This window comes from Astyanax mexicanus, chromosome 21, assembly GCF_023375975.1.
Source record: "Astyanax mexicanus isolate ESR-SI-001 chromosome 21, AstMex3_surface, whole genome shotgun sequence".
NCBI classification, from domain to species: Eukaryota; Metazoa; Chordata; class Actinopteri; order Characiformes; family Acestrorhamphidae; genus Astyanax; species Astyanax mexicanus.
In genome coordinates, this window is record NC_064428.1 from 40,438,300 (window position 1) to 40,496,817 (window position 58,518).

Here is a 58,518-nt window from a genome sequence, read left to right on the forward strand (position 1 = left end):
CCCCTTCTTGAATATACAGTACATGCCCTGAGTTGTGCATTAGGTGCCAATTTGATATATATGTATGTATATATATATTTATTTTTTTCCGCTTAAAAAGCCCAACCCATCACTTCAGCCTCAGTTCTATCCTAATGAAACTGTGTTTAGCTGAGAGCTGATGTAGCCGGAGATGCTAACAGGTTATTTGTGGATGGAGATCATAGCTTTCCCCCAATTGGTGGCCCAGAGCCTAGTGCAAATAAAGGTGAACCTTAATGGGATACTGGGAATGACTCAACGCTACGGGACAAAACACTTTACTCAAATACTCCTGATTAATACTCATCTCCCACCTGAAGAACCACAGACAAAACATAGGTTTATAGAAAAAAATCAGTATTTAAAAATATATTAGATATTATTGTATTATTTAAAACAAATAATATGATATTGTGTCCGTTTTTCGTGATATTTTTAGTGTTATTGTTCATGTTTTATACTGATAAAAATAAACAAAAGGTTTATTTTAATTTATTGTGTTTATTTAAATTATTTATTTGGGCAGCCGTGGTTTTATGTTTTTTGGATACAATCCGGGTTAGCACCCGAACATCCCTTTCAGACAGCTTCCTCTTACAGCATCCACAGTTAATCCTGTTGGATGTGGTTGGTCCTTCTTGGTGGTATGCTGACATTACCCTGGATACCGTGGCTCTTGATGCATCACAAAGACTTGCTGTCTTGGTCACAGATGCTCCAGCAAGACGTGCACCAAAAATTTGTCCTCTTTTGAACTCTGGTATGTCTCCCATAATGTTGTGTGCATTGCAATATTTAGAGCAGAACTGTGCTCTTACCCTGCTAATTGAACCTTCACACTCTGCTCTTACTGGTGCAACGTGCAATTAATGAAGATTGAACACCAGGCTGCTCCAGTTTAGACATGAATAAAGTATAAAATAAGAAAGTAAGAATGAAGTAGCAGCAACACAAAATATATTTATTATATTAATTATTAATTAATTATATTAGTTATATTATATTAAGAGGTCTCTGAAATAGACAAACACCATTAATTATATTATATTATATTATATTATATTAATAATTATATAATCACAAACTTGTTTCCAAATAAATATGTATATCATTAAAATCAATGTTTTAATCACTAATATAAATGTTTTCTCAGTAACTATGACAACAAACGATCTGAACACTATATAACAACAATAACACTAAGCAGCATATGAATTTCATACATTTATAAAATTATAAAATTCATCCAAAGAAAACAATAACAATAGAATTGTTTTATTTTATTTTATTTAAGGCTGAGAAAGAAAACAGTACCTATTCAGGGTTTCAGCCCTGAGCATCATCGGGAGAACAAACTTAAGACAATATTTCTAAAGTAAAAAAAAATGCAAAAACAAAGCTAAAAGTCAAGTACAAAAAAATCCTGAAACAATAAAACAAAAACAAAAAAACTAAACAAAACAAAACAATAAAATCTCCCCAATGATACAGAATGGTTTTTACAATTAAAAATGTAATTGTATTTACAGAATGAACAACTTTTTTCAACTAAAACAATGCTAAAATCTTTACAATAAGACAAAGAAAATGAAAGTGCTCAGACGAAATAAAATCATCACAAATATTGACATTTAAAGAAATAAAACTAAAAATAAAATTAAAAAAATACTAATGGACATCTTCACTGTAACAAAAAAACAAACAAAAAAAGATAAAATCTGTTGAGGAAGAGCTGAACTGGATTGTGCTCGTATGGATTTTCCCTTCCTTTGAATTTTGCAAAACATAGCAAAACTTACAAAGAGGTATTACATAAAATAAAAAGAAAAGCAAAAATGCACATTCACGGGTTTTATTTAACCTTCAATATAGAATATAAAGTAGAAAGGCAGGTGCACGAGTCATTGTACGAATTTAAAAATAATATAGTTTATAGATAGCTAGCAGAGTAACACAGTTAAAGTGTAGATAGATTTTATGCAACCCATAAAATATTGCAGATTTGCTCACATTTTACTTTTAATACAGGCAAAAATTTGTACTCTTGTTTTTTTTTTACAATAAATAAAGTTTTGAATTTCTTTAAGCACTTAAAAGCTTGTCTCTGGTTTTCTATGTTTTCTGTTTGTTGTGTTAAAAGTACCTTAAACATCTTGTTTGCACGTAATAATCAGCAAAAATGTGCTAAAAATTCAACTACTGCTAAACAGTAACTGTATTTTTAATAAAAACAACTTATCTCAGATCAGAAAAACAAAGCGATAGACAATAAAAGATCATCTGTAATCATACTCTATATGTCTATATGTCTATAGACTGATATTACAGTAAATCTCTGAGAGAATAAATTGTTATATATATATATATATATAGTTGTTTTTATATAATTCCAAAATTTCTAACTTTAAAACTTATGGATATTGGAAAATAAAGTGTAAGCTGCCTTTTTGAATCATCATTTATAAATCCTCTCTGATTGGCTGTGAGAGGATGAAGCTCCGCCCATTTATTGTTAAGACAGTGAGTAGAGGTCATCAAATGCATTGGTTTAAAAGAATGCAAGAATTTTTAAAATAACGATATTTTTATACGACTAAAAACTCTTTCTAATGAACCAACTGAGGAAATCAGTTTTTCTACCATATGGGCCCTTTAGAACTAGTCTGTTCCTATTGGCCGAATGGAAGACTAGTCTTAGCCCTTATTAGCTGCTGCGAAAACAGGTGAGAAGATGTATTTTCTTGCTGAATCCTCGTGTTGCAGGTAAAAAATAAAAACGGTTTGAAATGCAGCACTTGCGAAGCTCCACATTCACAAAACTGTTATATCTGAGATTCTCCTGTACTTGGAGCGCTCTTCAGAGGTCCCTGAAATAGACAAACACCAAATTCTACATTTTAGAAACTGTAAGACAATAAATGTTTTGTTTAAAATCTTGCCAAAAATCAAATTCTGTATTTAAAAACTGGTTAAACATTAAATTCTACGTTTGAAATTTGGTCATACATCAAATGCTTATGTTTAAAAATTGTAACATGCTGTTTAAAGTCAAATACTATGAATAAAAAGTTGTCAAACAGTAGATTTTATGTTTAGAAATTGGTCTAATTTTCAATTCTATATTTAAAAACTGGTCTCAAATCTCAAATTCTCTAGTTATATATTAATCAAACATGAACTGTCATGTTTAAAAAAAAAAAAAACATAAAAAATACCTGTGTTAAAACACTGCCCTATTATTGTGAACTGTTATGTTAAAACAATAGATCAAATGAAAAATTGCTTATGCTTAAAAATCAAATTTTGTTAAAAATCATCAGATTCTATGTTTATAAGTTGGTCAAACTTTAAATTCTAAATAAAAAAAAGTAAAAAAAAAAAGTATGTTTAAAAATTTGTCTTAAGAAAAATGCTATGCTTTCATGATTGTCAAAAGCCAAAATTCTATGTTGTCTATTCTAAATTGATTGGTCAAACATCAAACAGTATGCTGATTAAATAACAATTTCTAGGTTTAAAAACAAGCCATACATCAAATGTAAAATTAAAAATAAAACAACATTCAATACTTGCGTCAAGTTTCATGTTTAAAAATTAAATGTAAAATGTTCTAACATGAAATGTTATCCTTAAAAGGAATTAAATCATAAATATATATATATTTGGTTGGAATATGTGGTACCTGGCTGTTGCTGGATTGGTTGGTGCTGAACTCGGAGTATCTCTTCTTCTGTGATGTACAGATTCCACCACACAGCTTGCTATACTCCTGTCTTACCTGAAGGGGGCGACACACACAATACCAAACTTTTAATGTACAGTAACTGAGTATCCTAAATAAATAATAACTTATCATTTGCACAAGATTAGTTTCTACTGCTTACTAATAAATAAACATTTTTTTAATAAATTGTAAAGATAAACCCTTTTATAGTACATCAGGTTTTTATTTTTTAAAAATAAGGTAAAACCCCTTAAAACGCCTTGTCCTGTTTACGGGCTACAGGTGTAGGTGATACCACATTTTTTTCTGCAGTAAAAAAAAGGTTATTTACATTCAACAAATTTGAGGGTTTAAAATCTCCTACAAGACTCTTGGGAGAAGCTGCCTGTTTTCTCTTTACTCCCGATCAACCAACATTTCCAAAAAAGGGTTAAAAATAGATGTGAAAACTAGAAAAAACTAGACAAACATAAAGAACTTAAACTAAGAAGCTAAAGGTTTGAAGGACATGAACTGTTTGATTTGATTTGTATTCAGTAAAAAATACTGATTTAAGTTTAAAATGAACATTATTCATTCTATTTTTAAAGTTGCAATTTTACTTTTACATTTTTTAAAATAATTTCTATTATAAGTAGAATTTTTTAAGAACTATATGCACTCATTCACTTTACCAGACTTAAGCTTTTATACCACTATATTGTTATGGAGTCAAAAAAGGGTCATAAAGATTTTGAGTTTGTAAAACAGAAGTCACAAATGTACTGAAACTTGTAACTGCGTTTAAACAACTGCATGCACGAAAATCCAAATCCACAAATTAACTGGAATGTGCAAACTTGAAACAGAAAGTAATATTAATAATAATTCAAATGTACAAATGTGAAAAAAATATTTTAATTATATATAAATATATATTTTTTTTATTTGTAAATCCAATCTCTTGAATGTGTGAATCAGTACTGCTCAAATGGCTTAAGCTGGGTCAGACCAAAAATCACATTGAATTTGTGAGGTTGTAAATGTGACAGTGGGTGTTTTTCACTGTGGAGCTAAAAATCCTCTCATTCATCTTCTCTGCTGCGTGTGAAGCTCTAGCTGCAGTTGCGAATTTTGACCCTGTTTTGACGCCTGATTGATGAACCAATAGGAAAGCTTTATCTGGACCAATCAGATTACGGGGTTTGTTTAACCAATCAGAACAATGGGTGGGTCTCTGCAGGTCAGAGTACTGGGCGTGTGGAAAGGTGTGGGCGTGTCGAAAGTGTGACCGCCATTTTGGGGTCGGCCACCATGCGCCCCCCAGTGGATCAATTTACACTGAGGAAGGAGTTTAATAAAACAATAATATTCATAACTCTACCAGCTCCAATAGACCAATAGACGACCACCTTTCGACACGCCCAGTACTCTGAGCTGCAGAGACCCACCCATTGTTCTGATTGGTTAAACAAACCCCATAATCTGATTGGTCCGGATAAAGCTTTCCTATTGGTTCATCAATCAGGCGTCAAAACAGGGTCAAAATTCGCAACTGCAGCTAGAGCTTCACACGCAGCAGAGAAGATGAATGAGAGGATTTTTAGCTCCACAGTGAAAAACACCCACTGTCACATTTACAACCTCACAAATTCCATGTGATTTTTGGTCTGACCCAGCTTAAGCCATTTGAGCAGTACTGATTCACACATTCAAGAGATTGGATTTACAAATTAAAAAATATATATTTATATATAATTAAAAAAAAAAAATCACATTTGTACATTTGAATTATTATTAATATTACTTTCTGTTTCAAGTTTGCACATTCCAGTTAATTTGTGGATTTGGATTTTCGTGCATGCAGTTGTTTAAACGCAGTTACAAGTTTCAGTACATTTGTGACTTCTGTTTTACAAACTCAAAATCTTTATGACCCTTTTTTGACTCCATATATTGTTACTGTTAATATTTGGAGAAATTGTAAAAACAACCCTTTTTATGCTAAACCAGGTTTTTATTTTAAAATTATGTACATTTTAAATGTATTAATGCAGGAAATGAAGCAGTATATGATGGGGAAACTCACTGATTTGCTCATTAAGCAGTGCATGATGAAGATGAGCGCCCCCTGCAGGCTGTTGAGGATGGTGAACAGGTAGAGCATAACCACAGTGCCCTGCTCCTGAAACAGGAAACAGCCGAACACCCACATCCCCCCCAACACACACAGCTGAGCCACGGCTGTCACCACGAACATCCTAAACACACACAGATAATCAGCATATTAATTATCATTTCATTATCATATCATACTATTAAACATCATTCTCACTGGAAAAAAATAAAGAGACCAACTAAAAATGATGAGTTTCTTTGATTTTACCAAATTGAATTTAATCAAGAGGAAGATGGATGATCACAAACCATCAAACCACCAAACTGAACTGCTTGAATTTTTGCACCAGGAGTAAAGCAGCATAAAGTTATCCAAAAGCAGTGTGTAAGACTGGTGGAGGAGAACATGATGCCAAGATGCATGAAAAAAACAGTGATTAAAAACCAACCAGGGTTATTCCACCAAATATTGATTATTTCTGAACTCTTAAAACTTTATGAATATGAACTTGTTTTCTTTGCATTATTTGAGGTCTGAAAGCTCTGCATCTTTTTTGTTATTTCAGTCATTTCTCATTTTCTGTAAATAAATGCTCTAAATGAGAATATTTTTATTTGTAATTTGGGAGAAATGTTGTCTGTAGTTTATAGAATAAAATAACAATGTTCATTTTACTCAAACATAAACCTATAAATAGCAAAATCAGAGAAACTGATTCAGAAACTAAAATGGTCTCTTCATTTTTTCCAGTGCTGTATAAAATATATATTATCCTTCAATAGTGAAGTGATCTATGAGACTATAAATTAGTGCCAGTTCCTTCATCAATATAACATTTTAGATGGTCTTTGCTATGACTGCAATAAAAGATACTAGAATTTGTCTACAACAATTTATTTTTCTTTCACATGTTTGGTGCATATGAGTCTTCTGGTAAAAAGTACAATTCCTCACATTAGTAAATGTAGGGATATATAGCCGTATAAAAAAAATGCTATATTGACTTTGGAAGCTCTGGACCAAAGATCATTAATTTAGTTGATAAAGTACATTAGGATTTTGTGGTTTCTGAGGCTGGTAACCCTATGAACGTATCCTGTACAACAGAGGGAACTCTTGCTCTTCTTTTTCTTTCCTGTGCTGATTCTGATGAGTGCCAGTTTCGTCATTGTAATGTTTTTGATGGTCGTTGCGGTGACTGTACTTGAGGATACTTTGAAACTTTTTGAAATTCTTATTTAGAGATTGACTGACCTTCATTTTTCCTAAAGTATTTTTTTATCTTTATTTAGTTGAGTAGTTGTTGCTTCTCATAACCTGGATTCGAACATTACTCAAATATTCACTATTAACTGTATACCTGTAACTCTACCTCTTCACTACTTTACTTTAACTGATGCTCTCAAACACTTTATTAAGAGACAAGAAATTCAAGTAATTAACTCTTGATGAGTTCAGCACAGCTGTTAACTGAAAGCCTGAATTCCAGGTGACTCTACCTCATAAAACTGACTGAGAAAATGTTTGGATGATTTTAGTTTTAATCTACAATACAGAACATTTTAAAATAATAAACGTCCAAACGTTTACTGGTACTGTATATCTGTATTGTATCTAACCTGAGTTTTTTGAGCTTGGACAGATCTGGGTTAAGGCTGGAGAATTTTCCCGCCAGTTTCCAGACAGTGATGACGAAGAAGAAGCTGTTGATCATGATGACGATGCAGACGGGGGCGTAGAAGCTCCAGATAAAATCTTCTTTTAGAGAGAGCCAGCAGCTTAAAACACACAAACAGAGAAAGAGTTTACATAAAAGTGTTACAGAATGTTTATTAACCACAGATTAATTAAGATATTTTTCAACATGATCAAAAAGGGAATCTATATACACTTCATTGCCTATAAAAGTATCTTTCATTCGCCTCCATTGCTGTTTGGTGTTTGGTGATATAAGGTTTGAATGGAGCTTCTCAAAGCTTATCAAAGAACCCCTTTTTCTCTTTTTGATAATATTTATTGAGCCTTTCATTGAGATTTCATGTGTTACGCAACATCCAACATTCTGTCAGTTGATTGCTTCTAGGTGCTACTACCATTTTATGGCTTTAAAGTTGATTTTAAGTTAATTTTAAAACAGTTTTTCTTGTCTTTCTCTTTTTCTCACTTACTGTCGGTCCGTTCCGTATCCCATAGGGTAAGCGATGGCGGAAATGATGACGATGGCCAATGGCACTCCGTATCCCGCGGCAACCATTTGAAGGGGGTGAAGCGTGGTGTGGAAAACTTTGACCACCATCCGATACAGCTGGACCCCTTCCAACAACATCCAGCAGAACGCCGAGAGGAAGAAGAAGTGAAGCAGACCGGCGACTATCCCGCATCCCACCTGATAAAAAATAAAGAAAATAAAGAGAAATTAAAAGTCATTGGGCTTTATTGGCGCTTTTCCACCAAAAGAACTCTGGTTCTTGGACCAGTTCCATTCGGGCCTATAAGAACCGTGGTGCTTTTTAGTGAACCAGCCTAAATTTTCACCAGTTTTAGAGGAACTGTCAAAACTTCATACCATACGTCATAAACAGAGGGCGCACTGAAAGAACCTAGTATGCTTATAACGATTCCCACTGCAAACTAATGCTCCTGGTTCTAAAACCTATTTTTGTTGGCAAAAAAACAAAGCAATGCGGTTCAAAATTCAGTTTGCGAACCAGAATGGTGCCATTTCCATATTAATAGAAAAGCACTACATTTTATTGATCTTTAGGGGATCGGCAACAGTGCACTGTGCAATTTAATTTAGGGCGTGTCAGTGTGTCTTTGCTATCGTAACGACAGGAAAAGTACACCTTGCATGGCTCGAAATGTTGGGTGTATTGTTAAATAAACTAATCAGAGCGTCACTTGCTCATCATTCCCTTTAAGAGCCAGGTCAGCTCTGACTTTGGGCACAGGGGCACAGGGAACTGCTGAGATAGCGATGAACGTCTGACTGTTTGCGTCTGTCTAGGTTGTATTCAGTCAGTGGAGCTCCTGTGTTTTCTGTTACCAAGATAAACAAGCAAAACTCCAGAAATGTACCTGAACACACCTCATTTCCAGATATATTCAGATATAATTAGATATATTCAGAAGCTCTGTTGCTATTTTAACGACTTAAGTAGAAGGCTTGAAAGTAGTCTGTTGGTTGGGTTTAAGCAATCAGCATCTTGACATGTCTTGTGCAGGATATAAGATAGAACCCCTATTTTTTGGCAGTATTTCTTTACTACAAGGACTAAACTAGATGTATGTCATCAATGGGTGCAGCTTTAGAACTCACCCTGTCTCTGGTGCTGGAGATGAAGAAGAGGAAGAGGAAGTCGGCGATGAAGAGGCAGATGCACAGGTGGAGGTGGATAGTGGTACGGGTGTTTTTAATGGAGCGGCAGAGCGAGAAAGTCAGGATACACACCAGCAAACACACCAGTGAGAGAGAGAGACCGATCCGGGTGATCAGGACCAGCTCAAACGTATCCTGCACATAAACAAGAGTAATATACCCACTATATAACACAACACAATCAGAATATATCACAGTACACACTCTACCATAGATCAAATTCTAGCACAACATATACAGGTGTTGGAGAATGAAAGTGAAACACCTGGTTTTAGAGCACAATAATTGATTGTGGTGACGGACAGTTCTGGTGGAAACAGGAGAGTTGAGGTGCACATTGAATTCTGCGTGATTTGATCAGCCGTGGTTTTATGTTTTTTGGATACAATCCGGGTTAGCACCCGAACATCCCTTTCAGACAGCTTCCTCTTACAGCGTCCACAGTTAATCCTGTTGGATGCGGTTGGTCCTTCTTGGTGGTATGCTGACATTACCCTGGATACCGTGGCTCTTGATGCATCACAAAGACTTGCTGTCTTGGTCACAGATGCTCCAGCAAGACGTTCACCAACAATTTGTCCTCTTTTGAACTCTGGTATGTCTCCCATAATGTTGTGTGCATTGCAATATTTAGAGCAGAACTGTGCTCTTACCCTGCTAATTGAACCTTCACACTCTGCTCTTACTGGTGCAATAATGTGCAATTAATGAAGATTAAACACCAGGCTGCTCCAATTTAGCCATGAAACCTCCCACACTAAAATGATGACAGGTCTTTCAGTTTCATTGTCCAACTCCTGTACAATCAGGAGTATAACAAGTCTATATTTCAACATGTATTAAAAAAATACAGAAGCCGTACCTGGATTGGATAGAGCGCCATTAATACCGCAAAGCTGCTCAGGTGAGACCAGGAGCAGGTAGCATGTGTGGAATTAAACTCTGCCTTCACGCAGCCCCGCCCAGACCACACCCCTCCACCGTGAGACTCATCCCAGTACACACAGCTGTAGTTCATTTGCTCAGACACCGCCCCCTCCTGGAAAGAGAGAGATAAAAGAAAATAATAAAAATAAAAATGATGAGTTTCTTTGATTTAACCAAATAAAAAACCTCTGGAATATAATCAAGAGGAAGATGGATGATCACAAACCATCAAACCACCAAACTGAACTGCTTGAATTTTTGCACCAGGAGTAAAGCAGCATAAAGTTATCCAAAAGCAGTGTGTAAGACTGGTGGAGGAGAACATGATGCCAAGATGCATGAAAATAAATGAGATTAAAAACCAGGGTTATTTCACCAAATATTGATTTCTGAACTCTTAAAACTTTATAAATATGAACTTATTTTATTTGCATTATTTGAGGTCTGAAAGCTCTGCATCTTTTTTGTTTCTGCAAATAAATGCTCTAAATGACAATATTTTTATTCGGAATTTGGGAGAAATTTTGTCTGTAGTTTATAGAATAAAACAACAATGAAACTGAAGGGGTCACTTATTTTTTTTCCAGAGCTGGTCATGGTGTTGTAGGCCATAAGAGCAAGTTACCATTTCCCTTATCGTAAAGTTTAACCTCGGGCTAACTGAGAATTGCAGTGCATTAACTTTGCAGTATCTCTGTTGACAGTTTTTTACTGTTCATTTACAGTGTATGGCTAGCTCCTTTTACAGTAATATATTATTAGTAATCATTTTACAGTGCTTTTTTAGTGGATATAGATTTATTTATGCAAAAACTTACTCTAAATCAGCTGAAATATTTCGTAATTAATTTGCAGTAAACACTGTATCTATGTTCTGCTATCTTACTCCAGAGTGAATAATGCCTTAAAACATTAAAGGGGAAATTATAAATATATTTTTTATTGAATTATGAGTACAGGGTGAGTACAGGATGTGTTAGCGTCAGCATATATATTTACCTGCAGGTGTTTGAAGGTGAGGGTAACGGGTTCAGGAAGGTTTTGGGTCTGAGGGTTACTGACGAGAGCCGTCACCACTCTGGAGTTGAGCTGGCAAGAGCTGGAATTCCTGCCTTTAGGATCCGGATTCTCCAGAACCGACGTGCTTGTGGAGTTCAGACCTTTATAACTGACTAGAGCCACGTAAGCAAAACCTGGATATTCCTCCCCACAGGCCGTCTTCCAGCTGACGTTCAGGTGAACGTCATCAGTGTTCAGGATCACGCTGCCATTGGGCCGATTCGGATCTTTGTTCACTGCAAGCCACGCCTCTGTGTGGAATAATCACAATAAAAACACATCAATTCATAATTAAACTACACCTCAGTGTAAATCATCACTATACTACAGTAACAGTGGATCACCGTACCGGAGTTATCACTGTCTACTTTGGTCATGGGTTGCTCGAGCTGGGGTCCGACCAGCCGGAGGGTTTTCTCCATTGCCCCCAGAAACTCAGTCAGTGTAGAACTGTCCCTGAAATCCTCACTGGATACAACCTCACCACTCACGTTCAGCAGTTGCTAAACAATCCAGCCACAGACAAAGCAGAGTTACTTCAGTGAGCATGCATTAAATTCCACTTTAAAAAACAAAATATTTAAAAGTATATGATCAAACATACAGAATTTAGGTTATTTTCGTTTAAGCATTTGCAGTTAAAGTTTAGAATCTTTTAACATTTTTTTGGAAGATTTTCATTCCTTGTTTAAAAACTGGCAAAATATGTTTAAATGTTTTAATATTGTTGCAAAGGCAAATTTTCTACAAAAAAAAAAAATTGTATGTAACCTCAAAACCTTTTTTTTTCAAATGTAAAATACAACTTTGGAAACTTTGTTCTAAGATTGAGAATTTCTGTTTAAATTATTATTATTATTATTATTATTTTTGTATGTTTTGAATATTTTTTCAAATGTTTGGGGCATCTGTTTGCAAAGTGTAAAATTCTAGTTTGTATATTTGGAACATTTTTCAGAAGGCTTAGAGCATTTGCTTGCAATGAATGTTTATAATTGTTGTCAGTAAGTTTGGAATGTTTGTTGAAAAGTTAAAATTTTAATTTTTAAATATATTTGTTATCTTTGTTGAAATGTTTCTTTTGTTTATACAGTTGGAAGAATCTTTCAAACATTTGGTGCTTCTGTACAAACATTTGCAATAACCTTAATTACTGTAATTTTTAAATGTATGCTCAGAATCTTTTTTAAACATTTAAAATAAAAGTTTGGAAACTTTGTTACAACAATTGAGAACTTCAGTTTAAAGACTTAAAATCAAAGTTTGGATTTTTTTAGTATGTTTGGAATAAGAAGTCTTTGTTTATCAGTTTGATTCTTTAATCAAACATTTTTAAATATCTGATCCGAATTTTGGACAAGATTTCTGTTTAAATGTAATCAAAATGAGATCAAAGCTTGTAGCCTTTGTTGAAACATTCAAAATGTTGATGTTCACTTTAAGTAAAAATTATACCTGTTTGCTTATAGATGCACATGTAAATGTCTTTGTTTCTTTGTTTTGGAGACAATTAATCAGTAAAAAACTGGAGCTTACCTTCAGTAAAGCTTCTCCTGAGCGATGCTGTTCTTTTGGCTGACTCAGTGATTGACAGCTCGACATGAACAGATTCATTAAATCACCCATTACAGCCTGAGAGGTGGAGGAGGGGGCGGAGTTAGTAATATGAGTTGTTTATATATATATATATATATATATATATATATATATATATATATATATATATATATATATATATATATATATATATATATTGCATATATCAGGTGTAATAATGTGATATGCGATTAAATACTGAACACATTAAATAAACACTGTTTACCTGTTTGGGTTTTGTTGTGCCACTTTCACACTTCAGCTCTGTAACACACATAAAGTTTTGTTATTACAACTAAATAACATTAAGATTCATTATTTGAGATTTTAATACATTCACTGGCATTATCTAGTGATATAATAACAGATTTCTGCTGTTTAAGATCTAAAATAAAGAACATAATAATAAAGTCATAATGGTACCACTTTAAAATAAGACTACCTTTATAAAGGGTTTATAAAGGGTTTACAATAAGTTTATTAATGGTTACCAATTAGGTTGTAAATGCCTTAAAAATTAATTTAAGGCCATTAATAATCAGTTATAACACATACGTAGAAAGGGCAACAATATAGACGGCTGTGGGTTCACTATTTGGCAAACAACAGGACATGGTTGCCCTTTCTACGTATGTGTTATAACTGATTATTAATGGCCTTAAATTCATTTTACCGTATTTTTCGGACTATAAGGCGCACCGTATTATAAGACGCACTATCAAAGAACGCCTATTTTCTGCTATTTTTCCATACATAGGGCGCATCGCATTATAAGGCGCGTTAAGTGACACTAGAAAGGGTGCCTATATCAAAGTGAACAGGGGTGGCGCCATGTTTCCCTTCCCCCACCGGGGGTGGTCGCTTGCCGGTGGAGCGTCTCAGTATACAAATCTAGCTCTTTCAAAGTCAAACGAGTGCTGGATATTAATCTACACAGATTCCTCTCCTGAAAACTGTTTATTTGGGTGAGTAACGTGCTTCAGTTTATTTACAGTAAGCTTAGATTTCCAGATGTCCACTAAGGCTTGCTGCACCAGCGTTAGCATAGCTATCCGCTAGCACGCTAGCTAGTCACCTAAACTAGTAAAGTTAACCCAAACTTAAACGACAGCGTTACACTGAGTAATCCTGCGTGTTCTGGTAAGACAGTGAGATATTAGCTAGCGATTCGTCCCCCGTAGCTTGTTTTAACACGGTAAACAAGCAGATTACAGGCTGATAAAACTCACCTCTGAGAGAGTTAGCGCTTAGCATCTAGCTAATGCTAGCCAGGCAAAGCAGCACAGACTTACAGGCCGATAACTCACCTCTGAACGGTGAACGCTTAGCGATTAGCATCTAACTCTAATAATACTGCTCCAGCAGTATTAAAAGTGCTAAATTTAGAAAATACTGATCTCTGAACAGTGAAAAAGCTAGCTAGCTAAGCGGTTAGCATCTAGCTAATGCTATTGCTGCTCCAGCCTCGGAGCGGCACGGCTCTGCACGGAGTGTGTGTTTACTGCTCCTTACACCTGACGGGTAAAATTTAGATAATACTGATCTCTGAACAGTGAATAAGCTAGCTAATGCTATTTGCTGCTCCAGCCTCGGAGCTGCACGGCTCTGGACTCTGTATAGCACTGAAACTCTCTATAACGCTGCACGGAGTGTGTGTTTACTGCTCCTTACAACCTGACGAGTAAAATTTAGATAATACTGATCTCAGTGAATAAGCTAGCTAGCTTAGCGGTTAGCATCTAGCTAATGCTATTGCTGCTCCAGCCTCGGAGCTGCACGGCTCTGGACTCTGTATAGCACTGAAACTCTGTATAACGCTGCACGGAGTGTGTGTTTACTGCTCCTTACAACCTGACGAGTAAAATTTAGATAATACTGATCTCAGTGAATAAGCTAGCTAGCTTAGCGGTTAGCATCTAGCTAATGCTATTGCTGCTCAGCCTCGGAGCTGCACGGCTCTGGACTCTGTATAGCACTGAAACTCTGTATAACGCTGCACGGAGTGTGTGTTTACTGCTCCTTACAACCTGACGAGTAAAATCCATACAAAAGGCGCACCGTATTATAAGACGCACTGTCAATTTTTGTGAAAATTAAAAGTTTTTAAGTGCGCCTTATAGTCCGAAAAATACGGTAAGTCATTTACAACCTAATTAGTTAACAATAATAGACTTATTGTTAACCATTTATACACCCTTTATAAAGGTAGTCTTATTTTAAGGTGGTACCGTCATAATATATAATTAAGGACCAGAATTACACATGTTCGTTTCTGATTGGTTAAGTCTCTGACCAGGTGTTCTGATTCTCTTACCTGTACATTTGGTCTTTTTGTTTCCATAGTTACTGTATCCAGGGTTGCATTCACAACTGTAGCTTCCAGGTGAATTCCTGCAGCTCCCGTTTTCTCCACATATATGTTCCATTTTGTCACATTCATCAATATCTGAGAACAAATAAAAATATCAGCTTAATCCATTTTTATTTCTACTTTTATTTCTTGTGATGCATTGAAATTTCGGAATTTGTGTTAGTATGTTTGAAACATTTGTTGAAAGGTTTGGAATAAAAAGTATGAATTTTGTAAAAAATTCTATGAGGAATTATTATTTTTTTGCGGATTGACTGACCTTAATTGTTTCTTATAGTGTGTATTAGTAACACTTAATAATACTTTTATTAATATATTTTTAACTAATGATCAGTAGATGTGAACAAAGCAGTAGTTCATCAGAATTTAAATATTATTAAATCGGTCGTAAATTTGAATTTTAAACTGGGCAAATGTTTATCAATTGCATTTATTAGGATTTACAAATGTGATCGCAACTTTTTAGTTTCAAAAATGTGAAAAATAAGTTATTAATCATTAGTTAATATTATATTAATGAAAGTTATTATAAAGTGTTACCAGTATTTTTATCTTTATTTAGTTGAGTAGTTTGTTGTTTCTCATAATCTGGATTAGAACATTACTCAAATATTCACTATTCACTGTATACCTGTAACTCTACCTCTTCACTACTTTACTTTAACTGATGCTCTCAAACACTTTATTAAGAGACAAGAAATTCAAGTAATTAACTCTTGATGAGTTCAGCACAGCTGTTAACTGAAAGCCTGAATTCCAGGTGACTCTACCTCATAAAACTGACTGAGGAAATCCAGCAGAGATGTTCAAAACTGATCATCTAAACAAGAGGAGCTACTTTGAGGAATCTTAAATATAAAACATATTCTGCTTTGTTTAACAAAAAATAATGTTTTTTTACTAAATATTAAAACTTTTTTTTTTAACCACTTAAAATACTGAAGAAGAAAACGGTATAGGATGTAGAATAATTTCTTTAAAGTGAAGCATATAATTCCTCTGTTTGTGTAATAACATGTTAATTCAGAGTAAATGCTGATAAAGGTGCTGTGCGACACAAAAGAGGTGGTATAAAATAAATAGAATTAAAATTGTGGGTTAAGGCTGGGTGTGCAGGTTAGCATGTTGGAGTTAGCATGGCTAATAAGCAAAGCTCAGTGGTCAGCGCTGCGGATCTGTCATTCTATTGGTCCTCACCTTTACAGGGGGTACTGCTGTTCCCCAGGTTTTTAAACCCCTCACGGCAAGTGCAGTTGAAGCTGCCGGGTGTGTTACTGCATGAGCCATATAAACCACAGCGAAGGGACACACACTCATCAATGTCTGCAGTGAACACACACACACACACACACACACACTGGTTAGAACACATGGCTGTTAGCAAGCGCGTGAGTGATCAGATTATGGGACATTTATAGTGTCAGTCCGTATGATTTAATTTCTAAACTGAAAGCAGAAGCATTTCTGAGTGGAGAAGATTATGGATAAAATATAATGTTTAATGCTACCAGTGTGCTGAAACCACCATCCCTGCTAATCCTAATAATATACTGTATTCATTCTAAAAAAACTGGGGTGTCGGGGCGCTTTTCACAGGAGTTCTTCTTCTGGCCACATCAGGCGTCTTTATGTACTTACGTCTCACGTACAGCCTCTAAAAGAGGATCCGGCTCAGTTTTACTGAATGCGAGCGGCTGGTGGAGCAATGGAGACTTCAGAAGAGGAAACTCAGAGCTCAGTAGCTCATTCACTCATAGTAAAACCAAAGAAAAGAAGGAGTGAAGTTTCTGACTGAGCGCTCTCTCTTTCTCGCTCCCTCTCTCTCTTTCTCGCTCTCTCTCTCTCTCTCTTTCTCTCTCTCTCTCTGACTGAACATAACCTGGAATCGGATTCATCCGCTTTGAAAGGACACTGCATCACACCCGCCCAGTTTAAAATGATTCTTCCGCATGCACGGTGCACATTACACATTCTCACCAGAGAGGCACTAAATCCCCCAAATCACAAAACTTACAGACATCAGCTTTAAGGATGAAAAAACTAAAGCAGATATATTCCCAATATATTCATAAATAACATAAGCCAGTGCAAAGATCCCAATATTCCAACTGACAAATGCAACTAATAAAAATAAACAATTCCAAAACTTCCAAAACAAAATCCAGACAGTGTACAAATATTCCTATCTACTGATAGCACTACTACTACTACTACTATTAATAATAATAATAATAATAATAATAATAATAATAATAATAATAATAATAATAATAATAATAGTGTTATATACCAACAGCCACAAATAACCAGAACAAAAAACAGCAGCCACAAAAACAATCAACAATAAATAACATTTATGTTCAATTTTTATGGAATTTGGTGTGTATGTGTGGAATCTTTGTTCCAACATATTAAAACTAAATTTAGGATTTTTAGTGGTTTGGAATTTTTGTTCCAAGCTTTTAAATCCTCTTTTGACTAAATCTGTTTTTTTTTGTTTGTTTGTTTTGTTTGTTTAAACGTTTGGAATCAAAATGTTTAATGGCTACAAAAACACTGAACATTAAAATAAGAAATTTCCATAACCACCATACAATAAACATTATTTATTTTCCATAACCAGAAATAAAATTGACACCCTAATGTTGTAATAGCCACTGTGTAACTTTACATGTCGAACTTTTTAGTCCAGGCAAGATATTAAAATACAGTGTATGGGATTCTGGTAGCCACAACCATAGGTAGTTTTAACATTCCCAAAGCTAAAAAAATACTTTCTTATGTTCCAAACATCACAAACATATATTCCAAAATGAAGGTCTAAAAGAAATTATCTTACCTGTACACTTAGATCCTGACTGTTTCTGGAACCCAGGTGAACAGGTACAGGCGAATGAGCCGAGGGTGTTAGAACAGTACGAGTTCTCTGAACATGGACTGCTGGTCATACACTCGTTTATATCTGAAGGAAGAGGAAGAAATGAGCGGCACTGTTAATAAAGCAGATGTAACGGTTTAATTACAGATGGTTTAGAAGAGTCACTGGTAGGGAGTCCTGTGGGAGTTCCTCAGTTCTCTTTTCTCACCTTTACACTGGTCTTTGGTGGCAGTAAAGTTCTGGGCACCAGATCGACTATGGAACCCCTGTTGGCAGGTGCAGTAGTAGCTTCCCTCTGTGTTGTGGCACAGTGAATGTTCTCCACATGGATTTACCACACACTCATCATCATCTGAGAGAGATAGAGAGAAAGAGGAAAAGATGGGGTGGTGACTAGATAGATAGATAGATAGATAGATAGATAGATAGATAGATAGATAGATAGATAGATAGATAGATAGATAGATAGATAGATAGATAGATAGATAGATAGATAGATAGATAGATAGGCAGTCTTACCTACGCAACTGCCCTTCACTGCCCGATGTCCAAGTTTACACTGCGGTGCACCATCAGCCACATTAAGAAATGCCGGTAGGAGGATGAGCAAGGAGCCTAAAAAATGGAAAAGATGAAATATGGTCACTGTCCATCCTGTCCTGTCACTCATCTGTCTTTTGATCAGATGAATGCAATTCCCGCTCAAACACTAGGTGGTGCTATAGAGCCACATAAGAATGTCCAGTGCGATTAAAGTTTATGTAGAAGAGATGAAGTGAAAAGGTTTTAATAAATGAATAAAATGCTGTGCGTTTTGTTGTTTTTGAGTGTACAGTACAAATGATAGATAGATAGATAGATAGATAGATAGATAGATAGATAGATAGATAGATAGATAGATAGATAGATAGATAGATAGATAGATAGATAGATAGATAGATAGATAGATAGATAGATAGATAGATAGATAGATAGATAGATAGATAGATAGATAGATCTACTGGATAGAGCTACTGGAACAGGCAGCCACTCGCGTCGGCGCCGGAAATGCCTTTAAATGCATGTAAAATGGGGAAATGGGGAAAGAGTTGTAGTTGTTGCAATCACAAATGCAGATTATTTACATATAGAAGCAAAACATAGAGCAGAAGCACATGAGACATTCCAGAAGCAAAATCTACAAAAATCACAGACAATCCACAAAAACACAAATATGAAAGCAAATACTGAAAAAAATCCAAACACAAATTATAAAAAAAAAAACTCCAAAGAATAATAAAGTAACAAATACAGATTTGGTACATACTTTTCTGCTTTGAATTTGCAACATACTCCTTTCTTTGATTCTTAAAACCCTGCTAAAAATCTGTCTCAAGACCAGCTGGCCATCCAGAAATATATATAAAAAAATTGCTAGTAAAGGAATTAACCTTATGTACTTAGTGTATGTTTTATTCTGGATTAACTGTATTTTTTAGCAAATAATTCTGATTGCAGATTTAATTTATTGTGTAAAACATTCTGCCCAAAATCTACTCCATATACTTGTGTAATGTTTTATAAATTACATTCAAGTGTTTATACATGGTGAGACTGGTAAAAAAAATACTTGGCCCCTCAGTCACGTACTGTTATGTCCTTCTGTTTGGTTAATGATAAATTGAATGCCACAAGGGGGCAGCCAGAGATTGCTGCCCTAAACAAGCAGCTTTGAGAAAAGACCTGGGTTAAAGACTTGGATCCTGATCTTCCACCAACTCAATCCCAAATACCAGATGTTTCTGGGCAAAATGCGGCAGAGTTAAGTTAAGTATTTACTAGGCAGTTAAATGCTACAGCAAATGTATATTTAAAGTTTATTATGGTATTTCAACTCACAAATTCAACAATTTGAAATGTTTATATGTCCTTTGTATTTCAAAGCAAAACTCTACCATCTGCAGACAGAAGAATCATGTAACAAAGTCGTTGTTTTTATTTTGGGACTGTCAGAAATGCATTTTCTTGGAACTCAGAGTTTTAGTAACATTAACTGATAGGAGACTTTAAAATCATATTAAGACAAATGAAGTGAATAATATCCTGCCTACATGCCTATAGACAGCATGCATAAGAATCTAAAAAAACAAAACTCTAACAACAGGGGACACTAAAATTATTATTTGGCCATTTGTCAAGCATTAATTCCAAAGGCCTAAAAGCCAAAAAAAGAGTGAATCGACAGTTTCAGCAGAAATTTGGCAAGAAACTATTTGGCAATAGCATCAATATAAATAAATAAATAAATAAATAAATAAGCATGCATGCTAAATGATTGCGATTTCATCTGCAGACACTGGGGGAAAGGCATCCACCCACACTGATACAGCTCTCTATAAGCAAATGAACTTTAACCAAACTGTAAGGAGGGTAAATGTTATCTACTGTATATCTATCTGCTCTTTTGTATTTGCGTGGTGGGTTATGAGGAACATAGCCTACATACAAATTCTATAAGTATACTATATAATCAATATATTTTAAGATTTAAAAAAATAATAAAATCAAATAATAAAAACCCAATTTCACAAAAAGAAAACAAGATTTTTTGTCTTACTAAGAACTGTAAGTGTAAGCTTATTTTGCATATATTAGGAATAATGATCCTAATCAGTCTTACTTAGAATTAGCACCTTATTTTAAGCAATTTTAGATCAAAATAAGAACAAAAAGTCACAGGTTCAGGCTTGGATGAGAAAGGATGTTTTTTACTGTTATGACTGTATCTATACTCAGATTACAGCAAGTCCTGTGATCGGAATGCTAATCAGTGATTATCTCAGTGATTCCTGGTAAGTTCCAGACCGACCACAACCCTGACCAAGAAAACAGTGGGTAAGGAGATAATGGACGGATGGATAATGCTCACCAGGGACTATCAAATGCTTTAATTTCATTACTGTGCTCTACCTTGTGCTTCTATTCACTAGCCACTACATTAGGAACTTCTATGTCCATGCACTGGCCAATTTATGAGGAAACTTGTTCTAATCCCTTGTGATAAAGTCATATATTTAAATATAATAATATATTATAGTGTACTTGACCTATATGTGGAATAATTACAGTATACTTTTTCTACCTATAATTACATTGTATCTGCTTAATCTGTATTTCAGTATACTTTGGAAAAAGTATACTATATTTGACTGTGCTAATTTTGAAAACTGGTGATGTACTTTGTATGCTTAAACCCTATCCGGATAGGATTAGTTTCCCAGGGGGACGTCTGTGTAAAATATTTCACACTTTTACTCAGTGATAAAACTCCTGCATCTGGACTGGAATAAAAAAAAAAACAGAAGGAGCAGTGAGTTTTTAGGCACATGACATCGAATTCAGTAGCTCCTCCATTTCCACTCGCTGTTGTGTTTTTAACGTGAATCTCTGTGAAAATGCATGTCCAAAATGTAATTACGGCTTGGGCAGTGGACAAATAGCTATTTTAATAAATGCAGGGAGACGAAACTCAGAGATGTGCGTACGGACAGGACTAAAATTACCGGAGAACCAGGGAGAAAAACAGTAGATAATTCAGCCTGTAATTTCTGCGAAAGGAGCCAATATTTCTGCAATAAAACTGCACTTAAGTACAATTTGCTACCAAAACATTAATTTTGTGTTGACAAATTAAATCTGTGATGATGAACTTTTATGTGTTTTTACTAGTTTATATATGTCACTCCTTAAAATATTTGTTTTTTATTTTTATTTAATTTTTTTCCACCAGAGATTGAACACTACATGGGTAAAAAGTGTCTCTGTTTGCAGTTTTGCTGTTTCTCTGTGTAGGCTGGTGTTTATCCACAAACCTTTGAGTATTGTGAACTTTTGCACATTAATATCACACACACACACACACACACACAGTTCAGAACTTCACACCTGAACTTGTACATATATTCAAATCCCCCCACATGTACACTCATTCCTGTCTCTGGCGCCAAAATGCAGAACGAAAGCAGACCACAGTGAACTTCCTTCCTCTCCTCAGAACCATGTTTGTTACATGTTTTTCTCGCTTTGCTAAACTCTACTCCTGACTGACTGAGGACATGCTGTACTTTTGCACTGGCCACTTTATTAGAAACACGTACTCCACATTGTGCTTCTTTGTGTGTTTCGAGACACGGCAGGTGTATTTTTTGTGTCTTCACGATACCAGACATACACTGAAACACCCTAAATCCAGCTAAGCAAATGTGAATGTAATTGACCGATGCGCTATAGATCGCTAAAAAGGGCCTTTTGAAAGGGGGCTTATCATTGGACTGAGAGAAATACGATGGTCGTTTTGACAGATTGACCACATCTAGGCTTCCCATCCATCAGCCACACACTATAACCTTCATTTGCTGCCACTATGATTAGGAGATCGCTGGTTCGAATCTTGTTCATGTAGCTTGCCATCAGCTGCCGGAGCCCTGAGAGAGCATAACTGGCCTTGTAACATATGCGGGTAAATGTGGTGCAGGATCCATACGGAATCTGTAGAACCTCCATGGTCAACTATGGATTTATTGCCTCTGGTCCCAAGACCACTTCTCTAAGTGTTAGGCCACAGCTGCATCTATAAAGAAGCATTTCTCTGAAAACATCAACAGCAACCAAAAGCAAAAGGAGAGGAAATAGCTTCTACTTTTTTAGAATAGGAAAATCAATCTGCTTCTACAAGCCCCTAGGGCCTGGCGTGCCGTAAACCTGCCGACAAAGAGCTCTTGAGTCATTAACATGCCCAACTACCCCCCCTGAAGAAATCTCAAAAAACTCCCCTTAAACTTTACCCTAAAACACACTGTAGTCAATTACATTTAGTTTTTGTTTCATTTTACGAAATACAGTTCAAAGTACAGAAATGTCAGGGCTTGCTTGTGATCCCATTCAAAATGCTACAGTTGAATATTACAGTTATGTCCAGTATATATAGGGCTTTCAACATCATTTTGCAAATAAATCTTAGATTAAAGGTATTATTTATATTTATTGATTGACAAAGACATATGTAAACAATTACAGATTTGATCTGATTATGCCTTATCACACAAGAGATAAAAATACCTGTAAAAAGACTCTCAGAGGCTATAGGTATTGCACCTCTTGGGGAGAGATTGTTGAAAGCTAGACATGCCTCTACAAATCGTTTAAAGACATTTTGCCAAGTTGACAGACTTTGAGACTAAGAGAAGCAAGATGGTTGTTCTGGTAAACTGTCCACCATCTAGGAAATCCATGAGTCATGAACTGTGGACTGAAACTGTATCACCTTTATGGACAAATCCCGGTTCTGTTTCTGGAATATGGAGTGTTTATGATGAACTCTTCAATCCTGCATTTGACCTGGACTGAAGAGTTCGCAGTGTAAACTGCCGGTGTGATTGATGATCTATGGAGCATCTCATACAGTGACAGTCGGTCACCCCTAGTAGTGATCCAAGGAACACTAACAGCTCAGTGATATGTGCAGAACATCCTGCACATGTGTTGCTGTCTTTCATGGCAGAATTTCCAACTGATATAATTTTTCAGCACAGAACAAAACAAGTCATTTCACAATTCACTTTCACCCAAAGAGCAAGATTATCTGGGACAAGAAAATTAAGCAGATAAAACAAAGAGTAACATACAAAATAAAGAAGTAAATAAATAGATAAACAGACATAAATATAATTAACAAAAGTAATGGATTGTACCAACATAAGACGTACAAAATTGTTGCACTGTTAAGATACCAATGTGCCAAAGTCCAAGCCCATCGGGCTTTTAAAGGGATTGAAAAGTGAAACACTTTTGCCTAAAATTAAGCACATCTATGATTAATTAAGAGAATTAGTTCATACCTTTTGCATGTTTGGACCTGCACAAGTAGTACTTTCCCCATCATTCTGATAGCAAAGACACATTGACGCGCCCTAAATCAAGCTTCACATTCCGCAATCTCGCCTTAAATCACTAAATTCGGTCCCTTTATCTCATATTGTGTCCAGGACAGTGGTGCTAGTGTGCTGTAATGTTGTAACCAGTATTTTTTTTACATTTTTTTTATTTAACACAATTTAGAACGTTTAGTGTTTAGGCTCTTTAGTTTAGAACAGATTTTTAACAGTGTGTGAACAGTAGAGTAAAGGAGGTGTGATGTTGGGTTAGTTCCCATGCTGTTATTATAAGGTGGAATGTGGGAGCTTGTGTTGGCTGAGCGAGTGGTCAGGCTAAATTCATACCGGTCAGCCTGTTTCTCAGAACTGACGCATTCGACTGTTTCTAAATGCTTTTAACACACACACACACACACACATACCCATGCACTGTGGTCAATGACGTATGACAATGACAAAAAAAGAAAGAGCTGGACATTCATCATCTGTACAAAAACATGACATGTCCAGTTTCAAGATTAAATATATATATAGGGATAGGGGAAGTTTTGAAATTAGACATGTAGCGTGTTTGTACACACACACACACACACATATATATATATGTATATATATATATATGGCCCATCCAAGTGATGCTGGTATATTTCAAGAATAGAAAGGTTTATCACATTTTCAAGTCTCTTATCTTTATTTATCGTTAACCCATTAAAATCCCTGAAACAGGTGACCGTAACAGAGTTGACATTTTCTATCATTCTGTACCTTAACTCCTTAAAGTTTTTTAACGCAAAACTGGATCAGAGAATTACTGAATATTACAGTTAATTTGTAGAGTAAGCACAAAAACAAAGACATGAAAACTATATTAGAATAATTAAAACATATTAGAATGATTAATTAATTCATGTAAAATCTAGTATTAGTTTAATGTGTCAGTTTATTGTGCGGTCTCTGGGAGTCCTTTAGTTTAAATTAATTTATGTTATGTTGTGTAGAAATAATGCATATATTAGACATATATGTCTAAAAGTGTTTTAATAGTAAAAAATACAGTTTATACAAATTTAATTTGTATTAATGTAATTCAATTATTTAAAACTGATTCAATAATTAGAATTTTTTTTGAAAAAATAGGGAAAGGTTTATTCAGGAGATGCCAAAAGCAACCCCAGTTATCAAATTATATACTCTAGATATACAGTACCAGTCAAACGTTTGGACACACCGTCTCATTCAATGTTTTTATTTATATATTTACTTTTATACATAATAAATTAATATTGAACTCATGCGGTGGGCTATTTTCTCTCTGGGGAGCTGTTCACCTTGTGGTTTCTGAGGCTGGTAACTCTGATGAACTCTTGCTCCTCCTTTCCTGGGGTGGTCCTGATGAGTGCCAGTTTTATCATTATAACCTTTTTGATGGTCTTTGTGGTGTCTTAACTTGAGGATACTTTCAAAGTTCGTGAAATTCTTTTATTTTGTCATAGACTGGATGAGTTTAGTATTAATTTACAATACGGAACATTTTAACATGATTAAAAACTCTTGGTTCTCTTGATGTTAGTAATATTTACGCAGTGTAAATGTATCCGCAGTGTTTAAATGGTGTGACGCTGTGAGGCGTATGGTCTCCAGTATGTATCCATTGAGTAAACTGGTGTGCTGGGTGGATTTGTGGTGGTGTAAACATCTCCTCATATGGAGATATGTCCAGCAGACAGGACTGGTCCCAGTACTGGTATTTATACCCTGAACACAGTATTTACTTTACCTCAAAAACTGAATATACTGCATATACTCCACCTCAGCAACCCCCAGTTTAACCTCAGCAACCCCTCACTCTGCTCTAGCCTCATTTACTGCCCCAGAAAACACTGTAGCTTCCTGTGGACGGCAGCCAGACACCCACACAACCACCAAATTCTCTTTAAAATAAGATAAGAGACTATAACTCACACATCTACACACAAACACACACATCTGCACACATCTCCACACATCTATACACATCTACACACATCTATACACAAATACACACATCTGAAGACCCTCATACTTACTCAATCGCTGCATGTTTTAGTGGTTTCTCGCCTGATAAGCATCTACAGGCCAGAGTTTAGCCCATGTCTGCAGATAAAACTGAGTCATATAGTGTCTGAAACCACATACGCTTATCTGGGAAAGCGAGCTAGCCTAAGATTAGCTTAGCATACTCCTGCAGGACAATGATATGAGGTCTTCTGATACGTCCAAACACATTTTAAACACTTAAAGATGATAATCAATGTCACCAAACAAGTAAACAAGTGGGTCAGCCAACAGCCAATCAGAGATCTAGATAGACTGATAAGAAGCTGCTAAACAACTAAATGCAAGCTAGCGAGGTTTCGAATGAGCTGCAAAATACTGTAGATGTGTTATGTGTAGGTAGTCCCAATATTTTGTCCTTAATGTAGCTTTAAAGGGGGACCAACTCCATCCTAATGATTTTGGGATTAGAATGGGTTAGCATAAAAGCTATACTTTTATTATTTTTGTCAATTAAGTTGATGTTTCTATGGGTTTAAAATAGGACGGCATAAAATAAATAAATATACTGTATGTGTAATATGTAGGTGGTTCCAATACTTTTGTTCATGTAGTGCAACTGAAAAGAGGGACTGACTCCACACTAATGATTATGAGATTAGAATGGGTTAGTATAAAAGCTATATTTTTATAGTTTTTTCCATTTAATTTATATTTAGTTTATGTTGCTTTCTATGAGTTTAGAATAGGATGACATAAAAAATATACTGTATGTGTAATATGTAGGTGGTTCCAATACTTTTTTTTCATATAGTGTAACTGAAAAACTCCACACTAATGATTATGAGATTAGAATTGGATTAGAACTTTTAATCTTTTGGTTTAAACTTTAAGTTTCCATTTATTTTATGTTGTTTTCTATTAGTTTAGAATAGGAGAGACAAAACTTTATGTGCAATATAGGTGTCCCTGTACTTTTGTCCTTAGAATGTAGCTGAAAAGAGGGACTGACTCCATACTAATGCTTATGGAATTACAATGGGTTATCATAAAATCTATACTTTTATACTTTTTTCCATTTAATTTATATTTAGTTAATGTAGCTTTCTATGGGTTTAGAATATAATGGCACAAAAATATATAATGTATGTGTAATATGTAGGTGTTTCATTATTTATAGTAATATAATGCAGATTAAAAGGGGGACTGACTCCACACTAATGACTATGGGATTAGAATTGGATTAGAACTTTTAAACTTTTGGTTTAAACTTTTAGTTTCCATTTTTTTATGTTCCTGTTTATGTTGTTTTCTATTAGTTTAGAATAGGATGGCATTAAAAAAATGTATTTTCAATATAGGTGTCCCTGTATTTTTGTCCTGACTGTGGAATGAAAAACGGGTTAGCATAAAAGCTATACTTTTATACCTTTTTTATCAATTAAGTTTATGATGTTTTCTCTTGGTTTAAAATATAATGTCATAAAAAAGCTCCTGTATGTGTAATATGTATGTGTCCCAGTACTTTTATTCATATAATGCAGATTAAAAGGGGACTGACTCCACACTAATGACTATAGAATTAGAATGGGTTATCTCAAAAGCTATACTTTTAAAATTTAGTTTAAACTTTTGGTTAACATTTAGTTTATGTTTAGTTTTTGTTGCTTTCTATTGGTTTATGATAGGATGTCATAAAAAATCTGTATGTGTAATATATAGTTGATTTCAGTACTTTTGTCCTTAAAATATAGCTGAAACTCCACACTAATGACTATAGAATTAGAATGGATTATAGGTTTAGAATAGGATTGCTAAACTCTTAAGTGCAATAATCCAATTTAATGGAAAGCTGTTTGTGTGAGTTTAAGATTATTTTGCTTAGTTTAGAAACAGTGATCTTAGAATTTTCACTTTATTTTAATTAATTTTAACTGAAAATAAGCACACGTAACATAAATAACTGGCCAACTTTTTCTGACTACTGTGTGCAAATTGATGCCAATTTCTTTTGCGTGATTTAAGTCTTGCTTCACTCATTTTGAGATTCAAATTTCATTTTGAAAGTCAAATTTACTTACTCCATTGGCAGATATTGTTTCTTAATGTAAGCATGTACTGTACATCTCAAATTACATACATTTTGCTTCTTTTTTGCTATTTTTGTTGCATTGTATGGGTTTGGAATGAAATGTTATTATAAAAAATGCTCCTGGAGGTGGAAAGCTTTATGCTTCCTGAAAATGTTGCGAAAGATTTAGTATAAAATATTGAAACAACTAAGCAGTGATCCCTAATCTAATCTACACAAAGCCAGTATGTCAAACAACCAGTAGTTTCTCATGCAGCTAATCAAGACTTTAAAATCTCAGATCATCTGGATGAACCGGTTTATTTAGAGCTAATCTGATGTGAGCTACACTTCCTCTGTAAATAAAACACAAGAACTGTCTAGTTTCACTTTAGTCTTCTGCAATAATGAATCACTTTAGGCAGTTTTAACTCATGATCTGCCTGATCTTCCAGAGTATTGCGCCACCAGGAATGATGTTAAAAGTGATATTCTGCCCATTTTCACGATCTGTTTAGTAATAGAATAAAATACGTGTTATCATGCTATTAATGTAACATATACATACAACTATATAACACCAAACTTTTTAGTTTTTTTTTTTTTTAAGGCAATGTCTAAAAAGGTAAATCAAGCAAAAATCACTGATTCTTTGACTTAATTTTTGACACAAGAATTTAGAATATCTTGATTGGTGTCTCTCTCCCCTCCATCACGGACATTTACACCACCCGCAGCATCCGCAAAGCAACCAGCATTGTGAATGACCCCACTCATCCCTCACACGAACTGTTCTCCCTCCTGCCTTCGGGAAGAAGGTACCGCAGCATCCGGTCCAGCACGACCAGATTCTGCAACAGCTTCTACCCCCAAGCCATCAGACTCCTCAACTGCAGAGACTGAACTGATGGTTTTGTGTACATGCACACATACTCTTACCCCACTTACCCCAGAAAATGGAAAGCACTAAAAACCCTACTACCTCACTGGACTCTATTGCACACTGTGTAATAGAGGTAATTACTACCTCACCTGGTCTTTTTTGCACACTTTTTGCACACTGCATAATTTGCACACTGTCTTGTTATTTATTATTCTTTTTCTGTATTGTGTTGTATTGTCTGTCTGCACTTTTGTACTGTTGCACTATTGTTCTGTCTACACTGTGTTTATGTGCACCATGGTCCCTGGAGGAACGTTGTTTCGTTTCACTGTGTACTCTGTATATAGCTGAAATGACAATAAAAAACACTTTGACTTTGACTTTGACTTGACTTATCCATTTTTGTGCTTACTTTCAGTGAAAATGACTTAAAATAAGGTGAAAATTCTAAGTGCGATTGATTATATTCCTAAAACAAGCAAAATAATCTTATATTCTTATCAGAGACAAAAATAAGATTTATTGACTTAAACCGTTGATAATTTTACAAAATGGTTTAAATGGTTGAACAATGCACATAAATCCTTACATTTTCTTTGGGTTTTGTTTGATTGCAGACTATGCAGAATGCAAGATATTTCATGTTTTATCTGCTCAACTTTTAACAATTAAGAGACCACTTCAGTTTCTCTGATTTAGCTATTTATAGGTTTATGTTAGAGCAAAATGAACATTGTTGTTTTATTCTATAAACTACAGACAACATTTATCCCAAAATATTCTCATTTAGAGCATTTATTTACAGAAAATGAGAAATGTCTGGAACAAAAAAGATGCAGAGCTTTCAGACCTCAAATAATGCAAAGAAAACAAGTTCATATTCATAAAGTTTTAAGAGTTCAGAAATAATCAATATTTGGTGGAATAACCCTGTTTTTTTATCACAGTTTTCTTCATGTATCTTGGCATCATGTTCTCCTCCACCAGTCTTACACACTGCTTTTGGATACCTTTATGCTGCTTTACTCCTGGTGTAAAAAATCAAGCAGTTCAGTTTGGTGGTTTGATGGTTTGTGATCATCCATCTTCCTCTTGATTATATTCCAGAGGTTTTCAATTTGATAAAATCAAAGAAACTCATAATTTTTAAGTGCTCTCTTATTTTTTTTTTAGAGCTGTATAGGAGATTGTGGGCTTGCAATGTGGTAAAAATTCTAAAACCACATTCTACTGCCCAATTAAAGAGATGTTTGCAGGAAAAAATGGGATAAAAAATCGCCTGAAACACTTTTTTTTTTCATTAAATGTGATATTCACTATGCTGGTTAAGACCACCATAGACTAGTTTGAGACCATCTACCAGCAATATCTGGCAGAAATAGTCTTTAACTAAGATTTTCAGCGGAAAGTTTGAGGACTATCGGTCAAATCTGGAGATCTTAGTTTTTCCACTGTGTTACGTCTTCAGATACGGCTAGACGTCTCTATAACCACAGTTTATCTTTGTGAAATCTCTTGTGGCGAGTGTTTTACGTGAGATTGAGTGTGTTAAGAAGCTCAGTGGGGGCTAGCGCTCTGTCCTAAGCTCTGCGGTGGTTGAGCTGGTGTTGTGTAACGCGGTGACGTCAGGTCTAAGTGCTCTCAGGCTGATTTATCGAGTGCTCTTCCTTTCTTAGCATGTTTTAGTCTTTACTGCTCTAAACACACCTGTTTATACACATTACCTCATTACCGTAGCGCTCATGAGGTCATAATGAAGGTGAACCGGTAACCATGTGTAGGTGACCATGTGTGGGGTGTAGCCCTCCTGCACTGTAGCCTTTAGCATCTTCTTAGATGATGCTCAGATGCCACAATGTCCAATTTACGAGACACAAACAATGTAAAAATCTACAAACATTTGTGCACTGCAAAGAAAAAGCTACCAAAAAACTAAATCTTAGCAAGAATTTATCCAATCGTCAAGACAATAAATAATTTTTTTATCATACTAAGCATTGTGTAAGTGTAAGATTTTTAAGTTTTACTTATTTTAGGAATAATGATATTATTCAGTCTTACTTACAATTTTAACCCTATTTTAAGTCATTTAAACTCAAAATGAGAACCAAAAGGCACCAGTCACTAAATTTAAGCCAACAAATCTATTTTTTTCTTAATTTAAGTCTTACTTCACTTTTACTAAGAAAATTTAACTTACACCATTGGCAGTTGGTGGCCAGCTGGGAAAAAACGCAGAATCTACAAATATTTGTGCACTGCAAAAAAACTAAATCTAGTGAAATTGTCCAGTTTCAAGGCAATAAATCTTATTCTTATTTTTTCTCTAATAAGATTTTTTGTCTCGTGTAAGATATTTAAGTTTTATTTATTTAAGGAATAATGATCTTAGTCAGTTTTACTAAGAAATCTTACCTTATTTTAAGTAATTTGAACTCAAAATAAGCACACACAAAATCAGCAATCAAGTTATTCTGATTCTTGTGTCCAAATTTAGGCCAAATATACAGTGATTTTTGCTTGATTTAAGTCTTACTTCACTAATTTTGAGACTTTGTGATTGTAGCTTATTTTAAGAAATAAGCTTGCTTATTTGCTTAATGAAAGCATTAATATTTATGTATTTATTTTTGCCAATGGATTTTTTGCAGTGTGGAAACCTATTCTAACGATTGTAGAAATTTGGCTACTTTAACCTTGAAACCCTGTGTCCTTGTATTGGGACTATATTGTATTTCTGCTTCTCTGCCTTGTGGTACTTTTTAATTTTTTAAAACCTTGACCCTCATATGGCCCCATATGGAGATGCTCCCCATTCCATCACTGAGCCAACATAACCCTGAGCAGATAAATCATGAAATATATTGTTTTTTATGGTCTGCAATCAAATAAAAGCCAAAAAAAATGTAGGAAACACTGTCTTTGCCAACTTTTCCTGTGATGGATTTTTCTTTGTCAAACAAACAGCGTATTAGTCGGCTAAAAGTGGACTTTTCTAGCTTAATGGCTAAATTATTGCTGCCATATTGATTTGTCACATTAGCCACTAGCCCATAGTCTGATTTCTGCTGTAGAGCTCCTTTCAGCTCCTTATAGGGCATCAGAACACCACAGCGAGATGCCACAGATGAAACACCAGGACTAAAAGTACTGTAGGCCATCCTGGACCCACCTCAACTATCCACTCGTAGCAGAGCTAATCTGATCAATTCTTACTAATCAGATCAACCTTTATACATAATCATACTGCAGAGCCAACTGGACAGATGTCTGCATGCATGGTGTACAGATTTGATTGATTATTGGCCAGAAAACCTGGCCAACAGGAAGTATTTGGGTATTTCACAATGAAGCCATTGCATAACTCTAGAGTTCCACTGAACGAATGGGTTTTTAACACTGAAAACAAACCAGGGATTTTTTTATCTCTAAAAAGGCGAAGTAAAGTTGCAATTCAACATAAAGGATGCCAACCTTATTGAGCTGACTGATGTTTATCAAGTTGCTTCTAGCAGAGAAAAAGCGTGAAAAACAAAGTGTGAATAGAGAAGTGTGGCTAGCACTTAGAACAGCTAAAGGAGTGGCCTTAAACAAACAACACATAAAAAAGAGTCATGCAAGAAGAAGAGAAAGCTCTTACGAAGTTTCCAGACATCGCCAGACATTGACCTCCTTCAGAAATCCAATAAAGCAGGGCAAGGAAAGATAAACATAGAAACATGCCTCCTTATCCACCTAGCACTTCCTTTTAAGAGAAAAAAGGCCTTTTTAAAGATTAGACTCCACCTGAACCAAAAAAGGCAAGACAGAAAACTGAAAACTGCAAGTCTACAAAATAGTCTTAACTTAACAATTTCCTGAACTGATAATTAGTGTACATTAAAACTCTGACCTCAACCTCAACCTTAAAATTAACACCAGTTTAAACACCAAACCTACAATTAGCACCAGTTCAAACTCCAACTCTAAAATTAACACCAATTCAAACCCCAACCCTAAACTTAACACCAATTGAAACCCCAATCCTAAAATTAACACCAGTTTAAACACCAAACCTACAATTAGCACCAGTTCAAACTCCAACTCTAAAATTAACACCAATTCAAACCCCAACCCTAAAATTAACACCAATTCAAACCCCAACCCTAAAATAAAACAAATTTAACCCCCAACCCTTATATTAACACTAATTCAAACCCCAACCCAAAAATAAACACCCATTCAAACCCCAACCCTAAAATTAGCACCAATTCAAACCCCAACCCTAAAATTAGCACCAATTCAAACCCCAACCATTGGTTTAATACAAATCCAAAACAATGTGCACAATTTAAAGCATTCTACCTAAAACACTGTTAATGTTGGAGCAGTTTGAAACATTGTAGAGCAGTATAAATGAGGTAGAGCATCGTAGAGCAGTAGAATATTATAGAGCAGTGTCAATAATTCACTATTATTATTATAGGGTCAGTTACATATAACATTTTTAAAACAATGCCTGTGTGATAAAGAATTTAACAAGGGAATTAATGAGGTAGAGCATTCCACCCGAAAGAGCATCAGGGAGGTAGAACATCCCAAACCATAGCCAATGAGGTAGGACATTGCAGATCAGTGTCCTTGAGATTGATAAAACTCTCCAAAATAGTGCGATTGAGCATTATACAACATTATACAACAGTATAAAATAGTTAGAGAATTCTACCCGAAACAGTATCAAAGAGGTAAAGCATTATAAAACCATATAAATAAGGGACTGTGTTTTCTAACAATGCTAGTGGTCATTATGAAACATCATTATCTAAAAATTCTATACAAAAGAAATTGTGTCTCCAAGCACATCTTGGATGATGGACGACTCATGGGGTTAAATCTGGGGTGCAGATTTGATTGAACTATCACTTTAATATAAAATAACCAGACCTGCAAAGTTCATGGTAAGGTCATGGTAAGGTCATGGTAAGGTCTGCAGCAAATAGTGCAAGACCTTTCACACCAATTGTCTGCACAACAGTACATTAGACACACTGTACCAAAGTGTGAGCACACACACACAGACATACACCCACATACACACATTTAAAAGTGCAACAAGATGTTTTGCAGATACAGATGTACTGTTGTCCTCTTAACCACAGCTGATTTCCACGGCTACATTTATACAGCTTTAATCAAACTCTGCATGCATGCACAGATACAAACTCTACTGACAGTATAGTCCATGCAGATCCCTTGCTGCTTTTAGAATATGGTACTCGAATAAATCAATATGCATGCATTTTGTATATACCATATATACAAATAGACATCCCAAAAGGTGCTTTCTTCATTTGTATATTCATGAAGTGCATGTAAAACAGAGTTCTAATTGGCCTACTCTCTGCAAAGAGTATGTGAGTCAACCAATCAGATTTTAGAGTGGGCGGGCAGTGTTTTTTCTTTCCTTCTGGATGGGATGCATTCAAGAGAAGGAGCATCAAGGCTCCCATCAAAACTCATTTCACCTCAGACTACTCTACAGTCTCTTTTCAACTCTTATTAACTCTTTTAGACCCTGCATCCATTACAATGGACATTATGCATTTTCTTGTTTTCAAAATAATTGTTTGCATATAACACTGATTGAGACCTGTTGTCCATGAGAATAGACCAGGAACCAGCCAATAAAAAAATTCCATCCAGTAAAATTTTATGTGATTTGTGAAATGAAAAGGTCAGTATCAAACAGGCTTCCAACAAAAGGATGTAAAACAATTTTGTACAATTTTAAATACATTTTAATTAAAATAGAGTCCTCCTGTGTGCATTATGACAAGAAAACAGCGTTCCCTTGAACATAATTGAGTTAATACTCTTCTTTTTTTCAAAAGAAACAAACTCTCACACAGGTAACAGGGGTGTGTTTACTTAATAAAGCTTATCTCTCAGGCTTCGGCCTGCATGACATGAGTCAGAACTCAGAGGAGGATAGGTGTGTGTGTGTAGCCTACAGTCTGAACTCTCTATAAGAGATTAAATCATGGTAGAAGGTTGTGGCCAAACTTGTTGACATGATTTAGACTCTTTGTGTTTGGACAGCAATGATCATTTTTATATTATTAATATGTTATTTATAAAGTGTGTATTATTATTGAACAGTGTAATACTCTATGTGTATTGGTGTTGAAATTCTGGTCTTGTATTTTATGTTATTTGACTGAAGTCATGCTTTTCTCATGAAACAGGTGTATTTCTGTATTGTGAAAGATATGATTGGTTGAAATGATGACGCATTTTAACACATCAGCTGAGAGTGACAACATCAGTTCCTCAGTCTGCATTTAGATAAACACAATTTACTACATTTGGTTTCTCTTTTATTACAGTTCTCCATGTTGCATTCCAGTTCTCCATGTATATAATATATATAGTCTAGCATATATAGTATAGTATATAGTATACTCGCATGATTTGTCTTGGGTGTTTGCACATATATAGTTGAAAAAGCGGCTAATTTAAGACCTTAATCACAGGTTCATATAAATAGTTGGCACTTTTTCAAATAAAGATCTATTTTTTTTTTATAAAACTGTTTATTACGATATATTTCATATTCAATTTCATATATGGTCCTATGCTACATATAAATACTGTACTATTATAGTAGATTTTGCCTGCAGATTCCATGTTGGCCCACATATTGATATCAGATCATGGGGTAGGACCAATACTGTGCCCCAGTAACAATATATAAAGTAAAAACCCAATCATTTGGAGCTTATCTAGTGTCATGGCTAATAAAAAATTAAAATAAGAGAGCACTTAAAATTGATGAGTTTCTTTGATTTTACCAAATAGAAAACCTCTGGAATATAATCAAGAGGAAGATGGATGATCACAAGCCATCAAACCACCAAACTGAACTGCTTGAATTTCTGCACCAGGAGTAAAGCAGCATAAAGTTACCCAAAAGCAGTGCGTAAGACTGGCGGAGGAGAACATGATGATAAGATGCATGAAAAAAACTGTGATTAAAAACCAACCAGGGTTATTCCACCAAATATTGATTATTTCTGAACTCTTAAAACTTTATGATCATGAACTTGTTTTATTTGCATTATTTGAGGTCTGAAAGCTCTGCATCTTTTTTTTTTGTTAGCACAAAATATTTTTTAATAATAAATAATTTGGGAGGAATGTTGTCTGTACTCTATAGAATAAAAAAAAACAATGTTCATTTTACTCAAACATAAACCTATAAATAGTACAATCAGAGAAACTGATTCAGAAACTGACGTGCTCTCTTACAGTAATATTCTTTATCACAGTCATTTCTGTTTGTAACACAGTGACAGACACACAATGTTCTTCACACCTTGCATTACCTTCTGAAAACACCTTCCCCCACTCACTCTTAGTGCCGTCAGAACCTGATTGTGTGTTGTTGCCATGATGTCATCTAAACTTCCTCCCTGCTCAAACCACTTCTGTTTTACTGCTACATAACCCACTCTATATTTTTAACTCTCTCTCTCTCTCTCTCTATATATATATATATATATATATATATATATTTAATACTGTACACCGTAATACTGTATATGTACACAAGTAATAGGACAGCTGCTTGTTTTCAGTCAAAATGAAAAATCAAATGTACTAAGTATTTATCCTGTTTTTTTGTTGGAGTAACTGTCTCTACTGTCCAGAATAGAGACAGCACTATTCTTTGCTGCACCATCAGGCTGCGGCCAGCTGTGCTAACCATGCTAACCATGCTAACCCCTAGCTGCTTCCTCTCTGCTGAGCCAGTCACAGCTCACTGTCGTAATCAGTAAACAGCAGTAACTATGGAGACCATAATGCCAAACCTTTCAACTTATTCAACTCCCCAACTTATCCACAACTCTATATATCATCACCAACTCATGCCCAGGAGTTTATCCTTTATACTTTTGTCTCTACTGTTTATTAAAAACTAGATTGGTTTGGAACATTGCTGAGATAATTTTATTGCATTTAGCCACAAAAGTCAGCGTTAGTTTTGTTAGTTAGGTCCCCAGCTCCTCAACCCCCCAACTCACCCCCAAACTAATCCCCCAACCCCCCAAGCTTATACCCAACTTCCCAGCTTACCCTCAATTCTCTATACATCTCCGATTCATCCCCAACCAATTCTCACCTCCCCATCCTCTTACTTAGCCCAAGTCCTCAACTGCCCAACTCATCCCCAAATCAACATATTATCCAAAACTTCTCCTCAATTTACACCCAACATATCAAATTTTCCCTAGCTTTTTCCCAACTCTCCAAGTCTTCTGCAACTCCCCGCCCTATTCCTAACCTAATATTCATCCACAGCTTCTTAACCCCTACCTCATCCCTAACTCTTCAAATCATCCCCAGCTCCCAAAGCACATGCCAAACCTTTCAACCTATACCCAACCCCACAACTCATCCACAACTCTATATATTGTCCCCAACTCATGCCTAAAGGGTTTACCCTTTATACTTTTGTCTCTACTGTTTATTGAAGACTAGATTTATTTGGACTGTGAAAATTTTATTGGCTTCAACCACAAGAGTCAGTGTTAGTTGTTATCCTCAATCCTCAACTTATCTGCTATTCATCCCCAACCAATTCCCACATCGCCCCAGCCACTTACTCACCCCAAGCCCTCAACTCCCCAACTCGTCCCCAAATCAACAACAAAATCATCCACAACTTCTCCTCAATTCTCAACTCCCTAATTCACACCAAATATCTCAACTTATCCCCAGCTTATCACCAACTCTCTAAACTCAATCAAAACTTTCCAATTCATATCCTGCTCCCCAACTCATCCCCAAATTTCCAACTCTGTCCCAACCCCCAAACGCATGCCAAACTTTCTAATTCATGCCCAACACCCCAACTTATACTCAACAATAGCAAATGAATTAATACTTCAATCCAGCTCAGACCAACTTAACCACAATTCGTTTTTCTGCAGAACAATATCGTCCAAATAAAAAAAGATGTTGTGACTGGCCTACTTTACACCAATGAATGGAGGCCTTATTGCGCTTTCACACACACCCACACACACACACACACACTGAGACTGATCTGTCCACGCTGTCTACAAGTGACATATGAGTAACAGGCTGCATGTGGTGCAGTCTGTTTGGAAAAGCCCCGACACACACAAAACCACCCCCCCCCAGACACACACTTTCCCACACACACACACATTTACACACACTAAATCCAGTTAAGAAAGGACATCCCAGACACTTACCCAGTAGCAGAAAACTCCACTTTAGCTCCATACTATAAGTCCAGAAGCTCAGAGAAGTGAGGGTGTCTCTACCAGTCTCGTGTTATCAGTGCTAATTCCAGTATGAATCACTTCTTCCAGTAAGAGCAGACTGTAGACTCTTCAGTTCTACACTTTCTTTCTCTCCGCCGGTGCTCCCCCTCTCCACTGACTGATCTCTCTGCTCTCTCTCTCTCTCTCTTTTACTATGAGTTCCTCTGAAGTTCCCCCTCCTGCTCTATCAACACCTCAGTGTCTTGTCCTCCTGTCGTCCTGGCCCCTCCCCCAGTCCCCAGACCTTTCCCACACTCTTTTTTCTTCTTTTTTTGAAGCTGAAATTCTTTGTTTAAGTTGTTTCTTTCCTCTATTCTTCTCTGGATCTTCCCTCTCTCTCACTCCTCCGCCTGTTTTCCTCCTTATCGTCCGGCCGTGAGACTTTCCACAGTCTGCTGTGTCCCGCCGGTACAGGCTGGACCTCCCTCTGAGTGGGTGTGCTACTGGGCTGGGCTAAAGAATGAAAGAGAGAGAGAGAGAGAGAGAATGAGAGATGGAGAGAGAGAAAGAGAGAGAGAGAGAGAGAGAGAGAGAGAGAGAGAGAGAGAGAGAGAGAGAGAGAGAGAGAGAATATTGGAGTAGGCGGGAACGAAGAGCAGCTGTTTGCAAGTGTCTGCCAGCGAGGAAAAGAAGCCCAGAACAGAATGACTTAGAGCCTACTAGAAACAAATGGATATATTTCTTACTTAAGTTACGCTAATTATCAATAATTAATAAACAATTAAATAACTACAAACCAGACATGGGCGAGGCACAGGCGAATAAATGTAAGCTAAAGGTCAAAACCAATACAACACTCTGCAACTCTGCACTCTGAACTATGCAAACAAACCTAAAAAATTAAAATCCACCAGTAATCACACATAGAATAGCAGAATCATAGAACAATGCACAGAATGCAATGATAAGGATAAGTTGGCAATACTTTGCAAAGTTAGAATGAGAGTTAGTAGTCTAGTAGTCAGGTGACTAAAAACAGGGGAGCTGTCTCTGATTGGTAAATGGTGAACCTAAATGCAGATGTGGGTGTTCTACTGGGCTGGGCTAAAGAGAAAGAAAGAGAGAGAAAGAGAGTGAAAATGAGAGAGAGAGAGAGAGAGAGAGAGAGAGAGAGAGAGAGAGAGAGAGAGAGAATATTGGAGTAGGTGGGAATGAAGAGCAGCTGTTTGCAAGTGTCTGCCAGTGAAGAAAAGGCCAAAGGTATAGAGGCTAATAGAAACAAATGCATATATTTATTAAAGTTACACTCATTAACAAAAATAAATTAAGGTCTGTCAGGTCTGCAGCTGCAAGCATCTGGTTGACTGCATTAAAGATGTTTTAATAAGGCTTTCTAAACAACCAGATAGCCAGCAACCAACCAGAAATGGGCGAGACCAAGGAGAAATGTAAGATAAAGGTCAAAATAAGAACAGCACTCAGAACCATGCAAACAAACCAACAGACCAAGACAACGAAAGACCAAAAACAGAAACAAACAGGAATCAAACATAGAATAGCAAACACACCGAACAATCAGTTGGTAATACTTTGCAAAATTAGAAGACAAACAGAAGGGTATTTATACACAGGAAAATGAAAATAGGGGAAATGGATGAACTGTCTCTGATTGGTTGATGGTGAACCTAAATGCAGATGTGGGTGTGCTACTACAGAGAGAGCTAGACTAGAGAATCTTTCAAAACAAATGGGACAAATTGGCCCATTACAAACAAATAGGAACACACCAGGCTCTATGATTGATTATTCCATTCATAATAAGGCACCAAAAATTTCATATTTAGGGCAAAAAGATTTATTGAGGAAACTATACAATCATTGGCACTGCAAATGAAGGTGGCATGAATGAATGAATGAATGATTGGCCTAGTTGGTGGGAAATTCGTCAAACGACCAATGACCATCCACTGCATCTCTCAGTCCAACAGTCCAATGATGTTGCCATGTTCTCAAAGTCGGTCAACTGGGAAAAAGGACTTCAAATGCATCGTAGGGGCATGCCAAGACACTTAAATCGACTTACAGTGAATATGCCTAGCAGTCTGCGATCTCTCACCAAGAAGTGCACTATCCAACTGAAGCCATTGTGAATCGTTTTTTGCAAGTTCTACCAGGAGACTTTCCTATGCTACGTGATCTTAACTTAACCATTCGCAATTGTCAAGGTAATGTTGCTTAGATATAAGGAAAAGAAGATAAGATACAAGGTTTCCCTGCAGTATCTGGGGTTTGGATCATGGGAGATTCTCTTAGGACAGTAGACCATTCTGAGCCTCTCAGCGCCGAGCTATTAAACACTGTCTGTTCAGAATGTGCTAAAGGACAGACACTGATAATTCATACTGGAGTTATCCAGACAGTAGGACTGCTGTTAGACTGAGTGTTTGTGTCTGCAGGGAGTGGAATTGGCCAACAATAAAGAAAAAATCTGATGATGTCACATCCTGGGGCTATCTGAAAGTGAAGTCTTTGTTTACGGGCTAGAGTATCTCTCTTTCTCACCCACAGACTTTCTTTCACTCGCGTTATGAGTCACTCTTTCAATAATTAACTCCTTTATCAGTTATATGATCGTTAACAGTACAGAGGCACTTTGCAGATTTGCATCGATGGCCAATGTAGTGTTGTTGCAATGCTATTTAGAAGAAAGTTAAAGGTTACTAAGAACAATAAATTATTATAAATGTAGGCTGATATGGATAATATTTAATCTTTATTTGAGCTCCACACAGTGAAGTAGTATGTAACGCATGTGTAACGCATGTGTATTCAATACAAAATGCAAAACTTCTCAGCATGTAGAGAGTTGTAGAGGTTCCTAATGTTCCTTTTTTGATAGTATAAACAATAGCAGCATCCTATACATGTTCAATCAAGGATAGGTCTGGAGATATAGGTGCACATGGTATAGTATCTTCATAGCATCTTCAATACAAGCTCTTGAAATGCCAGCAGCATTTGGACAAGCATAGTCCTGTTTAAATAGGGCACATGCATGGCGTAATTTCAGGAAAGGTAGGCCACTGGTTGCAGGACCTCATTTATCGCTTTGATTTCATCTGCAAAAAAAAAATATATATATATATATATATATATATATATATATATATATATATATATATATATATATATATATATATGTAGCACTCGTGCCCACTATCTGGTGATACTTCTCTATATATCTATAGCGGGTGAGGCTAGGGTTCGATGTTAAGAATTAGTGTTCAGATTTTAAACACAAAATAAAATATCCAACTTGTATTATTAATGAATAGTTTAAGATAAATGAATTAAACCAGACACAACTTTTAGGGTTTTATGAATTAGCTTTATAGATGTATATTTCTTATTATTTCTTATTATCTCAATGTTATGTTTTAGGATTTATGTATTATTATAAAATATACAAAATACAATATTATATTTAAATAAACCCCACAACTCACAATTTTAGAAAAACAAACACAAAATACACAAAATAAAGTGCTTAAACCTTAAATAAAATTGTCTTCAGTAAAGAAATAAGGTGGTAACAAATTAAATAAAAAACAGAGCTCTGACCTTCTCACTGTACGAAATATTGCAGCTTATTTCAGCTCATAAACACCCCTTAAAACTGGAATGTAGCTTTCTTGAAAGTACACTGTAATGAAATTAGGCTAAGACTTAACTTTATCAATTTCACTCAGAGAATCAACACTTTCTGCTGACTTAACTCAGAATTATACACAAAATAGAGAATTAAACTTATCTAGTGAGGGGCGCCCCACACACACACACACACACACACACACTCCAAAATAACAAATGTTGCAGGCCTGTATGATGCTTGGGTGCGGCGTGGCTACTCGGCTAGCCCCTTCAGCAACTTGGGAGATGTTTAGCTTACAGTTCGGAGTCTTTAGAAGAACAGGAACGGAGAACCAGGCGGATCAGAGGCACGGTGGAGGCAGAAATCTTCGTCAGAGGACCCACACTGCTTTACCTGGTCACAGGGGGTCTATCTGACCTTGGCTATGGCGTCTTCTTCCCGCCCGAACCGCGCAGAGTGAATCAGTCCTGAGCGCTAGCTAGCTCCGTCACACTGAACTAGCATAATTAGCCAGTTAGCTTACTCGAGCAGCTAACTACAGTGCTTCAGTCCTTAAACACGGTGCAAAACACAATTATAACTCACGTAACACTGCTTAACCGAGATAATATATCTTGGTCTCACCCTTATTACTGAAATAAAGGGTTGTTACACTCAAAATATAACTTTTTGCTCCACTTTCGTGTACTTCTCCTACTAGTTCCCTCTCCTCTCCCTCGTCTCCCGCGCTCTCTCGCATCTCTCTCCCGCACACTACCCTCCTGCTCCCTCAAGTCCCTCCCCCACCAATCAGAACAGAGGAATCTTGACAGACACAGTATTTATCCAATAGTTAACTCTGACTGCTCTCCAAAACATTAGGAACAAGTTGCAGTCTAACTAACTTACTGATTCTTAAAGTGACAGTGTCTAATAGAACTGATTTACACAGTAAAAACATTAAAGGGTATATTTTTGCCCAGGGCTACACTCTCCCCCTTCTAGAATTTTGATGTCCTCATCAAACATGAGGGTGAGCTACTGTTAAGCTTACATAAGCTAGCTATAGTTTTTGTTTGGTTTTCTTTGCACAACCAGAACACAATGCCATAGGGTGACACCATATAGTTTGGCTTGAGCAGTTCTTGGCATCTAAATAGGTGCCATATCCTACCAACACACCCATGCTCAGAGTGTTGAGGGGATAACTTGATGGTTCCCCAAGCTCATCATAGGTAAGTCTTTGTACTGGTCTCTTTTCTCTACTTGGCCTTGTGCTTGGCATGTCCGCTTCGACACTCTCCTGTACACTCTCAGCTTCAACTCCTCCTGCTAGATCAGTCTCTGGAACAGGATCCAAAGTTGGATTTGTCTCAGCATCCACAACTTCAGGAGTATGATCAGTATCATCTCTTGTCTCAACAGCTCTTTCAGTGCAGTTTGCTGAAGATATCTTGTGACCATCAGTGGCACTTGATTCTTGAACTCTAGCACGCAGATCAGGACACTGCAGTAAGTCATGCAATATCTGTTCACTGTCAAAGGCCACAGGATAAAAAGTTACAATTTCAGAATCCTCTGATTCATCAGCGCTTAGTACGACCTCTCTATCTTGAAGCTCACCACCAGAAGCTGTCTGGCTCTCTCTTTGTCTCTGCTGTCTTCTTGTCACAGGTCTTTTAGGCAGACTTTGTGCGTCTTCATCCACCGGCATTCTTACCAGACATCCAATAGGCAGCAGATGATTTCGATGAACTGTTTTCACCTCTCCACCACCACTTTCTGGCTTGACTCTGTAGACAGGCAGATTTTCCATCTTTCCAACAATGACATATGGCATGATTCTCCACTTGTTCTGTAGCTTGTGCTTGCCTGTGACACCAAAGTTTCTGAGTAACACACGGTCTCCTTTCGCCAAGACCTGTTCCTTTACCAATCTGTCGTAGAATTTCTTGTTCCGTTCATGGTTCTTCACAGCTGCATCCGTGGCCAGCTTGTACGCATCATGAAGTTCCGATCTCAGCCTCGCAACATAGTTCTGGTAAGAAATGTTATCTTCCCCTTCAGGACCAACCCCGAAACAAAGATCCACAGGGAGACGAGCCTCTCTGCCAAACATGAGCAGGTAAGGGGAGTAGCCAGTGGCATCGTTACGTGTGCAGTTGTAAGCATGCACTAACTGACTGATCTTCTGGCTCCACCTTTGCTTCTGTCTTGGATCTAGAGTGCCTAACATGGAGAGCAATGTTCTGTTGAACCTCTCTGGTTGAGGGTCTCCCTGAGGGTGATAAGGTGTAGTGCGAGATTTTTGGATGCCCAACATTCTCAGAAGCTCATGGATCAACTTGGACTCGAAATCACGCCCTTGGTCTGAGTGTATCCGAGCCGGAAGACCATAATGAACAAAGTACTTCTCGAACAGAACTTTGGCAACAGTGGAAGCTTTTTGGTCTTTTGTCGGGAAGGCCTGTGCGTAACGGGTGAAACTATCAGTCACCACAAGTATACTGCCAAATCCCTGAGTATCTGGCTCGAGTGATAAGAAATCGATGCACACTAGGTCTAATGGGCCTTGGCTCGGGATCTTATTCAGAGGAGCTGCTCTCTGAGGTAAGGTTTTCCGGGCAATGCATCGCCCACAGTTCTTGACATACTGCTCGATGTCAGCGCTCATCTTCGGCCAATAGAACCGGTTTCTTATCAGCTCAGCTGTCTTCTCTACACCTAAATGGCCACACTCATCATGGAGGGATCTCAACACCATGGGAAAGTAGACCTTGGGTAAGACGAGCTGTCTCACGTCTGTGCCTAGCGTCCTCTTCACAACTCTGTAGAGTAATCCATCAATTATTCTCAACCGTGGTCCTTCTCTTCTCAGCAACGCAGTCTCACGTGACTCTCCCTTGTCACCCATTTGCAAGCTCCCCTCAATGAGGGATTTCTTGATCGGTGCAATTATGGGATCTGAGTCTTGGGCGTTTTTAAGGTGAGTTGAACTTTGCAGCTCTAAACAACCAGTGTTCAAATGAGTTGGGAATGCATAGCAGTCTGGGATGGCAGCAGGAGCGATTCCCAGAAACACAGCACAGTTGGGGGAAATTCCATCCTGTGCACAGCGCACTTGCTTGCAGAGAGCTTTAATGCTGTCAGAGGACATGTCTCGCCATTCCCCACTCTCCTTGGAGAACACGTTTCTGGACAGAGAGTCTGCATCAATATTGTGACACCCTGGCCTGTACTGGACTGTGAAATTATATGCTGAGAGTGCAGCAAGCCAGCGATGACCAGTCGCATTTAACTTTGCAGTGGTGAGAACGTATGTTAGGGGGTTGTTATCAGTTCTAACGGTGAAGCTTGCCCCATACAGATAATCATGAAACTTGTCAACCACCGCCCATTTTAATGCTAGGAATTCAAGCTGGTGGACGGGGTAGTTCTTCTCTGACGAACTGAGCTTTCTGCTTGCAAAAGCAACTGGCCTGAGCCCCTCTGGGTACTCTTGGTTAAGAACAGCACCTAAACCATGCAGACTGGCATCTATATGGAGAACATAGGGCTTGGCTGGGTCGGCAAAAGCAAGAACAGGTGCATGAGTGAGGCAGTGAATTATCTGGTTGAACGCTTGGGTGCATGACTCATCCCACCGGTCACCAAAAGGTTCTTTGATCTTGAAGTAGGTTTTGTCACCTGCAGTCTTGGATGACTTTCTGCCCTTCTGTGTGGGTGGGTATCCCTTGGTCAACTCTGTGAGAGGTCGGACGATGATGGAATAGCTTTTAATGAAACGTCGATAATACCCACAGAACCCCAAGAATGACTGAAGAGAAGCAAGATCAGTGGGTTGCTTCCAGGCAGCCACTGCCTCAATCTTAGCAGGATCTGTTGCAATGCCCTGCTCCGACACAATGTGTCCCACATATGTCACTTGGGAACGACAGAACTGACACTTATCGATGGACAACTTCAGCCCACTCTCCTCCAATCTGTCAAGGACTTTCAGTAAGCGTTCTTCATGCTCTGCCAAGCTTTTCCCGAACACGATCAGGTCATCGAGGTATACTATCACTTCCAGCATGTGCATGTCACCTACTGCCCTCTCCATGAGACGTTGAAAGGTCGCTGGGGCCCCAGTGACCCCTTGTGGCATTCTCTGGAACTGAAAGAATCCGAGTGGGCATATGAAAGCAGTCTTCTCTTTGTCTTCATCTGCCATAGGGATCTGATAGTATCCACTACGTAAATCCAGAACAGAGAACCACTTACTACCACTTAAACAATCCAGTGCTTCATCAATACGTGGTACGACATACTGATCAGGAATGGTGTGTCGATTCAAAGTCCTGTAGTCCACACACATGCGTAACTGGCCAGACTTCTTTCTTGCCAGGACGATGGGAGATGCATAAGGGCTCCTTGACTCCTTTATGATTCCTGCAGCTAACAGGCCTTGCAAGTGTCGACGCAGATCATCTAGGTCAGCAGGCGCTATACGGCGGGACCTCTCCCGGAATGGCTTATCATCACGCAGTCTAATTCTATGCTCCACCCCTCTTGCCAGACCAACATCCCATTCCTCCAATGAGAAGACGTTTACTCTTTGTGCTAGTTTCTTAGAAAGTCTCTCTTTCCACTCTTCTGGAATCGGTGAGTTGGCAAAATCAAATACCACAGGGTCTATTTGTTGACGAACCTTTGACTTGTCTGGCTGTGCTACTGTTACAGTGTCTACTGCCTGAAGGTGAGCGAGGATAGTACCAGACGGAATGGAAACATCTTTAAGAGACTCATTCCTCAGCATGACTAAGAATTTGTTCTTGTCCAGTGTGGATGAGAACAACACTGTGGGCTGTACTAACACACTTGTGGGCAGAGCGAACGATGAAGCACGCTCTGTGATGAGGATACTCTTCTCCAGTGACTGAGTTTCTTTGACTTTACAAATTGCAATGTGGTCACTTGTGGCAGGAACAACTAGAGGACCAGGCCCAGGCCATCTAACATCAGCCACTCTGTCCCCAGCAGAAGCAGCAGCTCTTGTACTTGGGCTGGGTTGCACTGTAGATGGAGCAACAGCACATACTCTCATAGAGCACACTTGGTCGGAATTGGACTTTTTGTTGACTGAGTTGAAAGGACGAATTGTGTGAACATTGGTGCCCAGTAGAATTGGCACACTATCAGAACAACGAGGATCAGGGCACACTAGAGCAAGAACAGTGATGGGCCCTTTAATGCTGGACATGTTCTTTGGAAGTTCTAAGTCAACTTGGATGTAGCCACGGTATGGATAACTATCATCAGAGCCACTCAGACCCCAGATGAACAGACCACTCAACGGATGAAGAGGCTTGTGAGCTAGATGCTGTGAATACCAGCTTTCAAAGACAATTGTCACTTGTGAGCCACTATCGATGAGAGCAGTACACGGCTTTCCAGCAACTTTCACTTGGACCAAAGATGGAGGTCCTACTAACCCTCTGGGTATACAGTTTGACTTTCCTCTTACAACCCCTCGGTTTACATGGATCTTGGAGGAGTCTTCCTCAGAACAAACTGTTGATTCTCTCTTTCCATCCTTTGCGGCATGCCGTGCATGAATGAATTTCTGAATCACCTTCTGAGGGTCTTCTGGAGCTTGACACTTGGCTGATACATGTCCATCATCACCACAACGATAGCAGAAAAAGTCACTGTGGCTTCGGGTTGACAATGAGCTTGACTGGTTGAAATTGGAAGATGGCAGCTTGTGAGCAGACCTCTCAGTGGCTGGCTTGACAGCCATTACTTTGACCTGTTTACGCAGCTTCTTCACTTCTTTTTTCAATGCATTCACTTTCTTGTCATCCCCTGAGGATTCAGTCTTAAAACTAGGGGGCAAATGCACTTCAGCAGCTAAGGTTTGTACTGGCTGCAGAGAAGTGTAGTCACTAACTTGTTGTCTCAATTCTCTTATCTCATCTTGAAGACCTTGCATCTCATTTGAATGTGCCCTCGCACTCTTCACTTGGACAGATGTCATTGTTGAACTCAGCTTGTTTCGTGAAGCTTCATATCCTTCTTCTAAGCGGATTTCATTCAACAGCTGTAAGAAATTAGGTGGACTGTTCCTCCTTTCTCTTAGTCTCAGATTCAAAAGCATCAGGTCAGATGCAGTTGCACCTTTAATGAGTTGTTCTAGACGTGCTCCATTAGCAGCAGAGGCTGGGAGACCACTTCTCTGTACAACTTTGTTCAGAGCTTTCTCAATACGTCTTAGAAATTCAGAAAGTTTTTCCCCTGGTTTCTGGCAAAGGTGCCTGAATGCAAAGTAAAGCTCCTCCCCAGTCTCTGGGGTGCCAAAAGCATTCTCAATAGCATCAATGTACTCTCGGGAGGATGCATCTGAGTCGTTGAATCGAACAGCCTGCGCAATTTCAGATGCTGGACCTTTCAGGCTCTCCAAAATTCGCATTCGTTTCTCTTTATCTGGTCTTTCACAGGTGTCAACCATAAGACGGGCTTGCTCTAACCAGCTGTCTAGCTGCTCTTCACCAAGTGGAGTAGGCATGACTCCAGAGAACGTACGTAATCTCCTATATGCACTGCTCTCACCTGAGAATCTGCCTTGCTTGTCCATCAATTCTCCAACTGCTCGAATGATGGCATCAGGAGTACATGTCTGCGTTAGTTCTGCTTGGTTCAAAACAGGGTTCCCATCTGGTTTGTCTCGCTCAGTTGTGCACTCAGCTGAGGCTCCAACCAATCTCCAAGGCCTATCAGTGCCTGAAGGCAGCACATCTAGTGGTAGTCTCTTGACATTCACTTTTTCACGACATTCACACAGGACTGTTAAACTCTCAAGCTGGGGATCATACATCCTGCCTCGCACTCTGACTCGTCCAAGTGTTTTTACAGACTCGAGGGTTTCTTCAATGAAGCTGACTTCGGTGTCGTCAGGAATGTCTTTCACCAACAAGGCATTTTCAGGGTTGATGCCTTCCCCTTTACACCAATGGTGAAGTTGTGCCATGCTCTGGGTTGTGACTAACTTTGTCAGACTGTAAATATTCAGATTGTTTTTAAATTATTTTAAATCTGACTAGCTGCGATAAAGGTTCAGAACTCAAATGAAATATTTCAAATACTGTTTATGGACTGTTTTAGAAGAAACTTTAAAGCTTAAATGAAACTAGTGTGTCTGGTTTTACTAAACTATTTTATATCACTATTTTACAATATCACCTTACAGTAATTCCTTTTTAATAACTTAGTTCTTTGGGATTTTAAGATCTTATACTACAAACTTATTTTAACCATCCCAGCGGTGCCTCCATTTTATGTAGCACTCGTGCCCACTATCTGGTGATACTTCTCTATATATCTATAGCGGGTGAGGCTAGGGTTCGATGTTAAGAATTAGTGTTCAGATTTTAAACACAAAATAAAATATCCAACTTGTATTATTAATGAATAGTTTAAGATAAATGAATTAAACCAGACACAACTTTTAGGGTTTTATGAATTAGCTTTATAGATGTATATTTCTTATTATTTCTTATTATCTCAATGTTATGTTTTAGGATTTATGTATTATTATAAAATATACAAAATACAATATTATATTTAAATAAACCCCACAACTCACAATTTTAGAAAAACAAACACAAAATACACAAAATAAAGTGCTTAAACCTTAAATAAAATTGTCTTCAGTAAAGAAATAAGGTGGTAACAAATTAAATAAAAAACAGAGCTCTGACCTTCTCACTGTACGAAATATTGCAGCTTATTTCAGCTCATAAACACCCCTTAAAACTGGAATGTAGCTTTCTTGAAAGTACACTGTAATGAAATTAGGCTAAGACTTAACTTTATCAATTTCACTCAGAGAATCAACACTTTCTGCTGACTTAACTCAGAATTATACACAAAATAGAGAATTAAACTTATCTAGTGAGGGGCGCCCCACACACACACACACACACACACACACTCCAAAATAACAAATGTTGCAGGCCTGTATGATGCTTGGGTGCGGCGTGGCTACTCGGCTAGCCCCTTCAGCAACTTGGGAGATGTTTAGCTTACAGTTCGGAGTCTTTAGAAGAACAGGAACGGAGAACCAGGCGGATCAGAGGCACGGTGGAGGCAGAAATCTTCGTCAGAGGACCCACACTGCTTTACCTGGTCACAGGGGGTCTATCTGACCTTGGCTATGGCGTCTTCTTCCCGCCCGAACCGCGCAGAGTGAATCAGTCCTGAGCGCTAGCTAGCTCCGTCACACTGAACTAGCATAATTAGCCAGTTAGCTTACTCGAGCAGCTAACTACAGTGCTTCAGTCCTTAAACACGGTGCAAAACACAATTATAACTCACGTAACACTGCTTAACCGAGATAATATATCTTGGTCTCACCCTTATTACTGAAATAAAGGGTTGTTACACTCAAAATATAACTTTTTGCTCCACTTTCGTGTACTTCTCCTACTAGTTCCCTCTCCTCTCCCTCGTCTCCCGCGCTCTCTCGCATCTCTCTCCCGCACACTACCCTCCTGCTCCCTCAAGTCCCTCCCCCACCAATCAGAACAGAGGAATCTTGACAGACACAGTATTTATCCAATAGTTAACTCTGACTGCTCTCCAAAACATTAGGAACAAGTTGCAGTCTAACTAACTTACTGATTCTTAAAGTGACAGTGTCTAATAGAACTGATTTACACAGTAAAAACATTAAAGGGTATATTTTTGCCCAGGGCTACATATATATATATATATATATATATAAGCTTGGCAAGTTCTGCCAGGAGACTCTGATGCTATATCACTTCACCTTGACCAACGACCAGTTTCTACCTGCCTTTAAGAATCCTCAAAAATCACACCTATCTTCCTGCTTTCAGAATTAGACAATTCATCCTGACTATGAAGGAACACATAAGTAATCATGTAGTAACTTTAAAGTGCTTTTATTTGCGGGGCTGTTAACTCTGTGATAACTCTGATGAACCTATTCTGTAAAACAGAGAAAACTCTTGCTCTTCCTTTCATCGGGCAGTCCTGATGATTGCCAGTTACATCATTATAACATTTTTGATTGTCTTTGCAGTGACTGCACTTGAGGATACTTTCAAATTTCTTAAAAAAAGAGGTAAGAAATTCAAGTTTAATAAACTCTTGATGAGTTCAGCACAGCTGTTAACTGAAAGCCTTAATTCCAGTAAACTTTTTTTCTGGTTTGTTTTTGCTTATTAAATAATTTCATGTGTATTTTTCTTCATAGTTTGGGTGACTTTAGTATTAATCTACAATAAACGGAAAAAATAACACCTGAAACACTTTATCACTTGCTATCCTCAATGACTAAAACAAAATGAAATGCACTTCTCTGTTGGCAACATTATGCAACGTTTCCATAGCAATGCCACCACCACTGCGTACGTCCACACAGGAAGTGTAAAAAACGAAGTGTTTCGCAGAACTGAGAAACAGTTGATCACACGACACACACACATACACACACACCTCACACCTCACTACGTTAATGTCACTGCTGTCTAAAAACATGTACACTACATGTCCAAAGATTTAAAGGCTATAAAAATTAAGTAGCACCCGTTGCTGACATTGATGTGCAAATGTACATAAACACAGACATTGGCTAGTAACAGCAGTGAGTAGTGGCTGCTCAGCAGTAAGCGAGTGGTAAGACAGCTAGCGGTTAGCACAGCTAGCATGGTTAGCACAGTTGACCACAGTCATGCTCATTCTGATGGTCATATGACGGTCATGCTGGATGAGGGTGATGTCACCAGAGATACACTGAAGCATAGCTTTCTACACTGAAACCGTCTTCATAACTGGAAACTAAAATCAGATTATAACATATGTACACTATAATCAGATATTTACTGTTTTTTATTTATTTTATTTTATTTCTACCTTATTACCTCTAATTTGTCCCTGCCCAAACTTCTGGAATGTTTTGGACTGTGTTTCAGGTCTGGAATTCATGTTTATTAATAAGTTAATTGTTGAATTAAAAGTTGAGCAGTTGAAGTTTTGGGGAGTTCATACTGTCTGCAATCAAAGTAAAGCCAAAGAAAATATCAAAAACACTGTTTTAAATATTATTTAAATCAGATTTTTACATACCACCCTCACCTTTTCTGTTTTAAAGTTGAATTTATATCTTATTTTCGCACAAAAAGCAAAAAGCATAACAAACAGTGCAGGTAGAGGCAAAAACATAAACATATGTTTAGCAAAAGAAAACCAAACTACATGAGTACTGTATTATAAAAAAATCAGTAGATAGATAGATACGTTATTGATCCCCGAGGGAAAATTCTAGCAACCTGGACGTGTCCAACAAACGCTTCTCAGCAGAGGAAACTGAGCTGCTGGTTGACGCTGTGAAGGAGCTCCAGCAGCTCATTTACGGGAACAGCAAAGTTATTTTATTTACTATTCTGTTTATTGTTGATGTAAAAGTTGGGTTTGTGCTGCTGTGTGTTCATGTGTGTGTAATAAGTAGGGGGTACGCTTTGCTCGGCGCGCCTGTGTTTCCGAGATAGCGATGAACGTCTGAATGTTGATGTCTGTTTAGGTTGTATTCAGTCAGTGGAGCTCCTGTGTTTTCTGTTAACAAGATAAACAAACAAAACTCCAGAAATAGGATAGTCTTATGAGAATCTAAAGACTGAGGAATTGAATATGGATGGATTTCTTTTCTGCTGTTGCAGAAACTTCTTTTTCCTGTTATTTTCTGGGCTTCTTTTCTGCTCTTCTTCTTTCACTTTAGCTGCCTATGCAGAATGCACATTCACTTACGCAATACAGATGCAATACTCTTAGGACACACACACACACACACACACACTGGTCTCTAAAGTGGCTAAACTGTGTGGAAAATTCACTTTGCAGGAGAAATGTGATCCCAGCCACTGCATTTAGAAACCACAAATCACAAGGTGTGTGTGTGTGTGACTGTGTACGAGTGTGTATCTCTATGTGTATATAAGTGTGTGTGTATGAATGTGTGTGCTTCTAATCCTCTATAAAGGACATTTTAAAGCAGGCCTTCAGTCTGGCTCCGCTAATGTCTGGTAAACAAGGGAAAACAGCAGCGCCGCTACCAACCGAAGCCTCTTTAGAGAAAGCTCTTAAAGACAGATGAGAATAGCTCTGCGCTCTGATTGGTCGAAACATCCTGAGCCATATTTGGAACCAAAAACAGTTTCTTCACAATCTCACAGCTTTCAGCACAACGTTGAACTCGATTACACTCAAAGGATTGAAAAAAGGTGCTCCCAGCTAACAGAGTACATTATTAGAACATTTAGCAAGTATTTTAACAAAGGTTTTAGGAACGTTAACCTGTAGTGTTACACAAATAAAGTAATGTTTCTGCAAAATTCTGAAAACGTGTGAAATAATGCAGTTTAGTCTGTAGCATTACATAAATAATGTTCTGGAAACATTCTAAAAACATGTGACATAACAATGGTTTGCATTATAACGTTATCAGAATGATTATCAATGTTTTACAAAGATTCCAGGATGGTTAGCCTCTTATGCTACACAAATAATGTTCTGGGAACATTTTAAAACTGTGTGACATACACTAATAAAGGTTTGCTTCACAAGGTTATTAGAAAGTTTCTTTCATAAAAATCCAAGCTAGTCAAATACTAACATCATGGGAATGTTAAAAGTAACATTCCCAAAACTAAACATTAAAACATTTGCACAAGTGACATTACAGTGATGTCACCAGAACATTTAAGCATTAAATGAATATGTTGTAAGACCATCTAGATAACTTGACATATCAATCAGGGCCGCTGCTAAGGTTTTGGAGGCCCTAAGCATAACTGGTCAGGGAGGCCTCCCCCCCCCCCCTCCCCCCCCCCAAAAAAAAAAAAACACACACACACAAACACAAAAGGTTTACGCAAAATTTTACTATTTATTAAAATTACACATGTAACTGTGAATATTTACAACGTTATAAGTAAGGCCAATAACAGTGAAGAACAGCACAAGAGTAGTATTTATAATGTATAAATAATAAATGAAACCATGCATGTCTATTTTAAGCAGTGGACACGTCATTTACACAAGCCAGCCTTAAAGGTTATGAAATTATCGTTTATATTCGTGGTGTATTTATATCAGCCTGTCAAAATCTATAGAGCTGTCTGATCCTGCTGTCATACAGACCATTTGGATAGTGCACTGACGGCATTAGTCAATAGGTAGGCTACTCTGTTTATTAATTTTTTATTAAATTCACTAAAAATCTTCAAACTACACTACTACTATTTGCAAACGTGCCACGTGCCTTGCAATACCCAGATTAGTTTCTAGTTAAGCGTTTAAAGCTACCAAATCAGCAAAGCCAACGTAACTAGCTCAGGCAACACCACTGAACATGAAGTAATCAAAACTATTTAAACCTTTATCATCGAAGTTACTCACCAGAAAGGGATGCATGGGCCTCATCTTTCTGCTTCTTTTTCTTCTTCTCAGCTCCAGACTCAAACCGTCGCTTCATAGTTGAATTACCATTTAGTAGCAACTTCGCGCGGTGAACTTGTCTCCTGCCAAACTCAAGTAGCGTTGCTACTTTAGTTAGGACTAAGGTTGCCAGATAAGTTACGATTTTTCATCCTATTTGTTTATTTTATTTTAAGTTTTTAACTTACACAAATATTGCACTGGACAAGTTTTTGTATAGAATGGCCACATACACTTTAAAAATGGTTAAACATGCGCAAGATTTAGCGCCTCCATGCATTTTTTGATTATTTATTTGACTGGAAAATGTCACATCTGGCAACAACCAACAGAGCAAACCGAGCCGTGCCATTTCAGGCAATAGGGGTGGGGGCATTATATTATGCACAAAAATAATAACGTGCCGCTTTTAAGTAGTAGAGTAGGTGCCCTATGCAATGTTTAAAGACAAAAAAGATGAGCGTATCATAAATAATTCACATTGGGTTTTAAATTTAATAATGTCATAATTTCAACACATTTCATTCTCAGTCAATTTGGCTCCCTGCAACTGCAAAATGGTTGAGGCCTAACGCTGGCTGCGTTGTCTGCGTATGCAGAGCGGCGGCCCTGATATCAATTGTTCTAAGAACGTTTATTGTTATAAGGTATATGAAACTTTCTTTTAGTGCAACTGTATTGAGCCTGTTTGTTGATACAGCACATACAACATGACTGTTATGAATTATTATAGTATTATTACAGTAACTTTATATTGACTTACTTTTTCTGGTAAGTATAACAGCAATGATAAAAAATATTATGACTGACCTGGACTGAAGAGTTCACACTGTAAACTGCTGTTGTGGAATAAAGATTTCACACTGTAAACTGCTGGTGTGGACTGAAGAGTTCACACTGTAAACTGCTGTTGTGGAATAAAGATTTCACACTGTAAACTGCTGGTGTGGACTGAAGAGTTCACACTGTAAACTGCTGGTGTGGACTAAAGAGTTCACACTGTAAACTGCTGGTGTGGACTAAAGAGTTCACACTGTAAACTGCTGGTGTGGACTAAAGAGTTCACACTGTAAACTGCTGGTGTGGACTAAAGAGTTCACACTGTAAACTGCTGTTGTGGAATAAAGATTTCACACTGTAAACTGCTGGTGTGGACTGAAGAGTTTACATTGTAAAATGCCGGTCTGGACTAAAGAGTTCACACTATAAACTGCTGGTGTGGATTTAGCATTTTTCAGCAGGATAATGCTCCCCCCCACACAGCAAAGGTTTCCAAGATTCCCAGTACCATCTCCACCAGATTGCATCATTTTGAGATTTTGTGATTTAAGCTTATTTTAGGAAATTTTACTAAGAAAAAATAGCTTCCCATTATTGCGAGATTGTTTTTTAAATTTTAATTTACATATATTTTGTCTACTTTTTGCCAATATATTTTTTTGCAGTGCACATATTATCAACATCTTGGTGCATTATTTCCAATGTTAACACTGATCTAGTTTCAAGAAGGAACTTTATTTTTTTGTCATTTAACACCTGGCTCTTATAACAATACGTTTGAGAGATGGAAACCACGTTCAGCAGCAGCAGTGAAACCTTTGTGTGGTTTTTACCGGCTGTGTTCAACGCTACTCCATTATTATTATTATAACAACAAAGAACAAAAAAACAACTTGCTGAAAATACACCCAAACCACCCACACTAACAAACCCACTGCACATCAACACCTGCTCTATATAGACACATGAGAACATCTAATTCTTTTAACACTCAATACGTCATATAAAAACCCCAAACACCTTCAAAACCCATGCATGAACATATCTCCAAAACAGTAACCTTACAGAGAGATAAACCCTTCCTAATATTTACTGGAAGTCAATGTAATTATGTTTTTTTAAAGAATTTCTATTAGTTAATTAATTAACAGCACTAAAACATCTTAAAACATTTGTATACACTCTTAGCATGCAAATAAAACCCACTACATCACTATACACACACTTCAATACAACATTGCAATCCTATTTTTAACCCTATATATTCAGTACTTATACACAGTACTACTGTATTTTTCACACTTTAATTGGCACCTCTGTATACATTATTGAAGGATTTCAAGGCCAAATTTTTATTATTTCTAAATTGAACACATTAAAGTTACCAGCTATACTCTTTATCCCATTAACCCTCCTATTATATTTAAGGCAAATTTGACTTCGTTTAGTGTTTAAAGCCTCTGAAAAAAATCGTTGACATTAGTTTTGTGATTCATGTTTATTGTATTTTCTTAGTTTGATGAAGAGAATAAGTGAAAAATAAAATGTTTCACATGTTTCTACATCAATGTCTGTTTTATTAAGGCTGTTTTATTGGCATTAAACATAAGAAATATCAATATTTTACACATATTTGTGTGGTAAGATTGATAAGGTCACTTTGAAACTCATTTTTGTAATTCTTCTCTAAATGTGCCCTTAACTTTAGGACCTGACATAACAACACAATACTTAAAATACTTATATATTACTAATAAAACACTTACAATAATGTCAGAACCAATGGAAATCTGTCAAATAAACATAAAGAAACTGGTGGGAAAATTTGCTAAGATGTTTATTTATCTTTAACTGTAGTAATTTTCTGGAGGTGTAAATTGCTGGGATCATATTCACCCACAGAATAAAGGGTATTACTAAGTTTGAGGATAGCAGAAGGGTTAGAAATATATTTTAACTCTATATATATACATTTTCAGAACCTGTACAATGGGTAGATTTATATTAAATGAAAGAATGACTGCATTATGCTGTCTCAAACTGACATCACTTCAACTGTAATAATACACTAATTAATGTGTAATAACAGATTTTAATGAGAGGATCTGAGCCGAATCTTCACATTTATTACTCCAGGGTTTATTCAGAACTCCCTGATTCCTCCTCCTGCTGAGATCAGTGGGTCTGGAGTCAATCTGAGCACAGGAAGAGGAGGATTAAACAAAATAGCAACGCTTCTCTTTGTTTCTCTCTCTCTCTTTAGGCTCTATCTATTTCAGCCTATCAGAAACCTGCAGCTTCTTCTAACGGCTGGAGCTCTTCACCATGCAGAGAACAGCTGCATTCTGGATGATCTTTTCAGAGATTCTCCAGTTCTGTAATTCCAAATTCTGTCTAGATCCACTGTAAACCAATATGTTTGTCCAATTGGCTTCTGAATTTTTATTGTATATTTTTCCTTTAAAATTATATGAAAATTACGAAATTATGAACACAATGTTTATTGTAATGTACCATGGAATTTAAATTAAATAATTATGTGTTTTTTAACAACTTTCAAAAGACAGTTTAACAAAATAAAATAGAAAAGTGGAATTCATTTTATTTTGTAATTTCACACAAAACCACTGTTCTTATATGGATATATCAGTGCAAGTACAATTTAGAACTGCAAGATCATTATGTAATATTACAATTGGGTTGCCAGAAAATGTTATTTTCTTCTTTTTCTTTATCAGTGTGGATCATAGGTTTAAAGTGTTATTTTTTAAACAATAAACTAGCATTAATTCATATGCAAACTGCAATAAAAAGTGTTAAACAAAATACGCTTTACTTAATATAATTAATTAAGTAAATGTTAAAAGTAATTTTCCTGGTGTTTATCCATGAGTTTTTTTAAACATGATTTACATACAAAAAAGTATTTTTTGAGAACTTTTCTTGCACTAGAAATGTTGGCAGCAGTTTTTTACTTTATTTTTTATCATTGTACTTTTATCAGCATATGGCTCGGCTAGGCCAACAATTCACTTAAGCTGCTCTATTTATAAAACGTGGTTAGCAGATAATTACTAATCATTATGTTCTTGGATCAAAGGAATCATACTTTTCAAGCAGCGGCACTCATTATGTCCCTAAATACGCTCATTTATCATCATTTTAGTTCTTTCTTGAGCGTTATTTTGTTTGCGTTTCTGTAAAAATGAGGCTCTGCAGTTTATCTGATGTATCTCTGGGTAGCTGAAGATCTCAGCAGTGGAAATCTTTACCAAAGCGGGAAATCCTGAGCAGAAATATGACGCTGATGAAATATGAAGTGGTCTGGAGAGCTGTGTATGTGATCAGAGTTAGTCTCTCATTTGTCAAACATGGAAAGTCGGA

General features: G+C 36.9%; 2 protein-coding genes across 3 annotated transcripts; both read right to left on the reverse strand.

The window, feature by feature from the left end:
• Positions 1–1,291: 1,291 nt before the first annotated feature.
• LOC103024486 (putative adhesion G protein-coupled receptor E4P) lies at positions 1,292–38,711 on the reverse strand. Of its 2 annotated transcripts, XM_049469640.1 has the most exons (17): positions 38,214–38,711; positions 18,573–18,668; positions 18,262–18,405; positions 18,015–18,137; positions 16,373–16,498; positions 15,119–15,250; positions 13,031–13,068; positions 12,745–12,840; positions 11,558–11,711; positions 11,149–11,459; positions 10,085–10,261; positions 9,163–9,357; positions 8,012–8,229; positions 7,463–7,621; positions 5,814–5,985; positions 3,704–3,799; positions 1,292–2,888 (listed from the first exon to the last, which is right to left on the reverse strand). In XM_049469640.1, the coding sequence occupies exons 1-17, from the start codon at positions 38,242–38,244 to the stop codon at positions 2,844–2,846; spliced, it is 2,313 nt and encodes a 770-aa protein (XP_049325597.1). In that variant the 5' UTR covers positions 38,245–38,711; the 3' UTR covers positions 1,292–2,843. The 2 variants fall into 2 exon arrangements, with proteins under 2 accessions (XP_049325597.1, XP_022530190.2); XM_022674469.2 differs by lacking the exon at positions 16,373–16,498.
• Positions 38,712–41,419: 2,708 nt separating this feature from the next.
• LOC111194123 (uncharacterized) lies at positions 41,420–50,591 on the reverse strand. The gene has a single exon (XM_022677385.2). It carries the CDS (start codon positions 48,863–48,865, stop codon positions 42,920–42,922), a length of 5,946 nt encoding a protein of 1,981 aa, XP_022533106.2. The 5' UTR covers positions 48,866–50,591; the 3' UTR covers positions 41,420–42,919.
• Positions 50,592–58,518: the final 7,927 nt, after the last annotated feature.

Excerpts from the sequence above, each read along its gene's own strand:
- LOC103024486 (XM_049469640.1), bottom strand. The coding sequence starts at position 38,244 with ATGGAGCTAAAGTGGAGTTTTCTGCTACTGG. Across the intron at positions 11,460-11,557 it reads AGTAGACAGTGATAACTCCG|AGGCGTGGCTTGCAGTGAAC; the intron begins GTACGGTGATCC and ends TATTCCACACAG. Across the intron at positions 3,800-5,813 it reads ACTGCTTAATGAGCAAATCA|GTAAGACAGGAGTATAGCAA; the intron begins GTGAGTTTCCCC and ends CGCCCCCTTCAG.
- LOC111194123 (XM_022677385.2), bottom strand. The coding sequence starts at position 48,865 with ATGGCACAACTTCACCATTGGTGTAAAGGGGAAGGCATCAACCCTGAA.